Here is a 60,948-nt window from a genome sequence, read left to right as displayed (position 1 = left end):
GCTTAATAAATGCCATTATTATTATTATTATAAGGGAGCAAGTCAGAACGACGCAGAAGGGAGGGGGAGAAGAGGAAAGGAGGGCTTAGTCTGGGAAGGCCTCCTGGAGGAGATGGGCCTTCGATAAGGCTTTGAAGAGGGGGAGAGTCGTCGTCTGTCGGATATGAGAAGGAAGGGCGTTCCAGGCCAGAGGCAGGATGTGGTCGAGGGGTTGGCAGTGAGAATGTACTAAGTACATTCTAAGTAGTGAGTGTACTAAGCGCTTAGTACAGTGCGCTGCACACAGTAAGCGCTCAATAAATATGATTGAGAAAGATGAGATTGAGGTACAGTGAGTAGGTTGCCATTAGAAGAGAAAAGCGGTAGTAGCAGGGTAGCGAGGAGGGGGCAAGGCAATTGAGTGCTTTAAAGCCGATGGTGAGGAGTTTTTTATTTGATTGGAGGTGAATGGGCAACCACTGGAGTTTCTTGGATTGGGGAAACACGTCCTGAACATCTCTGTGGAAAAATGATCCGGGCGGCAGACCGAAGTATGGACCGGAGTGCTTGGAACATCGTGGCAGCCGTTTGCATGGAAAGGAAGGGTTGACTTCTAGAGGCGTTGTCCATTTTCCAAATGAGAAAACCGAGTCCCAGAGAGGAGGAGGACGGATACGCTGGGAAAGTAACCTGGCCTGGTGGAAGAAGCACGGACCTGGGTTCTAATCTCGGCTCTGCCACCTGTCTGCTCGGTGACCCTGGGCAAGTCACTTAACTACTCTGAGCTTCAGTGACCTCATCTGTAAAATGGGGATTCCACGCCTGTTCTCCCACCACCTTAGACAGTGAAACCCATAGGTGATAGGGAATCTGTCCAACCTGATTATCTTTTCTGTATCCCAGATTATCTTTTCTGTATCCCAGCGCTTAGTAGTGTGCCTGGCATATAGTACGTGCCTAACAAGTATCATAAAAACAAAAAAAGCAAGGAAGAGGCGAGTAGAAATCAATCTGGAGAGGTAAGGCAGCCTCTGGATTCTTGACTCCAAAGCTGCCCTGTGTGTTCGCTGTCAATCAACGGTATTTATTGAGTGCTTACTCTGTGCAGAGCACTGTACTGTGTGTTTGGGAGAGTACAACAGAATTAGTAAATGCCTACCTAATAATGATTTTGATATTTGTAAAGCACTTACTATGTGCCAGGCAGTGTACTAAGCATCGGGGGGGGATACAAACAAGTCAGGTTGGACACAGTCCCTGTCCCATGTGGGGCTCACAGTCTCCATCCCCATTTTGCAGGTGAGCTAACTGAAGCCTAGAGCAGTGAAGTGACTTGCCCAAGGTCACACAAGTGGTGGAGTCAGGATTAGAACCCATGACTCCCAGTGGAAAGAGCATGGGCTTTGGAGCCAGAGGTCATGGGTTCGAATCCCAGCTCCGCCACATGTCTGCTGTGTGACCTGGGGCAAGTCACTTAACTTCTCTGAGCCTCAGTTCCCTCATCTGTAAAATGGGGATTGAGACTGTGAGCCCCACGTGGGACAACTTGATCACCTTGTATCTCCCCCCAGCGCTTAGAACAGTGCTCTGCACATAGTAAGTGCTTAACAAATGCCATTATTATTATTATTATTATTATTATTATTATCTACTATGCCGTGCTGCTTCATGAGGGGGCGTGAAGGGAGAGGACGGCAGAAGCGAAAGCTAGGGCTGACAACCTCATGAATAACGGAAAATGTGCCAAGTGCTGAGCACTGCACTTTTTCTTTCTAATGGCATTTGTTAAGCACTTACTACGTGCCAGACACTGTACTAAGCACCGGGGTAGATACCGGCTAATCAGATCGGACTCATTCCGTGTCCCACGTGGGGCTCTCGATCTTAATCCCCATTTTACAAGACGAGGTAACGGGCCCGGAGAAGTTAAGCGACTTGCCCAAGCTCACAAAGCAGACGAGCAGCAGAGGGAGGATTAGAACCCAGGTCCTTCTGACTCCCAGAGTCGTGCTCTGTAACCTAAGCCACGCTGCTTCTGTCAGAAAGCGAGGCTAAATTATTTCACTGCGTTTGTGCCCCCCGCCGCCCCGCTTCCCTGGCTTGGAGTCTGGGGCCCGTTGAGTCTTGCAAGAACTGTGCTTGATGCACCTATTCCCAACAGTTCGGACTTTGCTTGGCACAGATTAATCAATTAATGGTATTTATTGATTGCTTACCGTGCGCAGAGCGCTGTACCAAGCGCCTGGGAGAGTACACCGCAGTAGAGTCAGCAGACACGACCCCCTGCCCCGAAAGAGCTTATTGTCTACAGGGAGAGAGTGCTTCATGAAGAGTACAGCAATAACAGCTTTGAAAATTACCATTTGGAGCAAGGCACCTTCCCTGAGAGGAGTCAGATTTAAATGCTGGAAAAATCGAGGGCGACCTGGACCACAAACGCCAAGTTTCCGTTTTATTGCGATCTCCAAAACGATTTGGGCTGGTACGACGACTTCTCAAACAATACCAACATCAGGCTCAGAGGTTCATTACAAGAGCAATTCACAAACATTTGAAGCCACGGGACATGCGGAGCGCTTTCAAAGAAAAGAAAAGGCCTTCCACGTCTCTGTACGGGGGAGCGAGGGGTGGGATGAAGCGAAACACGGAGGCCTGGGAGAGAAGCCAACCTGCCCGCCCTTCGACGGGGTGGTGAACGCTCTCTCTGCCGGAAACTCTCCATCATCATCAATCGTATTTATTGAGCGCTTACTGTGTGCAGAGCACTGTACTAAGCGCTTCTGCTCTCTCTGCGGGAAACTCTCCAGCCTCGCCTCCGAAGCTGGTGAAGATGACACACTGAAGCCTTAAAAGAGGCAGACGGAGATTCCGTTCACTTCGATTAAAAGGAAAACCCGAAGCCTTGCTGTTAACTGAGCCTCGATTTCCATTGTATTATTTAAACGGCGGGTGCCGGGTGTGGATCTTTACTACCGTGTCTGGTTCCCCTTTGGTAGAGTTAAAAAAAAATAAAAAAACCTTGGAATAGGTACAGTTCGGACTGTGCTTTTCCAAATTTTGGGGTCTAATTGTTGTTTTTTTTCCCACTCCCTTGACGTTACTAAAAGACGGCACCCATCTCCTTTGCCATCCGTTGGTTTGACGATGGAGAATCCACGGATCACCCCTCGGTGCCTCCGGAGGATCCGGCTAACAGGGAAATCGGTCCCGTCAGCGGCGTCCTTCGAGGCGCGTGGTCTATTTCACCATACTCTGCGTCCATAATTCACCTTCTCACAGAGAAGAAAAGGTCCGGAATACTTTGGCTCGTATTCTCCGTTCGCCTAAACGACCATTAAAATTCACATTTTCGTGCTCAAGCGAGACACTTGAGCGGACCGCCCGCCGCGACGACCGGAGGGCCGACCGCCAGTCGCGGACTCGGCCCCCCGGGTCCGGTCGGAAAGGGGTGCGTCTCTCCCACCGGCGGACCCTCCGCCCCGGAGCCGGTCCCCCTCACCCGGGCTGGGTGCGCTCGGGGTATCCCGTCCTCGAGCCCCCCATTCCCGACGGCGGGAGAGGTCAGACGTCCGGCCCGGAGAGGGGCCTCCCGCCTCCTCGCCGCACGTGTTCGACGCTCCGGGGGATCCCGGAGCGGGAGTCTCCCCCACCATCAATCCCCGTACCGTTCCCGACCCCCGGCTAGATGCACTTTTCGGAAAAGTTCAACGTCTCACTGGGGAAAAGGGCCCGCAGGCCGCAGGGTTTCCTGGCGGGGCCTAAGGCCGGGCCCGGGCCGGGCCCCGCCGCCAGCAGGCCGCCGTCCGAGTCGGGGCCCTGGGAGGCGTCCGAGGCCTCGGAGCCGTCCGGGGCGGGGGTCCCCGAGGCCCCCGGCAGGGCGGGCCGCCCCCCGAGGCTGCCCTCGCTGAGCTCGGGCAGGTAGAGGAGGGTCTGGGACGTGCTGCTGACGTCCCGCAGCTCCCGCGACAGGAAGGAGCGCGAGCGGGCCGAGGTGGAGGCCGAGGAGGAGGAGGAGGAGGAAGGGCCGCGGCCGTCGGCGCAGGGGAAGCGGTGCCCCGGGGGGGCCGCCCGCCCGCCCCCGCCCATGCGGCAGAACAGGCACTTGATCTTCTCGATGGCCTTGCTGAGTACCGTCTTGCGGAGCAGGATGTAGATCCAGGGGTCCAGGATGGGGTTCACGGACGCGATGCGGATGGCCTTCAGGTCGGGGTTCTTGCCGATGTCCCGCACCGTCTCCGGCTGGTACAGCTGGTTCACGAAGACGCGCACCTGGTGAGGAGAGTCGCGCTGTTCGTCAAGCGCTCGCTAGGTGCCGGGCACCGTACTAAGCCCACTGTCGGGCAGGGACTGTCTCTATATGTTGCCAATCTGTACTTCCCAAGCGCTTAGTACAGTGCTCTGCACACAGTAAGCGCTCAATAAATACGATTGATGATGATGATGATGATGGGGCGGACGCGAGCAAATCGGGCTGGATGCAGTCCCTGTCCCTCCAGGGGCTCGCAGTCTTAATCCCCGTTCTACAGATGATGATAATGGCATTTATTAAGCGCTTACTATGTGCAAAGCACTGTTCTGAGCACTGAGGAGAGGCCCTGCTGAGAGCTCACCTCCTCCAGGAGGCCTTCCCAGGCTGAGCCCCTTCCTTCCTCTCCCCCTCGTCCCCCTCTCCATCCCCCCCTTCTTACCCCCTTCCCTTCCCCACAGCACCTGTATATATGTATATATGTTTGTACATATTTATTACTCTACTTATTTATTTATTTTATTTGTACATATCTATTCTATTTATTTTATTTTGTTAGTATGTTTGGTTTTGTTCTCTGTCTCCCCCTTTTAGACTGTGAGCCCACTGTTGGGTAGGGACTGTCTCTATATGTTGCCAATTTGTACTTCCCAAGCGCTTAGTACAGTGCTCTGCACATAGTAAGCGCTCAATAAATACGATTGATGATGATGATGGGGAGGTTACAAAGTGATCAGGTTGTCTCACGGGGGGGGGCTCACAGTCTTCATCCCCATTTTCCAGATGAGGGAACTGAGGCCCAGAGAAGTGACCTACCCAAAGTCAGACGGCTGACAACTGGTGGAGCCATTATTTGAACCCATGACCTCTGACTCCAAAGCCCACGCTCTTTCCACTGAGCCACGGAGAAGCGAAGTGACGCGCCCAGAGCCACGCGGCAGACAAGCGGCGGAGCCGGGATTGTGGCTCAGTGGAAAGAGCCCGGGCTTTGGAGTCAGAGGTCATGGGTTCGGGTCCCGGCTCCGCCACATGTCTGCCGGGTGACTTTGGGCAAGTCACTTAACTTCTCGGAGCCTCGGTTCCCTCATCTGTAAAATGGGGATGATGACTGTAAGCCCACGTGGGACAACCTGATCACCTTGTATCCCCCACCCCAGCGCTTAGAACAGTGCTCTGCACATAGTAAGCGCTTAACAAATGCCATCATTATTATTAGTATTATTATTATCTCACGACCTTCTGACTCCTGGGCCCGGGCTCTATCCACTCTGCCATGCTGCTCCTCTGCGGTGGGACGGGGGGAGGAGACATACACTCAGAGGGGGCCCTGGGAAACGCTTCTTGTTTAGCTGCCACCCACCCAGCGGGGCTGGTGTCCTGGGGGGTTTATCACAGTGCTCAACGGGCACACAATCAGTCCATGCCGAGGACCGATAATAACAATAATATAATGATAACTGGGGTATTTGTAAAGCGCTTACGACGTGCCAGGCGCCGTACTAAGTGCTGGGGTAGATACAAGATAATCAAGTTGGGCCCCGTCCCTGTCTCCTACGGGGCTCCCAGTTGGAATCCCCCATTTTACGGAAGAGGTGACCGAGGCCCTTAGGAGTGACTTGCCCGAGGTCGCCCAGCCGGGAGCCGGGAGTAGAAACCAGGTCCTTCTGACGCTCTTGCCACCAGGCCACGCTGAGCACTGCCAACTTGTACTTCCCAAGCGCTTAGTACAGTGCTCTGCACACAGTAAGCGCTCAATAAATACCATTGATGATGAACGGGCAAAGGCATCTCTCAGATCCGTGCTCTTTCCACTCAGCCGAGCGGCTTCCATACTCACCGACTCAGTGGTATTACTTACTGAGTGCCGAGCGCTGTACTAAGTGCTTGGAAGAGTACAACAGAATTGGTTGCTTGGTAGCGGTGGTGAAGGACAGACGTTATCTCTGCCCTCAGGGTGCTAAGGGAATACAGGCGGGCCCAACCTGTGCCAGCCCTGGTAATGTGGCCCTTCAAAGGGAAAGCCCCTGTTTGTTTTTTTTAAATGGTATTTCTTAAGCTCTTACTCTATATCAAACACTGTTCTAAGCACCGTGAACTAGGTTGGACACAGTCCCTCCCACACGGGGCTCACAGTCTAAGTAAGAGGGAGAACAGGAAAACTGAGGAACAGCGAAGCGAAGTGACTTGCCCAAGGCCACACGGCAAGCGTTTGGCAGAGCCGGGATTAGAACCCAGGTCCTGTGGCTGCCGGGCCCGTGCTCTGTACTGAGCACCGTACTAAGCGCTTGGGAGAGTACGATTCAGAAGGATAGACACATTCCCTGCCTAAAAAGAGCTTACCGTCTTGAGGGGGAGACAGACGTTAATATGAATAAATAAATTTATAATATCTAATTAATATCCACGAGGCCATGCTGAGCACTGAGGCAGCCCAGACATCTCTCAGCTCTATCTCTAGCCCGGACATCCTGAACTTAAACCCGTCCTCAACTCTATCGCCTTGTTCACTTAGTTGTACATTCGATGATTCATTATTTTTATGTCCATCTCTCATTAGGGAGAAAGCTCCTTGTGGGCGGGGAATGTGTCGCTTGCATGTTTGGTATTTCCCACGTGCTCAGTACAGTGCACTACATCCAGTGGATGCTCAATGAATGCTGCTGCTGCTGGGCCTCCTCCTCCCCCTATGACTGCAAGTACTTCTATTCCTCCCTCTCCACCACCTCTTCCTCCTCCTCTTTGAACCCATGACCTCTGACTCCAAAGCCCGGGCTCTTTACACTGAGCCACGCTGCTTCTCTAGTAGGAGCAAGGAGGGTGGCCATTCATTCATTCAATCATATTCATTGAGCGCTTACTGTGTGCAGAGCACTGGACTAAGCGCTTGGGAAGTACAAGTTGGCAACATATAGAGATGGTCCCTACCCAACAGCGGGCTCACAGTCTGGTGGTTGGGTGTATTTTACTTGTACATATCTATTCTATTTAGTTTATTTTGTTAATATGTTTGGTTTTGTTCTCTGTCTCCCCCTTTCAGACTGTGAGCCCACTGTTGGGTAGGGACCATCTCTATATGTTGCCAACTTGTACTTCCCAAGCGCTTAGTACAGTGCTCTGCACACAGTAAGCGCTCAATAAATACAATTGATTGATTGATTGATTGGTGGAGGCATAGATGCTCTCAGCCTCGTGCCTTTGGATTTTTTAATGCCCCCAAACAATAGAATAATAATAATTATTATTATAATAAAGCACTCAAGCATCTTGCCCCTTCCTACGTCACCTCCCCAATCTCCTATTACAGCCCGAAATTAAAACCTATTACGCTCCACTCCTCTAGTGCCAGTGTCCTCACCGTACGGCGATCTCGTTTTATCTGGCCGCCGACCCCTTTCTCTCGTCCTCCCGATAGTCTGCAGCTCCCTCCTCCTCCAAATACGCCAGACCACCACCCTCATCCAACCTTCAAGCATTATTAAGGTCACATCTCCTCCAAGAGGCCTTCCCTGATTAAGCTCTCTTTTCCCCGTCTCCCTCTCCCTTCCGTGTCGTCTTTGCACTTGATCTGTGACCTTTGGACATTTGATACTCGCCCAACCGCACAGCACTTATGTACACATCTTTAAATTAGATATTATAAATGTATTCATATTAATGTCTGTCTCCCCCTCAAGACGGTAAGATCTTTTTAGGCAGGGAATGTGTCTATTTCATTCATTCATTCATTCAATCGTATTTATTGAGCACTTACTGTGTGCAGAGCACTGTACTAAGTGCTTGGGACATACAAATCAGCAACATATAGAGACAGTCCCTACCCAACAACGGGCTCACAGGCTTATTCTTCTGTATTGTACCCTCCCAAGCGCTTAGTACAGTGTTCTGCACATAGAGCTCGATAAATACCATTGATTGATCGATTACATAATTGTGGTATTGGTTAAGCGCTTAGTACAGTGCTCTGCACACAGAGCTCGATAAATACCATTGATTGATCGATTACATAATTGTGGTACTGGTTAAGCACTTAGAGAAGCAGCGTGGCTCAGTGGAAAGAGCCCGGGCTTGGGAGTCAGAGGTCATGGGTTCTAATCCCGGTTCCGCCACTTGTCAGCTGTGTGACTTTGGGCAAGTCGCTTAACTTCTCTGGGCCTCAGTTCCCTCATCTGGAAAATGGGGATTAAGACTGTGAGCTCCATGTGGGACAACCTGATTACCTTGTATCTCCCCCAGTGCTTAGAACAAGGCTTGCCACATAGTAAGCGCCTAACAAATACTGAAATTATTATTATTACAGTGCTCTGCACATAGTAAGCACTCAATAAATACCATTGATTGATTGATTGATTAAATAATTGTGGTAATGGTTAAGCATTTACTATGGGTCAAGCATTATGCTAAGCTCTGGGGTAGATACAAGCTAATCAGGTGCCACTTGGGGCTCAGTCTAAGGAGGAGGGAGAATGGATCTTTTTGCAGATGAGGGAACTGAGGCCCGCAGATGTTAAGTGACTTGCCCAAGGTCACACAGCAAACATATGACAGAGTCAGAATTGGAACTCAGGTCCTCTATCTCCCAAGTCCACGATCTTCCCACGATCTTCTTCACTTCTCTGGGCCTCATTTCCCTCATCTGTAAAATGGGGATTAAGACTGTGAGCCCCACGTGGGACAACCTGTTCACTTTGTAACCTCCCCAGCGCTTAGAACAGTGCTTTGCACATAGTAAGTCCTTAATAAATGCCATTATTATTATTATTATTATTACTAAACTCTGTGGAGTGAGCGGGGTGGGTGGCGGTGCCCACCCCAGCGCTTAGTACAGTGCCTGGCACATAGTAGTCACTTAACAAATGTCATAATTATTATTATTGTTATATTGTACTCTCCCAAGTGCTTAGTATAGTGCTCTGCACATGGTAAGCGCTCAATGAATACAATCGACTGACTGGTGTCCTCGGACTGCTGGAAGCTCCTTGTGGGCAGGGGATCACGTCTTAGCAACTCTATTGGAGTGCCCTTCCAAGCGCTTAGTACAGTGCTCTGGAGCAGCATCGGAAGCAGCGTGGCCTAGAGGAGAGAACACGGGGCTGGGAGTCAGGTCCTGGGTTCTGGTCCCAGCTCTGCTGAGTGACCTTGGGCCGGTCACTTCACTTACCTGGGCCTCAGTTACCTCACCTGGAAAATGGGGATTACGACTGGGAGCCCCACGTGGGATGGGGACTGTGTCCAACTTGATTAACTTGTATCTCCTCCAGCGCTGGGAACAGTGCCTAGCCCATAGAGAAGCAGCGTGGCTCAGTGGAAAGAGCCCGGGCTTGGGAGTCAGAGGTCACGGGTTCAAATCCCGGCTCCGCCAATTGTCAGCTGTGTGACTCTGGGCAAGTCACTTAACTTCTCTGTGTCTCAGTTACCTCGTCTGCAAAATGGGAATAAAGACTGTGAGCCCCACGTGGGACAATCTGATCACCTTGTATCCTCCTCAGAGCGTAGAACAGTGCTTTACACGTAGTAAGCGCTTAACAAATGCCATTATTATTATTATTATTATTATAGTGAGTGCCCAACAGATACCATTAAAAAAAAGTGTTCTGCACGCAGTAAATGCTTAATAAATCCCATTGATGATTGATTGGGGAGTCCGGGGTCGCTGCCTTTTCCCTCCCCACCCAAACCCTTTTCTTCCCTCTCCCTCCCTGCGCCGTTTAGTCGATGCATCGATTCCTGTTGCTATTTTGATGGTTTTAACTTGTTTTCATTATCGCGTTTCCATGGCATTGTTCGTTTCCTCAGGTCTTTCCTCCCTCCCTTGGACTGTGAGTCCTCTGGGGCCCAGGGACCCTATCTGAATTGGATTTTCTTGTCCTCGTAATCTCCCTGGTGCCCGTCAGCGATCGTAAAGTACGAAAGCAACGGATGAACGTTCCTCTCCTCGGAGAGGGAAAGGGTGAATCTTCCTTAGACCGGGGTGCTGGGCCGATGCCCGCCCCGGGATCATGTCTGTGGGCAGAATGAGAAACGCTCTATTTCCTCAAAGGTATTTCCAGTCAAGTCTGTGCCGCGTGTAAGCCTGCGGCCTCGGCTTCCAGGCAAGCCCAAAGCTGCCTTCTTTCGGCGTTGGAAATAGCTACCCGGGGAACTTGTAATTCTGGAATGTCGGGGGAACTATTTCAGTCCCCCCATCCCTCCCTCCCCCGTCCCCAGCCTCCAAAGGCATTCGGTTGGAACCAGCCGAGCCGCCGGCTCCGACCTCTCTGTGAATAATAATAATGGCATTTATTAAGCCCTTACTTACTATGTGCAGAACACTGTTCTAAGCTCTGGGGAGGTTACAAGGTGATCAGGTTGTCCCACGGGGGGCTCACAGTCTTCGTCCTCATTTTACAGATGAGGGAACTGAGGCACAGAGAAGTGAAGTGACTTGCCCAAAGTCACACAGCTGACAATTGGCAGAGCTGATAATAATAATTACGGTATTGGTTAAGCACTTAAGCTTGCTATGGGCAGGGAACATGCCTGCTAATTCTGCTGTATTGTAATAATAACGATAGCATTTATTAAGCGCTTACTATGTGCAAAGCACTGTTTTAAGCGCTGGGGAGGTTACATGATGATCAGGTTGTCCCACGGGGGGCTCACAATCTTAATCCCCATTTTACAGATGAGGTAACTGAGGCATAGAGAATAATAATAAGAATGATGGCATTTGTTAAGCGCTTACTATGTGCAAAGCACTGTTCTAAGCGCTGGGGGGGATACAATGTGATCAAGTTGTCCCACGTGGGGCTCACAGTCTTAATCCCCATTTTTACAGATGAGGGAACTGAGGCTCAGAGAAGTTAAGTGACTGGCCCAAGGTCACACAGCAGACTTGTGGTGGAGCTGGGATTCGAACCCCTGACCTCTGACTCCGAAGCCCGGGCTCTTTCCACTGAGCCATGAGAGAAGTGGCTCAGTGACTTGCCCAAAGTTGTCCCCATTTTTACAGATGAGGTAACTGAGCCTCAGAGAAGTTAAGTGACTGGCCCTAGGTCACACAGCAGACTTGTGGCGGAGCCGGGATTTGAACCCATGACCTCTGACTCCAAAGCCCGGGCTCTTTCCACTGAGCCACGCTGCTTCTCTGTGAAATGGAGAAGTTGGAGAGTCTCACTCCGAGCACCCATTGACGGCCCTCTCCATGCAGAGCTCCAACCTGGAGAAACTTCCCAGCTCAGCTAGGCGTCCCCCGCCTTGCCAGGATCCTCGACTAGAAATAACTACGATGGTACTCGTTAAGCGCCTACTATGTGCCAAGCGCCATTCTAGGCCTCTGGGGATGATACCAGTTAATCAGGTTGGTCACAGTCCCTTCCCACGTGGGGCTCACGGTCTTAATCCCCATTTTACAGGTGAGGAAACTGAGGTCCAGATAAGTGAGATGATTTGACTGAGGTCGCCCGGCTGACAAGTGGCGGAGCCGGGATTGGAACCCAGGTCCTTGTGACTCCCAGCTCTGTGCTCTATCCACTGAGCCACACTGCTGCTCTGGAAACAAAACACGGAATTACTGGAGACATCTCCCCAAACTAGTAAAGTGGCCGGCATACTCCCTTCAGCTAAAAATCCATCAATCAATCCAACAGTGGTATTTAGGGGAGCGCTTACTACGTACAGAGCGCTGCACTAAGCTCTTGGGAAATCATGATACAGCAGAATGAGCAGACAGTTTCCCTGCCCATAATGCTTTTACTCTCTAGAGGGGCAGACAGACATTAATATGAATAAATAATCTATAATATATAATTTAAAGATATGTATAGAAGTGCTGTGGGGTTTGGGTGACTATCATATAGCTTTAATTCTATTTTTTCTGTGAGCTCATTTTAGACTGTGAGCCCGCTGTTGGATAGGGACCGTCTCTATGTGTTGCCAACTTGTACTTCCCAAGCGCTTAGTACAGTGCTCTGCACACAGTAGGCACTCAATAAATACGATTGATTGATTGTTCTGGCAATTTTGACACCCGTCTACATGTTTTGTTTTGTTGTCTGTCTCCCCCTTCTAGCCTGTGAGCCCGTTGTTTGGTAGGTACCGTCTCTATATTCATTCATTCAATCGTATTTATTGAGCGCTTACTGTGTGCAGAGCACTGTCCTAAGCGCTTGGGAAGTACAAGTCGGCAACATATAGGGATGGTCCCTACCCAACAGCGGGCTCACAGTCTATAAGGGGGAGGCAGACAACAAAACAAAACATGTAGACAGGTGTCAGAGTCGTCAGAACAAATAGAATTAAAGCTATATGCACACCGTTAACAAAATAAATAGAATAGTAAATATGTACAAGTAAAATAGAGTAATAAATCTGTGCAAATATATATAAAAGCGCTGTGGGGAGGGGAAGGAGGTAGGGCTGGGGGGATGGGGAGGAGGAGAGGAAAAAGGGGGCTCAGTCTGGGAAGGCCTCTCTATATGTTACCGACTTGTACTTCCCAAGTGCTTAGTACAGTGCTCTGCACACAGTAAGCACTCAATAAATACAATTGAATGAATGAATCACAAGTCCAAAGGTCACAGATCCAAGCGCGTAGACGATAAAAATGATATGACCCATGGTCTTGGGCAGAGATCGTCAACTGAGACATTTTTCCTCCTACCAGATCGTTTAGTTGATAATCATAATAATAATTATGGTATTTGTTAAGAGCTTACTATGTGCCAAGCACTGGGGTAGGTACCAGCTAACCAGGTCAGACACAGTCCCTGTCCCACATGGGGCTCACACTCTTAATCTCCATTTTACACATGAGGTAACTGAAGCCTAGGGAAGTGACTTGCCCAAGGTCACCTAGCAGATGTGTAGCGGAGCCGGGATTAGAACCCAGGTCCTGCTGACACCCAGGCCTGGGCTCTAGCCACTAAGCCCCGTTGCTGCTCTGAATTCATTCATTCATTCAATCAATCGTATTTATTGAGCGCTTACTGTGTGCAAAGCCCTGTACTAAGTGCTTAGCACTGTACTTAGCGCTTATTGATCCCTGAGGCTATTTCTTTGGAAGGGAGAGGTGTCTGATCCCCATCTTCCTTAGTCACGTTAGCCATCCAAACTCTTTACCTGTTCCCCCTCCTGCTTTGACCGTGAGCCCCATGTGAAACAGGGACCGAGTCCAACCTGATTATCACGCATCTACTCCAGGACAGTGCTTGGCACATAGTGAGCACATAATAAATATCACAACCATTATCAATTCCTTCGATTCTTCACTTATCCATTTTTCCTTATTCTTGCTATTTCCAAACGCATCTTTATTTTTCTCCCCGCTCCCACCAATTGTGTAGCGTCCGTGTCTGCCTTTTCTCTCTCATAAACGTCTTGAGGGCAGGAACTGTGGCACTCTTCTAGACGGTGAGCCCACTGTTGGGTAGGGACCGTCTCTATATGTTGCCGACTTGGACTTCCCAAGCGCTTAGTACAGTGCTCTGCACACAGTAAGCGCTCAATAAATACGATTGATTGATTGATTGATGTAAATCAGAGGCCCAGAGTAGTTAAGTGGCTTGCCCAAGGTCACACAGCACACGTGGCAGAGCCAGAATTAGAACCCAGGGCCTCTGACTCCCAAGCCCGTGCTCTTTTGATTAGGCCACGCTACTTCTCTATACCCTTGTTCCTATTATATGCTTGCAACGTGTGTCTACCACACTCTTTTCTGGGTTTTTAAAAAATGGTATTGGTTAAGCACTTACTGTAGACCAGGCATTGTAATAATAATAATAACGATGGTATTTGTTAAGCGCTTACTATGTGCAAAGCACTGTTCTAAGCGCTGGGGGGGGATACAAGGTGATCAGGTTGTCCCACGAGGGGCTCACGGTCTTAATCCCCATTTTACAGATGAGGGAACTGAGGCACAGAGAAGTTAAGTAACTTGCCCAAAGTCACACAGCTGACAATTGGCGGAGCCGGGATTTGAACCCATGACATCTGACTCCAAAGCCCGGGCTCTTTCCACTGAGCCACGCGGCTTCACTGTAATAAGTGCTGGGGCAGATACAAGTTAATCAGGTTGGACACAGTCCCTGTCTGACATAGGGGCTCACAGCTTTAATTCCCATTTTACAGAGGAGGTAATTGAGGCCCAGAGAAGTGGCGCGACTTGCCCGCGTCACACAGCAGACAAGTGGCGGAGCCGGGGCTAGAACCCAGGTCCTCGGGCTCCCAGGCTCGTATTCTTTCCCCCAGGCCACGCTGCTTCTCGGGTTATGATTATGGCATTTGTGAAGTGCTTACAGATACCAAGCCCCTACATACTGAGCGATGCCCAAAAGAAGCACTCAGTAAATGCTACTGCAGAGAAGCAGCATGGCGTAGAGGATAGAGCCCGGTCCTGGAAGTCAAAAGGTCATGGGTTTATTTATATATAAACCCATGGGTCCTGTATATATGTTTGTACATATTTATTACTTTATTACTTTATTTATTTATTACTTACTTTATTTATTTATTTATTTTACTTGTACATATCTATTCTATTTATTTTATTTTGTTAATATGTTTGGTTTTGTTCTCTGTCTCCCCCTTCTAGACTGTGAGCCCACTGTTGGGTAGGGACTGTCTCTATATGTTGCCAACTTGTACTTCCCAAGCGCTTAGTACAGTGCTCTTACACAGTAAACGCTCAATAAATACGATTGCCTGATTGATTGATTGATTGATTGATTTATATATAAACCCATGGGTCCTGTATATATGTTTGTACATATTTATTACTCATTTATTTATTTATTTATTTATTTATTTATTTATTTATTTATTTATTTATTTTACTTGTACATATCTATTCTATTTATTTTATTTTGTTAATATGTTTGGTTTTGTTCTCTGTCTCCCCCTTCTAGACTGTGAGTCCACTGTTGGGTAGGGACTGTCTCTACATGTTGCCAACTTGTACTTCCCAAGCGCTTAGTACAGTGCTCTGCACACAGTAAGCGCTCAATAAATACGATTGATTGATTGATTGATTCTAATCCTGGCTCTGCCCCTTGTCTGCTGTGTGACCCTGGGAAAATCACTTCACATCTCTGGGCCTCAGTTCCCTCATCTGTAAAATGGGGATTGAGACTGGGAGCCCGAGGTGGGACAGGGACTGTGTCCAACCCGATTTGCTCATACCTTGGCACATAGTAAGCGCTTAATGAATACCACAATCATTAATTATTATGATTACAGTGCTAAGCGCTTGGTACAGTGCTCTGCATCCATTAAGTGCTCTGTAAGTATAAGTATTAAGTGCTTAAGTATTAAGTGCTCTGTAAGTATAAGTATTAAGTGCTTAAGTATTAAGTGCTCTGTAAGTATAAGTATTAAGTGCTTAAGTATTAAGTATTAATTGCTCTGTAAGTGCTCTGTACAAATTTTACTTGTACATATCTATTCTATTTATTTTATTTTGTTAGTATGTTTGGTTTTGTTCTCTGTCTCCCCCCTTTAGACTGTGAGTTGGGTAGGGACTGTCTCTATATGTTGCCAATTTGTACTTCCCAAGCGCTTAGTACAGTGCTCTTCACACAGTAAGCGCTCAATAAATACGATTGATGATGATGATGATGATGAAAGTACGACTGAATGAACTGAACGGATGACCTGATTGAGAAGCAGCGTGGCTCGGTGGAAAGAGCCCGGGCTTTGGAGTCAGAGCTCATGGGTTCTTTGTACTTCCCAAGCGCTTAGTACAGTGCTCTGCACACAGTAAGCGCTCAATAAATACGATTGATGATGATGATGATGATGATGTAAGTACGACTGAATGAACTGAACGGATGACCTGATTGAGAAGCAGCGTGGCTCAGTGGAAAGAGCCCGGGCTTTGGAGTCCAAGGTCATGGGTTCAAATCCCGCCTCCGCCAATTGTCAGCTGCGTGACTTTGGGCAAGTCACTGAACTTCTCTGGGCCTCAGTTACCTCAACTGTAAAATGGGGATGAAGACTGTGAGCCCCCTGTGGGACAACCTGATCACCCTGTAACCTCCCCAGCGCTTAGAACAGTGCTTTGCACATAGTAAGTGCTTAATAAATGCCATTATTATTTTATTTTTATTATTATTATGACAAAAGAGACAGAAGTTTCCCTTTCAGGGTGTAATTTTACATTGCGGCGGTGGAGAATAAAACACTAGATGGCAATGCTGCTCTGTCCTTACAGTTTCTTTCTCCTCTTGAGTTTATCCGGGCTTTGGAGTCCGAAGTCATGGGTTCAAATCCCGGCTCCTCTAACTGTCAGCTGTGTGACTTTGGGCAAGTCACTGAACTTCTCTGGGCCTCAGTTACCTCATCTGTAAAATGGGGATGAAGACTGGGAGCCCCCTGTGGGACAACCTGATCACCTTGTAACCTCCCCAGCGCTTAGAACAGTGCTTTGCACATAGTAAGTGCTTAATAAATGCCATTATTATTTTATTTTTATTATTATTATGACAAAAGAGACAGAAGTTTCCCTTTCAGGGTGTAATTTTACATTGCGGCGGTGGAGAATAAAACACTAGATGGCAATGCCGCTCTGTCCTTACAGTTTCTTTCTCCTTCTTGAGTTTATCCTGCTTTTGGGCAGACATAATTGGCCCCTTATTTCCTTGCTGTTCAACGACGGATTAAACTCTCCTCCACTTTCCCCTCCGATGAAACTTGGTCCCCGTTAGGAGAAAGCAAAATCTTGAGAAGAATCCCAGGCTAGGTTAGAGAACAGACGGACCCACCGACGATTAGCAGCGGCTGTAGAGGACGGCCGCCAGCGTAAGAACAGTGCAATGCTCTGGTATAATGATGGTATTTGTTAATCAATCAATCAATCAGTCGTATTTACTGAGCGCTTACTGTGTGCAGAGCACCGTACTAAGCGCTTGGGAAGTCCAAGTTGGCAACCTATGGAGGCGGTCCCTACCCAACAGTGGGCTCACAGTCTAGAAGGGGGAGACAGAGAACAAAACCAAACATACTAACAAAATGAAATAAATAGAATAGACATGTACAAGCAAAATAAATAAATAAATAAATAAATGAGTAATAAATATGTACAAGTAAAATAAATAAAGCACTTAGTGTGGCTCAGTGGAAAGAGCCCGGGCTTTGGAGTCAGAGGTCGTGGGTTCAAATCCCGGCTCCGCCAATTGTAAGCTGTGTGACTTTGGGTAAGTCACTTCACTTCTCTGGGCCTCAGTTCCCTCATCTGTAAACTGGGGATTAAAACTGTGAGCCCCACGTGGGACAACCTGATCACTTTGTATCCTCCCCAGCGCTTAGAACAGTGCTTGCACATAGTAAGTGCTTAACAAACGCCATTATTATTATTATTAGAGAGAAGAAGTGTGGCTCAGTGGGAAGAGCACGGGGTTGGGAGTCAGAGGTCATGGGTGCTAATCCTGGCTCCCCCACATCTCTGCTGTGTGACCTTGGGCAAGTCACTTAACTTCTCTGAGCCTCAGTTCCCTCATCTGTAAAATGGGGATTAAGATTGCGAGCCCCCCGTGGGACAACCTGATCACCTTGTTTCCCCCCCCCCAGCGCTTAGAACAGTGCTTTGCACATAGTAAGCACTTAACAAATGCCATCATCATTATTATTACTATTAAACAGACAGGAAGTGGGCAAAGATTGCAGTGCCTGGCACGTAGTAAGCACTTAAACACCATAATGATCTACCAACTCTGTTGGATTATTTGATTATATTATGATATTTGGTACACGTCAAACACCATTATAAGCGCTGGGCAAGATACCAGTTGATCAGGTTGGACGCAGTCCATGACATGGACCTCACAGACTAAGGATTGTACTCTCCCAGGGGCTAAGTACAGTGATCCACACCCAGTAGGTGCTTACATGGGCCTGGGACTCAGAGGACCTGGGTTCTAATCCTGCCTTTGCCACTTGCCTTCTATGTGCCCTTGGGCAAGTCACCTCACTTCTCTGGGCTTCAGTCCTCACCTGTAAAATGTAAAACCTGTTCTCCCTCCTACTTACAATGCACAAGCCCCATGTAGGACCTGATTAATTAATTAATTCATTCATTCATTCAATCGTATTTATTGAGCGCTTACTGTGTGCAGAGCACTGTACTAAGCGCTTGGGAAGTACAAGTCAGCAACATATAGAGACGGTCCCTACCCAACAAAGGGCTCACAGTCTAGAAGGGGGAGACAGACAACAAAACAAAACAAAACATGTAGACAGATGATGTGATGACTTCAGCGCTCGCTCAGTAATGGCGATGATGGTATTTGTTAAGCGCTTACTATGTGTCAGGTGCTGTACTAAGTGCTGGGCACTGTACTAAGCGCTGGACAGGGCTGGATAGTCAGTGCTTAATACCACAATCATTATTATATTAAGATAATGTATAATATAATATTATAATAGTCAATAATAAATATGACTGATTGATTGAGAAGCAGCATGGCATAGTGGACAGAGCACCGGCCTGGGGGTCAGAAGGACTTGGGTTCTAATCCTGGCTCTGCCAATTGTCTGCGGTCTGCTTGGGTGAGTCACTTCACTTCTCTATCCTTCAGTTCCCTCATCTGTAAAATGGGGATTAAGACTGTGAGCCCTATGTGGGACAGGGACTGTGTCCAACCCGACTACCTTGTAACTCCCCCAGCGCTTAGTACAGTGCCTGGCACAAAGTAAGCACTTAACAAATACCATGGGAAAAAAAATGGGTCACAAGCTGCAAAGGGCAACCAGATCCTTTAATGAAAGGGCTATAGCAAATCCCATATATCCATGTTCTCCTGGAAAAATTGCTTGAAATCACATGGGCTAAAAGGATACATCTTTTTTATTGTATCGTATCTGTTGTATTGTACTCTCCCAAGTGCTTAGTAGGGTGCTCGGCAAATAGAAAGCACTCCGTAAATACCAATGACTGATTAATCTTTCTCTGGTTATTTTAAGCAGTGGATGGGTGGATCTGCCAGGGGAGATGGAGTCAGAGAGTGGGGCAATCACATTCTAGAAAAAAATACATTTCACAAAAATGAAGTTCCAACTCTGAAGAGAATGGAAATAAATGAGCTTCCCTGTCCAGCATATGTTCCATTACTATTTTCTTCAAGAATTAAAAAAGACAGCACCCACTGCTGCGAAGTAAAGCTCACCCTCCCCATTGCTTTCAAGGGCCGAAACCTGATTCAGAGTGAGGGAATGTTCTGAGCGGCAAACGAATCACGGAGGGTAGATCTAAAACAGCGGAGCAAATGTTTTCTGGGAGTGTGGGGCGTTGGAAGGTTCTACTGTGGACATAATGAATCCCAGTCAGAAAACAACACATCTTGAAATAATCCACTTGAAAGAGGGACACACAAACAAGGTACCCTCGTCCAACTTGACAGAGCTCTAACAAACAGGGTTCCCCCGCACACTCCGCTCTGGGGTTTATTAAGTGCTTTTTGTACGCAGAGCGCTGTTGGGAGGGGACAAAAGAAGACGGAATCGCCCCAATAGAAGGAAAACTTCTATAGAAGGGGTGTTCTGGGGGGGGGGAGTGGGTAGGGGGAGAGGAGATGCCCTAGCCCCCATGGGAGCAGGCTTGGGAGCGGCTGCTTCGTCTCCAGTCCTGCTGTCTGACTGTTGTCGCTGGTCGATCTGAAGCTGCACCCCTTTTCTCTCCCCCTCCCCTTCGCCTCGCCCCCTCATCTTCCTCAGAAGATAGCCATACCCCCTTCCCCTTTCCTTCTCCCCCTTCCCTCACGGATAGCCCACTCACTCACCATTGCCCCTACTTGCCCTCCCCTCCTCAGGAAAGCCCGCTCAGCACAGCGCAGGTGGGGACTGACAGGGTTTCCATTAGAAATTTGCTTCTTGTTTTTAAAACTATCAGCACCGCTGCTTCATCAATACCATCATTAGATCAGAGAAGCAGCACGGCTCAGTGGAAAGAGCACGGGCTCGGGAGTCAGAGGTCATGGGTTCAAACCCCGGCTCCGCCAATTGTCAGCTGTGTGACTTTGGGCAAGTCACTTCACTTCTCTGGGCCTCAATTTACCTCATCTGGAAAATGGGGATTAAGACTGGGAGCCCCCCGTGGGGCAACCTGATCACCTTGTAACCTCCCCAGAGCTTAGAACAGCGCTTCTAGACTGTGAGCCCGCTCTTCTAGACTGTGAGCCCACTGTTGGGTAGGGACCATCTCTATATGTTGCCAACTTGTACTTCCCAAGCGCTTAGTACAGTGCTCTGCACACAGTAAGCGCTCAATAAATACAATTGAATGAATGAATGACTGAATGAGTGCTTTGCACAAAGTAAGTGCTTAATAAATACCATTTTTATTATTATTATTATTATCAAATAGGAGAATTCTGTTCTCCTGTTCCAGTGTCCTCAAACCTGCTCCTCTAATTAGAGGTGCTATTTCTCCTAATCTGAAATACCCACACCCAGCTTTAAGAATGGCAGATTCATCCTGAAACTTATCACTGGGGATGGCTAGGGTAAAGTCAATAATAATAATAATAATAATAATAATAATAATGATGATGATGGTATTTGTTAAGTGCTTACTATGTGCCAAGCACTGTTTTAAGCGCTGGGGTAGATATAAGGTAATCAGGTTGCCCCACGTGGGGCTCACAGTCTTAATTCCCATTTTACAGATGAGGTAACAGAGAAGTGAAGTGGCTTGCCAAAGGTCACACAGCAGACAAGTGGCGGAGCTGGGATTAGAACCCGCGTCCTCTGACTCCAAAGCCTTTGCTCCTGCTACTAAGCCACCCTGCTGAAAACAGTTTAGGACTCGGAGCCAGGAAAACCGGGATCGAGTCCCGACTCCGCCACTCTCCGTCTGTGAGACCTTGGGCAAGTCACTTTGCTTCTCTACGCCTCAGAGTCCTCAGCTGTAAAATGGGGATAAAATACCAGTTCTCCCATTCTCTTAGACTGTGAGTCCTGTGTTGGATGGGGATGGTGTCTAATCTGATTATCTTGTAATAATAATAATAATTATGGTACTTATTAAGCACTTACTATGTGCCAAGCACTGTTCTAAGCGCTGGGGTAGATAATAATAATAGCAATAATAATGACAGTATTTGTTAAGACTCACTATGTGCCAAGCACCGTTCTAAGCGCTGGGGTAGATAATAATAATAACAATAATAATGATGGTATTTGTTAAGTACTTACTGTGTGCCAGGCACTGTACTAAGCGTTGGGGTGGATCCAAGCAAATTGAGTTGGACACAGTCCCTGTCCCACTTGGGGCTCGAAATCTTAATCCTCATTTGACAGACGAGGTAACTGAGGCCCAGAGAAGTGAGGTGACTTGCCCAAGGTCACCCAGCCGACAAGAGCCCGTGGTCTTCTGACTTCGAGGCCTGGGCTGTATCCAATACACCATGCTGCTTCTCTAAGTTAAGTGACTTGCCACAGCAATCAATCAATCAATCAATCGTATTTATTGAGCGCTTACTGTGTGCAGAGCACTGTACTAAGCGCTTGGGAAGTACAAGTTGGCAACATATAGAGACAGTCCCTACCCAACAGTGGGCTCACAGTCTAGAAGACAAGTGGCGTAGGCGGTTTTAGAACCCGGGACCTTTTCACTCCCAGACCTGGGCTCTATCCACTAAGCCACATTTCTTTACCCAGCACTAAGCGCGTGGCTTCCCATCGAGTAAGGACCTGACATGGTTTTGCATGCATTTCTGTGAAGGGACAATAATAATGACAATATTGTCCCTCACCTCTGCACGCTTCGGATCCAAAGAAATGCAGTGGCAGCCAATGCCACTCGTTGCAAACCTGAGCAAAATCTGATTAAATTGATTTAGAAATGACTTGGCTAAGCAAGAGATGGCGAATAATGGACACTCTCCTGTTACTGCCCATTAAATGAGGTGCACTTTTGTTTCCCACGGCAGTTCATCTCTACTCGCAACGTGAAGTAAATCCTCCGTGCTAAGCGATCGTCTCCTCCCAAGAGCCCTTGGATCGACCCAGCTAGCACAGAAGTTCCATTAACAATATCTTTCACCCTCCTTCCCAGATCCCCAGCCAAACACCCAGGCAAACACAAGATTAGGCAAATGAATTGATCTCGCAAATATTTGGATCGCTTGGGCCGGAAAGTAAATCGCAGGCGCGGATTCTCCGGAGAGCTCGCTAGGACGGAGCCAGTCGAAAAGCGTGTCTTTCTCTGGCTCGGCCCAAGTCTCTCCTAAAAATTTAATTAACCCCAGGCGCCAGCGAAATCGAACGGCCCAGGTCAGCAATTTCTTCCTCTGAAATAATATTTGCTTCCGGGAGTCCAAAACTGTCCGCAGAAGAATGCGGAGTTTCCTGTTTGCCAGCGCTCCCCGGTGAAATCGGACTTAATTAAAATGACCCAAGCGTGATTCTCTTTGCAGATGGGGCAGGAACCTGAGGGATCCGACAGGCGGTTTACTGTCTCCTCATCTGAGTGACTCAGCCTGTCTTTCTGCTTCGAGGCAACAAGGTTTTTGGATGGTGCACCTACCAAGTTGCGGGGCAAGGGAAACGAGAAATGGGCTCAGGAGAATTTGACAAGGACCTGACTTTAAAAAAGGGAAAGGGGGCTGCTCGTCTCAGGATCCTGCGGCCACGGAATCGGCCGTTTCAACTGCTCCATCTATCCAGCTGTCCCCCTTCAAACGAAGCTAACGACACATGCTTCATCTCCTGTTCTGGTGTCCTCAAACCTCCTCCTCTAATTAGAGGTGTTATTTCTCCTAATCTGATCTACCCAGCCTCGGGCTGGCGTTAGAGAGACGAACGGCTCAGAGCAGACAGGAGAAATCATCTGTCAAATGGGGAATTAAGGCCGGGAGTCCCATGTGGGACGTGGACCGCTTCCAACTTGATTAGCTCGTACAAGAAGCAGCGTGGCCCAGGGAGCCAGAGGACCTGGGTTCTAATCCCGGTTCTGCCACTTGCCTACTGTGTGGCCTTGGGCAAGTCACTTCACGTCTCTGGGCCTCAGTTACCTCATCTGTAAAATGGGGATTCAATCCTACTCCCTCAGACCGTGAGCCTCATGTGGGACAGGGACTACGTCCGACCTGATTACGCTGTATCTACCCCAGCCCTTTGTTCAGCGCCTGGCACATACTAAGCGCTGAACAAATATCATAAAAAAATGCCAACCTTCAGCTAGCCCTGCCCAGGCTAGTACCATCCAGTAAGTGGGCCGGGTCACACCAGACCGCGGGTACGTTTCCCCCTGGCATCTTGCCACTCACAGTGGTTATCATTTTTCCCCTCGCAGGAAGACAGCAAGCAAACTTACTCCCTTGCCTCACCAGGAAGGAGAGAAAATTCCTTTCCAGATCTTGCAGGGAACCAACGTATGTGCCTAGACCCCAGATGGGACGATCATTATTACCCTTGCCAACGGTAAACATTAGCAGCCAGAAATCGATCCGGCTTCAGTGTTGCACTAGCTGTTATTCTGAGTGGGGAAAGGAGTTTCTCTAGTTCATTCATTCAGTTGTATTTATTGAGCGCTTACTGTGTGCAGAGCACTGTACTCAGTCTACGCTGGCGTGTCTTTGCATACTTTTCCTCGAGTCCGGCTCCGGCTGTCATCCTTCTTTCTCTCCCCACTCGGTGTTCTGCCATCCTCTAGACTGTAAACACGTGGTGGGCAGGGAATGTGTCTGTTTATTGTTGTATTGTACTCTCCAAAGCTCTCAGCACAGAGCTCTGCCCCCAGTAAGCGCTCAGTAAATACGACTGAATGAATCCCAGATTCCAGCCCAGCCCCGTGGTTTGTGATCTGCCCAAGATTTCTCCCTTCAAGGCTTTCCGCAAGCTCCTTGTCTAGCTCATATGGATGTAGCTGAGCTGGTTTTCTTCTACCAAATGTGTTGGTGGAACTTCTCCCATCTTTTCTCCTAACTGAAGATTCACTCCCACTCAATCAATCAATTGTATTTATTGAGCGCTTACTGTGTGCAGAGCACTGTACTAAGCGCTTGAGAAGTACAAGTTGCCAATTGCTTGCTTGCGTGACCTTGGGAAATTCACTTCACTTCTTTGGGTCTCAGCTTCCTCAACTGTAAAATGGGGATACCTGTTCTCCCTCCTATTTGGACAGCGGGGACAAGGGGATGTCCTAATTAACTTGTACCTATCCCAGCGCTTAGAAGGGTGTTTGACGTAGAGTAAGCGCTGAACGAATACCATAGAAAAAAAAAAACCCCAGGGAAATGCAGGCTCACTACTGCTTCCCCACCCTTCTCCCACTCCTCCCTGCAATCTTGTCAAACACTTTTGATAATGCTGGTCTCCGGGTCCCCTTTATCTGCAATTTCAGCAGCAACTTTAAACGCCCACTGAAGGATCAAAGTTGGGCGACTTTCTCTTCCAGACACGGCTGGACCTGATCCCACAGGTCCAGGGTCAGGCCGTGTGTAGCAAAGCATTGTTCTTCTCCGCCTTTCAACCCTCCACATCCGTTGCACAAGGTGTCCGGCCTCAGCAATCTCACCCTTCTACCTTAGTTTGCCCAGACTGCCCGGGGAGTTTCACTGGCTACTTATTCCCCCCTTTTTTTCCCCTCAACCGTCGGGGGCTCCTGCTGCAGCTGATAACCGGGATGCTCTTCCCTCTCTTCTCCACAACAGAGGTCTTCGGGCATGAACTGCAATTTCATCACCCTAAAAGTTCAGGGCTGAAGACATAGCCTTTGTGCCCAATTCAAGTCCACCCTTGCCTGAATTCATGGGAGTCAGAAGGACTTGGGACCCCCCCCAGTAGTCCAGGCTACTGTCCTGGCTTTGTGAACCGCAGAACGGTTGAAATCAATCAATCAATGATATTTACTGAATGCTGACTGTGTACAGAGCACTGCCTGAACACTTGGGAGAGTACAATACAATAGGATAGACAATAATAATAATGATGATATTTGTTAAGCGCTGCTCACTATGTGCAAAGCACTGTTCCAAGCGCCGGGGACAAGATCCCTGCCCACAAGGAGCTTACAGACTAGAGGGGAAAATGCCTAGGCTGGGTTTATATCTTGCCGGTGCTTCAATCAAAGGTGATCATTCAGTGCTTACTCGGGTTTCTCCCTCCTGTTTAGACGGTGAGCCCCAAACCTGATTACCTTCTATCTACCCCGGCGCTTAGTACAGGGCTTGGCACATAGTAAACGCTTAACAGATACCACAATTATTATCAGAATACAATTATTATTGTTGTTAATTACTGCTAATAAGCACTTGGGAGTGTACCCGGTAAGCATGATCCCTACCCTCCAGAAGTACCATTTAACATTATTATTATTATATTTGTTAGACGCTTACTATGTGTCAAGCACTTGTTCTAAGCACTGCGGTAGATAGAAGCTAATCAGGTCAGATGCAGTCCCTGTCCCACAGTCTAAGAAGAAGGGAGAAGAGGTATTGCTTCCCCTTTTGCAGCCGAGGAAACCGAGGCACCGAAAAGTGAAGTGACTGGCCCGAGATCTCCCAGCCGGCAACTGCCAGAGTGGGGATTGGAACCCAGGTCCTCTGACTCCCAGCCAGATCCGTGCTCCGTCCACTAGGCCGTGCCGCTTCTCTACCTCTCTCCCTTCTGATGCTCCTCCGAGCTCTGCAGATAGATGAATGCCAGCTGCCGGGGACGGGGGCGGGGGTGTCTCCCAACCACTGGAGAGGCGGGGGAGACCTTCCCATCACTTCACTGTGCGCTGCCAATACCGAGAGAGCAAAATCTATTAGTGGGGCTAAATGGACTTAACTCTGCAGATCACATTAGGGACCTTAATCGGTTTAAAGGACCCTCGGCCAGGTCTAATCCGCATCTGTTTGTAGGCTCTGACTAGACTAGTCATGTGTCCTGGTTCCAACCTCTTCCTCTAGTCCATGAAAACAGCCGGGATCCAAAGCTCCCTGTTCGACCGTAAGGTCCCGCTTCGATGTCTACATGTTTTGTTGTCCGTCTCCCCCTTCTAGCCTGTGAGCCCGTTGTTGGGGAGGGACCGTCCCTACATGTTACCGACTTGTACTTCCCAAGCGCTTAGTACAGTGCTCTGGGCACAGTAAGCGCTCAATAAATACGATTGAATGAATGAATGAACTCTGTTATACTGTAATCTCCCAAATTATTATTATTATGGTATTTGTTAAGCACTTACTATGTGCCAGGCACTGTACCGAGCACTGGCATGGATACAAGTGAGCCCCACGTGGGACAACCTGATTACCTTTCTATCTTTCTTTCTCACCTTGTAACCTCCCCAGTGCTTAGAACAGTGCTAGGCACATAGTAAGCACTTAATAAATGCTATTATTATTAGTAGTAGTAGTAGTACAGTGCTCTGCACACAGTAAGCGCTCAATAAATACGATTGAATGAATGAATGATGTCACTGGGCACGGCTAGTGGGGCTACCCTGTTGGGAGGAGGAGGAAGACGGTTGCCCTGTTCACCGCAAACTGGTTTTTACAGACCCTCCCGGCCTCCGGCAAGCAGGGTTGAATTTCCAGGAGTGAGGTGCTGGGCGGAGGAACTCCGCTGGAAACACTCCTCAGAAATGCCTATTTCTAACAGAGCTCCCGAGCTACATCTGCGGTCGGCTCTGGCCAGCTTCAAGGTCCGGCAATCTGTTCCGCTCTTGCGAAATTAGGCACGGGCGAGCTGAAAACCTGGGGGCTTCCTTTATCCCAGGTCATTTTTACAAACCGGTGGGAAGCTAGGTTGTTCGCTTAAGGGTGAGTGGACACTACACTAAAGGACTTACAAAGTCCTTTTCCTCCAAACATTCTCCTTCAGTTGGAAAATGGGGGTTTGCATTCTACAATCCCCTGAAATTGAGTCTAAAGTTCTGGGGCTTTGATGCCAGAGTGGGGGAATGCAAGGGAGAGAAGGAAGCAAAGAATAATAGGGAGGGGGAAAGTTTCTGACACACTATTCATCATAGTAGTAGTAGTTGGAGGAGGAGGAGGAGCAGTAGCAGTAGTAGTATTCATTAAGCGTCAGCTCAGGGCAACACACTTTAAGAAGTACTGAGGAAAAAAGTACACATAAGAGAAATAGACAGGGTCCCTGGTCTTCCAGGGACTCACAAGCTAAGAAGAAGCAGGGGCAGGTTAGGGACGGACAGGAAAGGGAAGGTGAAAAAAAAAATACGCCAGAAAACCAGAAGAGCAACATAGAGAGCGGAGGACAAGAGGAAATACCATAAGGTGCACTTTGCCTCTCCTTCCTCCTGATCGGGAGATCTCAAAAGGGGGGGCAGGCTATTTCTAGGAAGTGACAAGGGAGGGAGGAAAATCTGGGTCAGAGCAGTTCCAAATGAGCGGGAGAAAAGGGAGAGGGAAAAGACTATGAGTCCCTTAGGGGCCAGGGGCCGTGTCCGCACCTCATCCCCATAGTTCTTTCCCAGCGCTTTGTACGTAGTGAGCACTAAATAATGACCATTTTAGTCCCCACAGCACTTATAATGTATCTGTTTATTGTTCGATCGGACTCTCCCCAGCGCTTTGCACACCGTAAGCGTTCAATAAATACGACTGAACAGGATAGAGATCTTTGTACTCTGTTGCTACCCCTGTCGGTAATTATTTTCATGCTTTCCCAGTAGACTGTAAATCTCCTGGAGGGGGAGAGATTGGGTCAGTTGACGCTATCGTCCTGCAGGACAGTGCCCAGAGTGAGGATTAGAGAAGCAGCATGGCTCAGCGGAAAGAGCCCGGGCTCGGGAGTCGGAGGTCACGGGTTCAAATCCCAGCTCCGCCACTTGTCAGCTGTGCGACTCTGGGCAAGTCACTTCACTTCTCTGTGCCTCAGTTACCTCATCCGGAAAACGGGGACTAAGACTGTGAGCCTCACACGGGACAACCTGATTACCTTGTATGTATCCCAGCGCTCAGAACAGTTTTTGGCACGTAGTAAGCGCTTAACAAATACCATCGTTTTTATTAAATGCCATCGTTATTGTTCAGTAAACACCCAGTCTGAAGGAGAAGCAGCATGGCTCAGCGGAAAGAGCACGGGCTTTGGAATCAGAGGTCATGGGTTCAAATTCCGGCTCCGTAAGCTGTCAGCTGTGTGACTTTGGGCAAGTCGCTTCACTTCTCTGTACCTCAGTTACCTCATCTGTCAAATGGGGATTAAAACTGTGAGTCCCCCGTGGGACAACCTGATCTCACCTTGTAACCTCCCCAGCGTTTAGAACAGTGCTTGGCACATAGTAAGCGCTTAACAAATACCATTATTATTATTATTATTGTTATTGATTGGACTAGGAGCGGGGAGTACTACTATTAGTACTGGTATTGGTGGGCAGAGTTTCTGATCCATCAAGGGGCAGAGGTGGCCCAAGGTCCAGGAGGGGAGTGGGGGTTGGGGGAGGGGAAGGGCAGGGGGACCCAACCTCAGGCCCCGGACAGGAAGGGCAGAGGAGGAGCAGCGTGGCCTTTCGCAGGCCTGGAAGTCAGAAGGACCTGGGTTCTAATCCCGCTTGGCCACGTGTGACCTTGGCCAAGTCACCTCACTTCTCTGCGCCTCAGTTCCCTCATAATAATGATGGCGTTTGTTAAGCGCTTACTCTGGGCAAAGCACTGTTCTAAGAGCTGGGGCGGGGGGATGCAAGGTGATCAGGTTGTCCCATTTTACAGATGAGGTAACTGAGGCTCAGAGAAGTGAGGTGACTCGCCCAAGGGCACACAGCAGACACGTGGCGGAGCCGGGATTCGAACCCACGACTGCTGATTCCAAAGCCCGGGCTCTTTCCACTGACTGCCTCTCTATCTGTAAAACGGGGATGAAGGCTGTGAGCCCCATGCGGGAGGGGGACCGGGTCCAACCTGACAAGCTCGGATCTACCCAGGTGCTTAGTACAGTGCCTGGCACAAGAGAAGCAGCGTGGCTCAGCGGAAAGAGCCCGGGCTTGGGAGTCAGAGGACGGGGGTTCCAATCCCGGCTCCGCCACTTGTCTGCTGGGTGACCTTGGGCAAACCACTTGACTTCTCCGGGCCTCAGCTACCTCATCTGGAAAAGGGGGGTGAAGACTGTGAGCCCCACGTGGGACATCCCGATGACCCTGTATCTACCCCAGTGCTTGGCACATAGTAAGCGCTTAACGAATATTATCGTAAAAAAAAACAAAAGGAAGCACTTAAATACCATAAAAAAAAAAGGAGCGGGCGACGGTCCCCTTTCCCTCCCGACTCCCACCCCGGGCGCGGAGGGCGAGGGCGGAGGGGACTCACCACCAGCGGGATAGAGCAGATGAGCACCACCACCGAGGTGGCGATGAGCAGGATGACCATCTGGATCTCGGCCCCGGCGATGCGGCGCAAGCTCCGGCGGCGACGGAGGTCGCTGAGCCGGGGGACGGCGGAGGACCCCGGGCCGGAGCCCAGGTGGGCGGTGGCCAGGGTGGCCGCCGAGGCCGGGTGCTGCTCGTGGTGGTGATGGTAGTGGTGATGGTCAGTGCCCAGGGAGGTGCGACGCACGAACTGCCGGTGCATGCGGATGAGAGCCACGCAGACCAGCACGTTGCAGAGCACGGTGACCAGGATGAGGAAGGAGCTGAAGCCGGCGTACATGTAGGAGAAGGCGGCGTGGGTGGTCACGTTGGTGCTCCAGTCGATGAAGCACCAGGTGTCCGGGAAGTGGCGCTTGGAGCTGCCCAGCCCCATGCTGGGCAGGGCGCAGAAGAGCACGTTGGAGACGTAGACGGCGAACAGCGTCAGGCCGGCCAGCTTCTTGTCCACGTAGTGGCTGTAGAAGTAGGCGTGGTTGATGGCCAAGTAGCGCTCTATGCTCATGGCGCAGATGATGCTCAGCCCGGACAGGCCGAAGAAGAGCAGGATGAAGGTGCTGTATTCGCACAGCCCCATCCCGCCCGGCCACTGGCCCTTCACGTAGGTGGCGATGGTCACGGGGCTGACCAGCGAGGTGCCCAGCAGGTCGGTGACCGCCAGCCCGCACACCAGGGTGTAGAAGGTGGTCTCCTTCTGCTCCTTGCGGGATTTGCACAGCACCACGATGGCCGTCAGGTTGCCCACCACGCCGAAGATGAACATCACCGCCGGGATGGTCAGCGAGTTATGTTCCGGGCCCGTGCTGTTGGTGGCGGACGGCGAGTCCATGGCGGGAAATCCCCGGAGGCCCGACGGCGCCTGGGAGAAGAGGAAGCCGGGGTGCGGAGGGGAAGAGACCATTATCAGCATCGTCACCATAGTACTGACACCTATCCGCTGGTATGGACACCCGTCTACTTCTTTTGTCACCTGTCTCCCCCTTCTAGCCTGCGAGCCTGTCGTCGGGTAGGGACCGTCCCTCTCTGGTGCCGATCTGTACTTCCCGAGCGCTTAGTACAGCGCTCTGCACGCAGTAAGCGCTCAATAAATACGACTGAATGAGTGAACGAATGAATCATCGTCATCAACATCATCGTTACATCAGCCATCCTATCCCCAACCTCTGGGGACTCCTTCCTCCGTGCCCAGCACGGAACCGTGCCCTGGAGACTGGCACGGAGCTATCAGTTCAGACACGGACCCCTATTTTACGTCTCCCGGCGTTTGATGTCCTATTGCGCTCTCCCAAGCGCTTAGTACAGTGCTTTGGACACAGTAAGCACTCAGTAAATACCGTTAATAATAATAACGCCTCTCTCTGGGCATCAGCCGGGGACATTTCGCACACCTGTTCTAGCTGGGAAGAATTTCATTCATTCATTCATCCATTCATTCAATCGTAGTGATTGAGCGCTTACCGTGTGCAGAGCACTGTACTGAGCGCTTGGAAAGTACAATACAGCAATAAAGAGAGCCCACAACGGGCTAGAGGAATCATTGGTATGGGCAACTTGTTACCCTTCTGGTGGCTAGTGTTTCTCGTCCATCCTCTGATGGGGAGGGTGGTTAAGTCCTCTGCTCCCTGCCACCGGAGCCAGGCTTCAAGAAATTGGCTGCGATTTGACGCCTGGCTATTGTTGGAGCGGCAGAGGGTGCCTAATACGCCTCATGCAGAGGTCCTTGGGGGGGCTTCCAACTCAAAGTCTCCCGAAAAAGCTTGGCTCAGTGGAAAGAGCCCTGGCTTGGGAGTCAGAGGTCGTGGGTTCTAATCCCGACACTGCCACTGGCCTGCTGGGTGACCTCGGGCGAAAGCCACTTCGCTTCTCTGGGCCTCAGTCATCTCATCTGTCAAATGGGGATTAACGACCCTGAGCCCCCCGTGGGACAGCTTGATTGCCTTGCGTTTCCCCAGTATTTAGAAAGGGCTTGGCACATAGGAAGGGCTTAACAAATACCCTAATTAGTCATTATTATTATCATCTCCCCCAGCGTTTAGAGCAGGGCTTGGCCCATAGTAGGCGCTTAACAAATGCCCTAATTATTAGTATTATCAACCCCGGCGCTTAGACCGGAGCTTGGCACATAGTAAGGACTTAAATACCCTCATTATTCATCATTATTATCACCCACCCCCGCTCTTAGAACGGAGCTTGGCACATAGTGAGCGCTTAAGAAATTCATTCATTCATTCAATCGTATTTATTGAGCGCTGACTGTGTGTAGGGCACTGGACTAAGCGCTTGGGAAGTACAATTCGGCAACACATAGAGACGGTCCCTACCCAACAACGGGCTCACAGGCTAGAAAGGGGAGACGGACAGCAACACAAAACATGTAGACAGGCACCAAGAGCATCAAAGAAATACCTTAATTATTCATTATTATTATTATTATCAACCTCAGCGTTTAGAACAGGACTTGGCACATAGTGAGAGCTTAAGAAACACCCTCGTTACTATTATTATCTACCCCACCGCTTAGAAGAAGGCTTGGCTCCCAGTGAGCGCTTAAGAAATAGCCTCATTATTCATCACTAATAATGGCATTTATTAAGTGCTTACTACGTGCAAAGCACCGTTCTATTATTGTCTACCCCAGAGCTCAGAAGAAGGCTTGGCACAAAGTAAGCGTTTAACAAATACCATAATAATAATAATAATAATTATTATTATCTACCCAGCGCTTAGAATAAAGTTTAGCACATAGCAAGCGGTTAAGACACTTATTATTCATTATTATTGTTATCATCTACCCCAGCGCTTAGAAGAAGACTTGGCACATAGTAAGCGTTTAACAAATACCATAATAATAATAATAATAATAATAATAATAATAATTATTATTATTATTATTATTATTTTCTACCCCAGCGCTTAGAATAAAGCTCAGCCCAGAGTAAGAGGTTAAGAAATACTCTCATTATTCATCATCACTGCTATCGACCCCAGCGCTTAGAAAAAGGCTTGGCACATAGTAAGCGTTTAACAAATATCATCATAATTATTATCATTATTATTATTTTCTACCCCGGCGCTTAGAATAAAGCTCAGCCCAGAGTAAGCGGTTAAGAAATACTCTCATTATTCATTATCACTGCTATCGACCCCAGCGCTTAGAAGAAGGCTTGGCACATAGTAAGCGTTTAACAAATACCATAATAATAATAATAATAATAATAATTTTCTACCCCAGCGCTTAGAATAAAGCTCAGCACAGAGTAAGCGGTTAAGAAATACTCTCATTATTCATTATCACTGCTATCGACCCCAGCGCTTAGAAGAAGGCTTGGCACATAGTAAGCGTTTAACAAATACCATAATAATAGTAATTATTATTATTATTTTCTACCCCAGCGCTTAGAATAAAGCTCAGCACAGAGTAAGCGGTTAAGAAATACTCCTCTCATGATTCATTATCACTGTTATCGACCCCAGCGCTTAGAAGAAGGCTTGGCACAGAGTAAGCGCTTAGGAAAACCCGTCATTATTCGTTCTCATTGCTACCTCCCCCAGCGCTTAGAACAGGGCTTGGCCCAGAGTAAGCGCTTAACCGATACCATCATCATGTTGCCGATCTGTACTTTCCCAGGCGCTTAGTCCAGTGCTCTGCACACAGTCAGCGCTCAAGCTATACGGTTGAATGAATGAATGAATGAATGAATGGATGATGCTCACTGCTGGGTAGGGACCATCTCTATATGTTGCCAACTTGTACTTCCCAAGCGCTTAGGACAGTGCTCTGCACACAGTAAGCGCTCAATAAATACGATTGATTGATATTGATTGATGATGAGGTGCCCCAGCGCTTAGAACAGCGCTTGGCCCCTAATAAGCGCTTAACCAATACCATCATCTTGCCGATCTGTACTTTCCCAAGCGCTTAGTCCAGTGCTCTGCGCACAGTCAGCGCTCAAGCAATACGGTCGAATGAATGAATGGATGAATGGATGGATGGATGGATGGATGATGATGATGAGGTGCCCCAGCGCTTAGAACAGGGCTTGGCCCCGAGTAAGCGCTTAAGCAATACGGTTGAATGAACGAATGAATGAATGAATGGATGAATGGATGGATGATGATGATGATGAGGTGCCCCAGCGCTTAGAACAGGGCTTGGCCCCGAGTAAGCGCTTAAGTAATACCGTCATTCTGAGGATGAGGTGCCCCAGCGCTTAGAACAGGGCTTGGCCCCGAGGGGTAAGCGGCTAAGCGGTGCCAGGAGGAGGAGGAGGAGGAGAAGGAGGAGGAGGAGGAGGAGGAGGAGGAGGAGGAGGAGGACGATGTAGCGCAGCGTTTAGCAGCGGGGCGGGGCGGGCGGTAAGGCTGCCGAGGGCGCTGGGGGGCACAGCGGGCACGGGGCGGGGGGCAGCGGGCAGAGGGCACTGGAGGGCACAGCGGGCGGTGGGAGAGGGCAGAGAGCGGTGGGGGGCACGGCGGGCGGGGGGACAGGGCAGAGAGCGGGGGGCAGAGGGCGGTGGGGGGCACGGTGGGCGCTGGGGGGCACGGTGGGCGATGGGCAGAGGGCGGAGGGCGCTGGGGGGCAGAGCGGCCGGTGGGAGAGGGCAGCGGGCAGAGGGCGGTAAGGCGGTGGGGGGCACAGCGGGCAGAGGGCGGTAGGCGGTGGGGGGCACGGCGGGCAGAGGCCGGTGGCACAGGGCGGTGGGGGGCGCGGCGGGCAGAGGATGGCGGGGGGGGGGGGGCACAGCGGGCGGGGGGCAGGGGGCAGAGGCCGGCGGGCAGGGGCAGGTGGGGGGCGCGGCGGGCGGGGGGCAGTGGGCAGAGGGCGGCGGGCAGAGGGCGGTGGGGGCGTTGGGGGGCACGGCGGGCCGGGGGCAGAGCAGAGCAGAGGGCAGAGGGCGCTGGGCAGGGGCAGGTGGGGGGCACGGCGGGCGGGGGCGGGGGCAGGGGCCACAGGGCGGTGGGCAGAGGATGGTGGGGGGGGGCACAGCGGGCGGTGGGCAGTGGGCAGAGGGAGGCGGGCAGAGGCCGGTGGGGGGCCCCGGCCGTCGGTCTGTCCCGGTCCGGGGGTCTCTCTCTGTCTCTCTCTCTCTCTGTCTCTCTGTCTCTCTCTCTTTCTCTCTGTCCTCTCTCTCTGTCTCTCTCTGTCTCCTCTCACCTGTGCCGGCGGAGGTCGGGGGGGAGGGAACCGGGCCGTCCGCTCCCGCCCCCCGCTCCCGCTCCCGCCCCAGGGTCCGAGCCCTCCTGCTCCCGCTCCTGCTCCCGCTGCTCCTTCTTCTCCTTGTCCCGCCGGTCCCGCTGCTCCCGCTCTCGCCCTGTCCCGGCGATGGACGGACGGACGGACGGACGGCCGGACGGACGGCGCCCCAACAACTACCGCCGGCCCGGCCCCCGCGCCGCTGGACCACACTTTCCCCCAGCACCGCACCGAGGACACGCCCCCGGGGACACGCCCCTCGCCTCCCATTGGCTCCCGCTCGGGCCGCTCCCCCCAAGGGGGCGGGGCCAACGGGGAAGTCACGCCCCGGACACGCCCCTCGCCTCCCATTGGTTCCCGCTCGGGCTGCCCTCCCTAAGGGGAGGAGCCAACGGGGAAGCCACGCCCCACCGGACACGCCCCTCGCTTCCCATTGGCTCCCGCTCGGGCTGCTCTCCCAAAGGGGGCGGAGCTAACGGGGAAGTCACGCCCCCAGGGACACTCCTCTCGCTTTCCATTGGCTTCCACTCGGGCTGCTCTCCCGGGGCCGGGAAGAAGGGGGCGGGGCTAACGGGGAGTCGCGCCCCTAGGACACGCCCCTCGCTTTCCATTGGCTCCCGTCCGGGGGCCGCGGGGAAGAAGGCGGAGCTAACGGGGAAGCCACGCCCCCAGGACACGCCCCCGCCTCCCACTGGCTCCCGCTCGGGTTTGAGGCGGAGCTAACGGGGAAGCCACGCCCCTAGGACACGCCCCTCGCTCCCCATTGGCCCCCGCTCGGGCTGCTCTCCCAAAGGGGGCGGAGCTAACGGGGAAGCCACGCCCCTCGCCTCTCATTGGCTCCCACTCGGGCAGCTCTCCCAGGGTCGGGAAGAAGGGGGCGGAGCTAACGGGGAAGCCACGCCCCCCAGCACACGCCCCCCGCCTCCCCATTGGCTCCCGCTCGGGTTTGGGGGCGGAGCTAACGGGGAAGCCACGCCCCCAGGACCGCCCCCCGCCTCCCATTGGCTCCCAGTCGGGTTTCAACCGGCCCCGGGATTAGGCGCTCACTACGGTAAGTGCTCACTAAACCTGGCCACGTGTTTGGTTTTGTCGTCCGTCTCCTCCTTCTAATAATAATAATAATAATAATAATAATAATAATAATAATAATAATAACAATAATATTAATAATGGTATTAGACGCTTATTATGTGCCAAGCACCGTTCTAAGCGCTGGCGGGGATACCAGGTGATCAAACTTGTCCCACGGGGGGGCTCACAGTCTTTGTCATTCATTCAATCGCATTTATTGAGCGCTTACTGTGTGCAGAGCACTGTACTAAGCGCTTGGGAAGCACAAGTTGGCAACATAGAGAGACAGTCCCTACCCAACAGTGGGCTCAACAGTCTAAAAGAGGGAGACAGACAACAAAACACTTACGAAAGCGCTCAGTAAATAGGACCATTAGACGGATTTATGAAAGCGTTCAGTAAATAGGCTGATCTTAGGGATCTACGAGACCGCCCAGTAAATGGGCTGATTTTAAAAAGTTACGAAAGTGCTCAGTCATTACGGTTTTAGGGATTTACGAGCGCTCAGTAAATAGGACCATTCGACAGATTTCCGAAAGCGGTCAGTAAACAGGAGGATCGTACGGATTTGGGAGCGCTCAGTAAATAGCTGACTTTACAGATTTACGAAAGCTCTCAGGAAATAGGCTGATTTTAAGGAGTTCGGTCATGACGATTTCTTAGCGCTTACAACAATGCTCAGCACCTAGTAAGCATTTAACAGATACCACCGTTGACAGATTCCCGAAATCTCCCTTTAATCTCCCTTTACCTGTATATATGTATATATGTTTGTACATATTTATTACTCTATTTATTTATTTATTTTACTTGTACATACCTATTCTATTCATTTTATTTTGTTAGTATGTTTGGTTTTGTTCTCTGTCTCCCCCTTTTAGACTGTGAGCCCACTGTTGGGTAGGGACTGTCTCTAGATGTTGCCAATTTGTACCTCCCAAGCGCTTAGTACAGTGCTCTGCACACAGTAAGCGCTCAATAAATACGATTGATGATGATGATGATGATGAAAACGCTCAGTCAATAGGAGGATCTGACGGATTTACGAGCACTCAGTAAATCATCATCATCAATCGTATTTATTGAGCGCTTACTGTGTGCAGAGCACTGTACTAAGCGCTTGGGAAGTACAAGTTGGCAACATATAGAGACAGTCCCTTTTGCACATGAGGGAACTGAGGCACAGAGAATAATAACAATAATATTAATGGCATTTTTACTCTATTTATTTTACTTGTACATATCTATTCTATTTATTTTATTTTGTTAGTATGTTTGGTTTTGTTCTCTGTCTTCCCCTTTTAGACTGCGAGCCCACTGTTGGGTAGGGACTGTCTCTATATGTTGCCAACGTGTACTTCCCAAGCGCTTAGTGCAGTGCTCTGCACACAGTAAGCGCTCAATAAATACGATTGATTGGTTGATTGATTTTAAGCGCTTACTATGTGCAAAGCACTGTTCTAAGCGCTGGGGAGGTTACAAGGTGATCAGGTTGTGCCACGGGGGGCTCACAGATTTAATCTCCCTTTACAGATGAGGTAACTGAGGCCCAGAGAAGTGAAGTGACTTGCCCAAAGTCACACAGCTGACAATTGGCGGAGCTGGGATTTGAACCCATGACCTCCGGCTCCAAAGCCCGTGCTCTTTCCACTGAGCCACGCTGCTTCTCAAGTGGATTCGAACCCATGACCTCTGACTCCCAAGCCCGGGCTCTTTCCACTGAGCCACGCTGCAAATCCAATTACAAGACTGTGAGTACGTTGTTGGGTCTGGACCGCCTCTATCTGGTGCCGACTTGTACTTCCCAAGCGCATAGTACAGTGCTCTGCACACAGTCAGCGCTCAATAAATACAATTGAATGAATGAATAAATAAATAATAATGGCATTTATTAATCGCTTACTATGTGCAAAGCACTGTTCTAAGCACTGGGGAGTTTACAAGGTGATTAGGTTGTCCCACGTGGGGCTCACAGTCTTCATCCCCATTTTACAGATGAGGTAACTGAGGCACAGAGAAGTTAAGTGACTTGCCCAAAGTCACACAGCTGACAGTAGAACAATAGAACGGACACATTCCCTGCCCACAACGAGCTTGCTGTCTAGAAGGGGGGGCAGACATTAATATGAATAAAGAAAATTACAGATGTGTATGTAAGTGCTGTGGGACACACGTAGTTTAGTGCTCTGCACAGAGAAGACATCCTATATTGTTCACTGTAATAATAATAATAATAATAACAATGGTATTTGTTAAGTTCATTCATTCATTCATTCATTCATTCATTCAATCGTATTTATTGAGTGCTTACTGTGTGCAGAGCACTGTACTAAGCGCTTGGGAAGTACAAGTTGGCAACATAGAGAGACGGTCCCTACCCAACAGTGGGCTCACAGTCTAGAAGTGTTTACTATGTGCGAAGCACTGTTCATTCATTCATTCAATCATATTTATTGAGTGCTTACTGTGTGCAGAGCATTGTACTAAGCGCTTGGGAGAGTACAAGTCGGCAACTATGGAGATGGTCCCTACCCAAGGTGATCAGGTTGTTCCACGTGGGGTTCACAGTCTTCATCCCCATTTTACAGATGAGGTAACTGAGGCACAGAGAAGTGAAGTGACTCGCCCAAGGGCACCCAGACGACGAGTGGCGGAGCCGGGATTAGAACCCACGACATCTGACTTCCAAGCCCGGGTTCTTTCCGCTAAGCCACGCCACTTCTCCAATACCGTACACCATAGAGAAGCAGCGTGGCTCAGTGGGAAAGAGCCCGGGCTTTGGAGTCAGAGGTCATGGGTTCAAATCCCGGCCCCGCCACTTGTCAGCTGTGTGACTTTGGGCAAGTCACTTCACTTCTCTGGGCCTCAGTTCCCTCGTCTGTAAAATGGGGATGAAGACTGGGAGCCCCATGTGGGACAACCTCATCACTTTGCATCCGAACAGTGCTTTGCACAAAGTAAGCGCTTAATAAATGTCATCATCGTAGGCATTCAACAAATACTTTTCATTATGATGACAGTGGTACACTGTTGCACACTCTCCCACCGTGAAGGGCCCTGGGAAAGGAAATGCTCTGAGCACCGAAGCCGCGTGGCCCAGTGGATAGAGCACGGGCCTGGAGGCCAGAAGGAGCTGGGTTCTAATCCTGCATCCACCCCTTGTCTGCTGAGGGATTTGGGGCAAGTCACTTCACTTCTGTGGGCCTCAGTCACCTCATCTGGAAAATGGGGGGTTAAGACTGTGAGCCCCACGTGGGGGTTGAGTTCAACCTGATTAGCACGGATCTACCCCAGGGCTTAGAACGGTGCTTGACGCGTACTAAGCGCTCAACAAATACCATAAAAAGAAGAGAAAAAGAAAAAAAAAGGAAAGACATGGGTTCTAGTCCCGGCTCCACTCCTTGTCCACTGTGGGATTTGGGGCAAGTCACTTGGGCTTCTCTGTTGCCTCAGTTACCTCATCTGTAAAATGGGGATTAAGACTGTGAGTCCCATGTAGTCTTGTACACTGTGAGCCTGTTGTTGGGTAGGGATTGTCTCCATCTGTTGCCTAATTGTACTTCCCAAGCGCTTAGTACAGTGCTCTGCACTTAGTAAGCGCTCAATAAATGCGATTGAATGAATGTAGTGCTTGGCACATAGTAAGTGCTTAACATACACCATTATTATTATTATTATTATTATTAATGTAGGCCATGGACTGGATTCAAACCTGATTAGCTTGCCCGTTGTTGGGTAGGGACCGTCTCTATATGTTGCCGACTTGTACTTCCCAAGTGCTTAGTACAGTGCTCTGCACACAGTAAGCGCTCAATAAATACGATTGAATGAATGAATTAGCTTGAATGTACCTCAGTGCCCAGTACAAGCTTAACAGACACTTTTCATTCATTCATTCATTCATTCATTCATTCATTCAGTCGTATTTATTAAGTGCTGACTGTGTGTAGAGTGCCGTACTAAGCGCTTGGGAAGTACAAGTTGGCAACATAGAGAGACGGTCCCTACCCAACAGTGGGCTCACAGTCTAGAGGTGGGAGACAGACAACAAAACAAAACAAATTAACAAAATAAAATAAATATAGAATAAATATGTACAAATAAAATAAATAAATAAATAGAGTAATAAAAAAAGAGTAAGGGATTATGTGCTGGGGGGTAGGATAGGTCCCTTTTGCCCTGCTGTTCATAGGAGCCGTCCTCCTCCTCTTCTTCTTCCTCCTCTATTGGATGCAGGGAGAGAGTAGGGTTTAATCCTGACTTTACAGATGCGGTAATTGAGGCCCAGAAAAGTGAAGTGGTTTGACCGGGGTCATGCAGACGAGTGGCAGGGCCGGAATTAGAACCCAGGTCCTCAGACTCCCGGGCCTGTGTGCTTTTTCCGCTAGGCCACGTTGCTTCCTTATGGTGAAGAATGGATTCCTTAAGAGCCCCAGCTTTCCCTCTAGTAATCCAGCATAGTACTTCCCAAGCGCTTAGTACAGTGCTCTGCACGCAGTAAGCGCTCAATAAATACGATTGATTGATTGATTGATCTATGACTTTATCCAACCCTCTCTTGAATGTGCTGATGTTTCGCTTGCCCGGTTTTACGAGACAACGGATTCCATACGCTTATCGCTGACTGTGGGCAGGGAACGCGTCTACTCTCCCGAGCGCTTAGTACGTTCCCTTGCGCACAAAGGCCTGGGTGGAATGGGGAGGGGAACAAGAATGTCGTGGGTGGGAAATGGGAGAGGGGGAGAAGGAAGGGAGAGCCAATATTCAGCAGCCCTGTACGAGAGCCCCCTTAATCGGTTGGTTGCATTCTTACCTCCCTCCGCACCACGACTATTCAGGGCCACACCTGTAGCAGGAACGTCCCACATTCATTCATTAAATCGTATTTATTGAGCGCTTACCGTGTGCAGAGCACTGTACTAAGCGCTTGAGAAGTACAAGTTGGCAAGATAGAGACGGTCCCTACCCAGCAGTGGGCTCACAGTCTAGAAGGGAGAGACAGAGAACAAAACCAAACATATTAACAAAATAAAATAAATAGAATAGATATGTACAAGTAAAATAAATAAATAAATAGAGTAATAAATACATACAAACATATATACATATATGCAGGTGCTGCGGGGAGGGGAAGGAGGTAAGGCGGGGGGGATGGAGAGGGAGAAGAGGGGGAGAGGAAGGAGGGGGCTCAGTCTGGGAAGGCCTCCTGGAGGAGGTGAGCTCTCAGCAGGGCCTTGAAGGGAGGAAGAGAGCTAGCTTGGCGGATGGGCAGAGGGAGGGCATTCCAGGCCAGGGGGAGGACGTGGGCCGGGGGTCGACGGCGGGACGGGCGAGAACGAGGCACGGTGAGGAGATTGGCGGCAGGTATTCATTCATTCATTCAATCGTATTTGTTGAGCACTTAACGGTGTGCAAAGCACTGTACTAAGTGCTTGGGAGAGGTGGTCAGGAAAATCTGGTGCCTTCTTACTAGAGACCCCTATGAGAGCTGTCACCCGAAACCAAGCCAAAGATCGATAATCGGGACTGGTCTCCGGGGCCACATATGCCCACCCGCTTGTCTCACTGCCTCAGGAGAGTGAAAATTGATCGTGAACTGACCTTTGTAGTGTGGGCTTTGACTTCGCTGTCATTGAACGGGATCCGAAGGCCTGCACTTAGACAGCTCCTTCGGGACAAATCACTCGATAAACTCACGCTCTTTCCTGTTTAATTGTTTTTGGGCTGGGCCTTGACTTCTGGAGTTGCTTAAGGATTTGTTTGGATTTCAATCAGCAAATAACTTTTTATAAGAATTTCGCTGGCATTTTTGAGGTCAAATCACTCCATCCGGCTGAAGGTATTCCAGTAAAATTCTTTTCGGGACTATATACAAAGAGGCATAGAAATTCCGCCTACACGGCTACAAAGGGAATGTAAGAACAGAGAAGCATCACTACCGGATTGGACCGGAGGCTTATCAAGCTCATCACTCTCTTGTCTCCAGCAACAGCAACAGACTACTTTTTTTTTTTAAATGGTAGTTAAGCGCCTACTGTGTGCCAGACACTGTATTAAGCAGTGGGGTAGATGTGAGAGAGTCAGGATGGATACAGAATCTAGCAACGGCACTTTAGTACTCCTTTTCGGAGGGGGAGGAAACGGTACTTGTTAAGCGCTTATTATGTGCCAGGTGTGGTATTCAGCACTGGGGTAGATACAGGATGGATTCTCTATTCATTCATTCATTCATTCATTCATTCAATCGTATTGGCCTTCCCAGACTGAGTCCCTTCCTTCCTCTCCCCCTCGTCCCCCTCTCCATCCCCCCATCTTACCTCCTTCCCTTCCCCACAGCACCTGTATATATGTTTGTACATATTTATTACTCTATTTATTTATTTATTTATTTTACTTGTACATATCTATTCTATTTATTTTATTTTGTTAGTATGTTTGGTTTTGTTCTCTGTCTCCCCCTTTTAGACTGTGAGCCCACTGTTGGGTAGGGACTGTCTCTATATGTTGCCAATTTGTACTTCCCAAGCGCTTAGTACAGTGCTCTGCACATAGTAAGCGCTCAATAAATACGATTGATTGATTGATTGATTATTGAGCGCTTACTGTGTGCAGAGCACTGTACTAAGCGCTTGGGAAGTACAAGTTGGTCTCTACAAACTGTGACCCACAGGGGACTCACAGACTGAGAAGGAGAGAGTAGGATTTAATCCTGACTTTACAGACGAAGTAATCGAGGCCCAGAGAAGTGAAGTGACTTGTCCAGGGTCATACTGCAGACGAGCGGCAGATCCAGGATTAGAACCCGGGTCCTCAGAGTCCCAGACCTGTGCGCTCTTTCCACTAGACCACGCTGCTTCCTGATGGTGAAGGGTGGACTTTCCAACAGCCCTAGCTTTCCCTCTCGTCACCCGGTATAGACCTCTCATCTACGACTTTATCCAACCCTCTCTTGAAACTGCCATGTTCTTTTTTTGGTCTTACGTCGTCGAGTCGTCCACGACACCACGGACACCTCTCTCCAAGAACGCCCCACCTCCATCTGCAATCGTTCCGGTAGTGGATCCAGAGAGTTTTCTTCGTAAAAATACAGAAGTTGTTTACCATCGCCTCCTTCCACGCAGTCAACCTGAGTCTCCGCCCTAGACTCCCTTCCACGCTGCTGTTGCCCGGCACGGGTGAGTTTTGACTTGCAAACGATGGCCTTCCATTCGTGAGCCACTGGCCAAACTAGGAATGCAATGGACAGGCCTCTGCCGGACTCTCCCTCCCGTAGCCAAGACTGGTAGAGGACTGGAAACTCTCCAGGTGTGACCCTGAGAGGGGGTGATTTGTTCTGCCTGCACAATTTTAAGGGACAACAAATTCCACGCACTGATCGCTGACTGCGGGCAGGGATCGTGTCTACCAACCCTGTTACATTGTATTCATTCAATCGTATTTATTGAATGTCCCTGTCTCGCCTGTCCCGCCATCGACCCCCGGCCCACGTCATCCCCCTCGTCCCCCTCTCCATCCCCCCCATCTTACCTCCTTCCCTTCCCCACAGCACCTGTATATATGTATATATGTTTATACATATTTATTACTCTATTTATTTATTTATTTATTTTACTTGTACATATCTATCCTATTTATTTCATTTTGTTAGTATGTTTGGTTTTGTTCTCTGTCTCCCCCTTTTAGACTGTGAGCCCACTGTTGGGTAGGGACTGTCTCTATATGTTGCCAATTTGTACTTCCCAAACGCTTAGTACAGTGCTCTGCACATAGTAAGCGCTCAATAAATACGATTGATGATGATGATGATCCCCCGGGCCTGGAATGCCCTCCCTCTGCCCATCCGCCAAGCTAGCTCTCTTCCTCCCTTCAAGGCCCTACTGAGAGCTCACCTCCTCCAGGAGGCCTTCCCAGACCGAGCCCCTTCCTTCCTCTCCCCCTCGTCCCCCTCGCCATCCCCCCATCTTACCTCCTTCCCTTCCCCACAGCACCTGCATATATGTATATATGTTTGAACATATTTGTTACTCTATTTATTTATTTATTTATTTTACTTGTACATATCTATTCTATTTATTTTATTTTGTTAGTATGTTTGGTTTTGTTCTCTGTCTCCCCCTTCTAGACTGTGAGCCCACTGTTGGGTAGGGACTGTCTCCATATGTTGTCAACTTGTACTTCCCAAGCGCTTAGTACAGTGCTCTGCACACAGTAAGCGCTCAATGAATACGATTGATGATGATGAAGATATTGAGCGCTTACTGTGTGCAGAGCACTGTTCTAAGTGCTGTACTCTCTCAAGTGCTTAGTACAGTGCCTTGCGCACAAAGCGAGCGCTCAACAAATATGATTGATTGATTGATTGATTGATTGATTGAAATATTTCCTTTAGTTTGTTTTGAGCCTTCTACCCTTAGGCTTTCAAAAGGTGTGTCCCCCCTGCCCATCCCCTTTTGCTGGTAGGGGGGAGATTTGATAAACAACAATTTTGTGCTTACCCTTCTCACACCCTATATGATGTGGTGAAGCCACAGATAAGCAGCGTGGCTCAGTGGAAAAGAGCGCAGGCTTTGGATTCAGAGGTCATGGGTTCAAATCCCGGCTCCGCCAACTGTCAGCTGTGTGACTGTGGGCAAGTCACTTCCCTTCTCTGGGCCTCAGTTCCCTCATCTGTAAAATGGGGATTAAGACTGTGAGCCCCCCACGTGGGACAACCTGATCACCTTGTAACCTCCCCACCAGTTAGAACAGTGCTTTGCACATAGTAAGCGCTAAATAGATGCCATCATTATTATTATTACGTGCTCAGCCTATTACTTTCAATAATAAGGTCATGGGTTTGAATCCCGGCTCCACCAATTGTCAGTTCTGTGACCTTGGGCAAGCCACTTAACTTCTCTGTGACTCAGTTACCTCATCTGTAAAATGGGGATTAAGACTGTGAGCCCGAAGTGGGACAACCTGATCACCTTGTATCCCCCCCAGTGCTTAGAACAGTGCTTTGCACATAGCAAGCGCTTAGCAAATACCACCATTATTCAGCACTTAGAACAGTGCTTTGCACATAGTAAGCGCTTAATAAATGCTATTAAAAAAAAACAAAAAACTGTGAGCCCCACGTGGGACAACCTGATTACCTTGTAATCTGTCTAACTGTCTCCATGTTTTGTTTTGTTGTCTGTCTCCCCGTTCTAGACTGTGAGCCCATTGTTGGGTAGGGACCGTCTCAATATGTTGCCGACTTGTACTTCCCAAGGGCTTAGTACAGTGCTCTGCCCACAGTAAGTGCTCAATAAAGACGATTGAATGAATGAATAATTACCCCAGCGCTTAGAACAGTGCTTGGCACATAGTAAATGCTTAACAAATACCCTGATTGTTATTATTAGTAGTAATAGTTATTTGTCAAGCTCATATTATATGCCGATCTCTGGGGGAAGCAGAGTGGCAAAGTAGAAAGAGCCAGGGCTTGGAAGTCAGAGGACCTGGGTTCAAACTCCAGGTCCGCTGCTTATCTTCTGTGTGACCTTGAGCGAGTCACTTCACTTCTCTGGGCCTCATTTACCTCATTTATAAAATGGGGATTAAGGCAGTATTAAGACTGTGAACCTCCAGTGGCTGCCCATCCACCTCCGCATCTCACAGAAACGCCTCACCATCGGCTTTAAAGCCCTCAATCCCCTTGCCCCTTAGTACAGTGCCCTGCACACAGTAAACACTCAATAAATATGATCGCTCGATTGAATGATTGATGGTGATGATGACAGTAAGCGCTTACAAAACCTCATTCACTGATGGGTTGATCTCTTTCCTGAGTCCTGACTCTTAGCTCTGAGCCCATTATCATGTTGTTGTAATTTGGAATGAGTAGTGATTGATTCTTCTCTCTCAGGAATGTGTCTGTTTATTGCTAGATTCAATCGTTCATTCGATCATATTTACTGAGCGCTTACCGTGTGCGAAGCAGTTAAAGTTTTAATCTTTAATTCCATTTTTGTGAATAGATGTTGGCAGTCAAAGTCTTAATCTTTAATTCCATTTTTGTGAATAGATGTTGGCAGTTAAAGTTTTACTCTTTAACACCATTTTTGTGACTAGATGTCCTTATGCCTAGAACAGACCACTGGCCACGATTCATGAGAATGGCAACTGAGATTTTCCTTTGAAAAATGTCGTGCCTTGGCTGTTGCTCATTCATTCATTCATTCGATTGTATTTATTGAGCGCTTACTGTGTGCAGAGCACTGTACTAAGCTCATTGACTGGTCCAGGAGAATCTTTCCTTCCTTTAATCATTCAGAGTCACAGTTTTATCGGGGACTCATAAAGGCATCGCGTGGATGAAAATAGCTTTAGAATAGGAGCTTGATTTATAATGAAATCAATCAATTGTATTTATTGAGCGCTTACTGTGTGCAGAGCACTGTGCTAAGCGCTTGGGAAGTACAAGTTGGCAACATACAGAGACAGTCCCTACCCAACAGTGGGCTCACAGTCTAGAAGAATGAAAGAAGTGAGGCGGCACAGACAATTATATAGTTTAAAGCGGTAACGTGAGGTGGAGTTACTGTTATTCTTCCCAGGGGCAGGAATGCTGCCGTTTGCTGCTTCAATCGGAGCAATTTTATTGGAAAGGACAACTAACAAGTATAGCGTTGGGTGTGTTAATATCGCGCGGAGCAGTGTGGCCTAGTGGAAAGATCACGGGCCTGGGAATCAGAGGACCTGGGTTTTAACCCCAGCTCTGCCGCTCACCTTCTCTGTGACTCTGGGCAAGTCATTTAACTTCTCAGGGCTTCCGTGTCCTCATCAAGAGCAGATTATTCTCTCTCCCCCACTCCGGGCTCATATCTCCTCCTGCCTTCAGGACATCTCCACCTGGATGTCTGCCCGCCACCTAAAATTCAACATGTCCAAGACTGAGCTCCTTATCTCCCCTCCCAAACCCTGTTCCATCACTGTGGATGGCGCAACCGTCCTCCCCGTCTCACAAGCCCGCAACTTTGGTGTCATTCTTGACTCCGACTGTCTCTATATGTTGCCGACTTGTACTTCCCAAGCCCTTAGTACACTGCTCTGCACACAGTAAGCGCTGAATAAATACGATCGAATGAATGACTGAGAACCTAACCGAAAACCTATTTGCTCTTTCTTTGGCTCCCTGCTGCAGTTGAAGCCTTCCTTCACCCTGGACCAGGAGACCGGGATGCCCCAGGGGACAGTAACAAGTAAGTGACAGAAACTACAATCATTCATTCATTCATTCAATTGTATTTATTGAGCACTTACTGTGTGCAGAGCGCTGTACTAAGCGCTTGGGAAGTACAAGTCGGCAACATCTAGAGATCGTCCCTGCCCAACAACGGGCTCACATTCATTCATTCATTCAATCGTATTTATTAATTAATCGTTTCAATAAATACGATTGATTGATTGATTGATTGAGTGCAGAGCACTGTACTAAGGGCTTGGGAAGTACAAGTCGGCAACATATAGAGACAGTCCCTACACAACAGCGGGCTTACAGTCTAGAAGGGGGAGACAGACAATCAATCAATCAATCGTATTTATTGAGTGCTTACTGTGTGCAGAGCACTGTACTAAGCGCTTGGGAAGTACAAATTGGCAACATATAGAGACAGTCCCCACCCAACAGTGGGCTCACAGTCTAAAAGGGGGAGACAGAGAACAAAACCAAACATACTAACAAAATAAAATAAATAGAATAGATATGTACAAGTAAAATAAATAAATAAATAAATAGAGTAATGAATATGACAAACACATATACATATATACAGGTGCTGTGGGGAAGGGAAGGAGGTAAAATGGGGGATGGAGAGGGGGACGAGGGGGAGAGAAAGGAAGGGGCTCAGTCTGGGTCAACAAAATGAAACACGTGGACGGGTGTCAAGTCGTCAGAACAAATAGAATTAAAGCTAAATGCACATCATTAACAAAATAAATAGTACATATGTACAAGTAAAATAGAGTGATAAATCTGTACAAATATATATACAGGTGCTGTGGGGAGGGGAAGGAGGTAGGGTGGAAGGGGATGGGGAGGAGGAGAGGAAAAAGGGGACTCAGTGTGGGAAGGCCTCCTGGAGGAGGTGAGCGCTCAGTAGGGCTTTGAAGGGAGGAAGAGAGCTAGCTTGGCGGATGTGTGGAGGGAGGGCATTCCGGGCCAGGGGAATCAGTGAACGCCCACCCTGCTAGGGAAACTGAAGCAGCACCAAATGATAAGCATCAGGGGTTGCAAGCCCCTTGCTGGACAGGGACTCTGTTCAATCCGATAACTTGTATTTACCCAAGCACTCAGAACAGTGTTCGGCACATAGTAAGCGCTTAACAAATTTAATGACTAATTTAAGCGCTTAGTACAGTGCTCTGCACACAGTAAGGGCTCAATAAATACGATTGATTGATTGATTGATTGATGTGGCTACACCCCGTCTCACAAAACGCCATGGGGATTCCATCCCTATTCTCCCTTCTACTTATACGGAGAGCCCCATGTGGGACAGGGACTGTGTCTGACCTGATTGATTTGTATCTACCAAGTGCTTAGAACAGTGCTTGACGCGAGAAGCAGCGTGGCTCAGTGGAAAGAGCATTCAGATGTACTTATTGAGCACTTACTGTGTGTAAAGAGAAGCAGTGCGGCTCATTGGAAAGAGCACGGGCTTTGGAGTCAGTGGTCATGGGTTCAAATCCACCAGTTGTCAGCTGTGTAACTCTGGGCAAGTCACTTCACTTCTCTGCGCCTCGGTTACCTCATCTGTAAAATGGGGATTGACCGTGAGCCCCCGTGGGACAACCTGATCACCTTGTAACCTCCCCGGCGCTTAGAACAGTGCTTTGCACATAGTAAGTGCTTAATAAATGCCATCATTATTATAGCAAGTACTTAACAAACACCACAGTTATTATTATCATTACGATTATTAATAACAAAATCTTCAAATACAGCTTCTTTAAGTTCTACCGGAGCCCTTGATGACTCTATTCGTTTTATAAGGAAGGGGTGGCAGAACTAGGAATGCTTTTCTGACAACGTGCGTCTGTCTGGAGGAGACGCGGTGTCGGAAGAAATGGTTGTGGGCATGTGTGCCGTGTTGGATATGGTGTGAGGGCTGCTACACAAGTTTTCCTTCACGCGGAGATCTGAAAGAATGCAACTTTCGTGTCATGGGAGAGCTGGGTGAAGATGGATTTACTTGTATAATTGAAAATTATACATCCTAATTTGTCATTCTTCATTTCCTAATTGAAAGGGCTAGTGTAGGGGTTCCAGGGCTAGGAACCGCCAAAGACAGAGGTGCTGAGGCCCTGAGCTGTCAAATCAATCAATCAACGAACTGTTCATTCATTTAATCGTATTTATTGAGCGCTTACCGTGTGCAGAGCACTGCACTAAGCGCTTGGGAAGTGCAAGTTGGCAATATATAGAGACAGTCCCTACCCAACAGTGGGTTCATAGTCTAGAAGGGGGAGACAGACAACAAAACAAAATCAATCAATCAATCAATCGTATTTATTGAGCGCTTACTGTGTGCAGAGCACTGTACTAAGCGCTTGGGAAGTACAAGTTGGCAACATATACACCTGTCCAGTTGGCAAAACAACTGGACAGGTGTCAAGACGTCAGAACAAATAGAATTAAAGTGAAATGCACATCATTAACAAAATAAATAGAATAGTAAATATGTACAAGTAGAGTAATAAATCTGTACAAACATATATACAGGTGCTGTGGGGAGGGAAAGGAGGTAGGCGGGGGGGACCAGTGAATCAGTGGTATTTATTGAGCACTTACCAAGTGCAGAGCACTGTACTAAGGACTTGGGAGACTGCAATACAGCAGAATTAGCAGACGTGTTCCCTTCCCATAACGAACTAAGGCTATGAACCTCCAAGGCCTGCACTGGTTAAACTCTGCTTGGAGTTAAAATGTTTCCCATGTGAGATATTATTTGCCAATTAAGTGAGAAGCAATGTGTGGCCTAGTGGATAAGGCATAGACCTGGGAATCAGGACATAACAATAATAATAATGACAGCATTTATTAAGCGCTTACTATGTGCAAAGCACTTTTCTAAGCACTGGGGAGGTTACAAGGTGATCAGGTTGTCCCACGGGGGGCTCACAGTCTTAATCCCCATTTTACAGATGAGGGAACTGAGGCCCAGAGAAGCGAAGTGACTTGCTCAAAGTCACACAGCTGACAATTGGCGGAGTCGGGATTTGAACCCATGACCTCTGACTCCAAAGCCGACGCTCTTTCCACTGAGCCAAGCTGCTTCTCTGGACATGGGTTCTAATCCTGGCTCTGCTACTTGCCTGCTGTGTGATCTTGGTCAAGTCACTTCAGTTCTCTGTGCCTTAGTTCCCTCATCTATAAAATGAGGATTAAGACTGTCAGCCCCATGTGGGACAGGGACTGTGTCCAACCTGCTTAGCTTATGTCTAGGCCACACCGCTTCTCAGATTGAATGATTCATTCATTCATTCAATCGTATTTATTGAGCGCTTACTGTATGCAGAGCACTATACTGAGCGCTTGGAAAGTACAATTTAGTAAAAAAGAGAGACAATCCCTGCCCACACCCGGCTTATTCAAGGAGAGGAGGAAGGACGTCAGGGCTCAGTTTCTGCTCTGCTGTGAAGCTCCATCAAACATTGGTATTTATTTAGGAGTAACAGTATTTATTAAGCACTTACTCTGAGCAGAGCACTGTACTAAGTGCTTGGGAGAATACAATGCAATGGTGTGGGTGGACACGATCTCTGCCCTCAAGGAGCTTACACCTTGGGTGTCCGAGGAGTTTCCAATAATGATATGGAACTTGAAAAGCCGCAATAAAAACTGCCCCAATCCCTTAGGGACACGATGTCGAGAAATGTGATGAATCGTATCCTGCGAAAACATCTGGGGAGAGCCTGGAATGCAAGCGGACAGCTTCATAAATACCTGGCTGTGGTATGGCCACCAACTGGGAGTTGTTTAAGGGCCTATTAAATATGCCGGTGGCTAGTTTAAACTCGGGGCTAAAGAACGTCCTCTGAAAATAGCTTGTTTGCAACTAATTAAGAGAAGCAGCGGGGCCTAGTGGACGGAGAACAGACCTGGGAATCAGAAGGACCTGGGTTCTAATCCCTCCCACCCTGCTACTTACCTGCTGTCTGATCTTGGGCAAGCCACTTCGCTTCTCTGGGCCTCAGTTACCTCATCTGTAAATTGGGGATTAAGACGGTGAGGCCCATGTGGGACAGGGACTGTGTCCAACCTACCTCAGTGCTTAATATAGTGCCTGATACGTAGTAAATATATAACAAATGCCATTAAAAACACACACAAAAAGTCTATCTAGTGAAGTCTGCCCTGAGCATTTGGAATATATCCGACAGATTTGAAGAGGGAAGACTCCTAAAATAAATTGTCTACTGAAATTTGATGATCAAGAGCTACTGGTTAGGAAGCCTAAGGAAGATGAGCTCTTCATTTACTCCTAAAATAAATTGTCTACTGAAATTTGATGATCAAGAGCTACTGGTTAGGAAGCCTAAGGAAGATGAGCTCTTCATTTGAACAATTAGCCAGTCTTGGGACTCTAGCAGTGATAATAGTGGCATGTCACCCTTTCTTGACTGAATGCAGACAAAAGATTATCAAAAGATGGAAGAAACCAAAGTTGGTGCTCATTTGCTCCTCCAGTTAGATCATAGATTTTCTGAGGACCTTGCCAGAGTGGATATCCGGTGCAGTGCAGCGTTCTGCAGAGAACAGGTGTCCAGTACAGTGCTCTGCACTCACTAAGTGCTCAGTAAATAATGATGAGTCTGAAGTACTGTTGATTAGTTGTTGCATATGTATGTAAAATATATAGATATGCATATATAGGAGAAGCAATGTGGCTCGGTGGAAAGAGCACGGGCTTTGGAGTCAGAGGTCATGGGTTCAAATCCCTGTTCCGCCAACTGTCAGCTGTGTGACTTTGAGCAAGTCAGTTCACTTCTCTGGGCCTCGGTGACCTCATCTGTAAAATGGGGATTAAAACTGTGAGCCCCCCGTGGGACAACCTGATCACCTTGTAACATCCCCAGTGCTTAGAACAGTGCTTTGCACATAGTAAGCACTTAGCAAATACCATTATTATTATTATAATTGTTATTATTATTATTATATATGTCTGTTATGAGGAGGGAGGGCGTTCCAGGCCAGAGTCGGGATGTGGGTAAGAGGTCAATGGCGAGATAGATGAGCTAGAGCTACAGTGAGAAGATTAACATCAGAGGAGCAAAGTGATGTGTACAATCATGAATACAACCAAGCTTGCTTTTATCCCAGTGTTTAGTACAGTGCCTGGAACATAGTAAGCACTTAACAAATATCATTAATATATATGTATATATATATATATAAATAATAATAGTAAGCACTTAACTTACTAGTAAGTGCCTGGAACATAGTAAGTATTTAACAAATACCATTAATATATAATAATAATAATAATAATAATGATGATGATGATGATGATGGTGTCCAGTACAGTGCTCTGCACTCACTAAGTGCTCAGTAAAGTGCACTTTACTGGAGCAAAGTGATGTATACAATCATGAATACAACCAAGCTTGTGTTTACCCCGGTGTTTAGTACAGTGCCTGGAACATAGTAAGCACTTAACAAATACCATTAATATATATCAATATAACAATATTATTATATAATTGATATATAATAATTAATAATATATTAATATTATATATATATATATAATAGTAAGCACTTAACTTACTAGTAATTGCCTGGAACATAGTAAGCACTTAACAAATACCATTAATATATATTAATAATAATAATAGTAAGCACTTAACTTACTAGTAAGTGCCTGGACCATAGTAAGCACTTAACAAATGCCATTAATATATATACAATAATAATAATAATAATAGTAATAATAATAATAATAATAATAATAATAATAATAATAATAACAATAATAATAACAATAATAATAATAATGATGGTGTCCAGTACAGTGCTCTGCACTAAGTGCTCAGTAAAGGGCACTTTACTGGAGCAAAGTGATGCATACAATCATGAATACAACCAAGCTTGCATTTACCTCTGTGTTTAGTACAGTGCCTGGAACATAGTAGGCCCTTAACAAATACCATTAATATATAATAATAATAATAATAATAATAATAATGATAATAATAATAGTAAGCACTTAACATACTAGTAAGTTCCTGGAACATAGTAAGCACTTAAGAAATACCATTAATATATATACAGTAATAATAATAATAATAATAATGATGATGATGGTATTTGTTAAGTGCTTACTATGTTCCCAGGCACTGTACTAAACACCGGGGTAAACACAAGCTTGGTTGTATTCATGATTGTACACATCACTTTGCTCCTCTGATGTCAATCTTCTCACTGTAGCTCTAGCTCATCTATCTCGCCATCGACCTCTTACCCACATCCCGTCTCTGGCCTGGAACGCCCTCCCTGCTCAAATCTGATAGACAATGACTCTCCCTGCCTTCAAAGCCTCACGGAAGGCACATCTCCTCAGTCAATCAATCAATCAATCAATCAATTGTATTTATTGAGCACTTACTGTGTGCAGAGCACTGTACTAAGCGCTTGGGAAGTACAAGTTGGCAACATATAGAGACAGTCCCTACCCAACAGTGGGCTCACAGTCTAAAAGGGGGAGACAGAGAACAAAACCAAACATACTAACAAAATAAAATAGAATAGATATGTACAAGTAAAATAAATAGAGTAATAAATATGTACACACATATATACATATATCCAGGTGCTGTGGGGAAGGGAAGGAAGTAAGATGGGGGAGATGGAGAGGGGGAACGGCAGGTTTTGGTGACGGCTTGGATGTGAGGGGTGAATGAGAGAGCGGAGTCGAGGATGACACCAAGGTTGCGGGCCTGTGAGACGGGAAGGATGGTAGTGCCGTCAACAGTGATGGGAAAGTCAGGGAGAGGGCAGGGTTTGGGAGGGAAGACAAGGAGCTCAGTCTTGGACATGTTGAGTTTTAGGTGGCGGGCAGACATCCAGATGGAGATGTTCTGAAGGCAGGAGGAGATGCGAGCCTGGAGAGTTGGGGAGAGAGCAGGGGCAGAGATGTAGATCTGGGTGTCATCAGCGTAGAGATGATAGTTGAAGCCGTGGGAGCGAATGAGGTCACCAAGGGAGTGAGTGTAGATCGAGAGCAGAAGGGGACCGAGAACTGAACCTTGGGGAACCCCCACAGTAAGGGGATGGGAGGGGGAGGAGGAGCCTGCAAAAGAGACTGAGAATGAACAACCAGAGAGATAAGAGGAGAACCGGGAGAGGACGGAGTCTGTGAAGCCAAGGTTGGATAGCATGTTGAGGAGAAGGGGGTGGTCCACAGTGTCGAAGGCAGCTGAGAGATCGAGGAGAATTAGGATAGAGTATGAGCCATTGGATTTGGCAAGCAGGAGGTCATTGGTGACCTTTGAGAGGGCAGTTTCCGTGGAATATAGGGGACGGAAGCCAGACTGGAGGGGGTCGAGGAGAGAGTTGGTGTTGAGGAATTCGAGGCAGCACGTGTAGACGACTCGTTCAAGGAGCTTGGAAAGGAATGGTAGGAGGGAGATGGGGCGATAACTAGAAGGTGAGGTGGGGTCGAGAGAGGGTTTTTTTAGGATGGGAGAGACATGGGCATGTTTGAAGGCAGAGGGGAAGGAACCAGTGGAGAGTGAGCGGTTGAAGATGGAAGTTAAGGAGGGGAGAAGGGACAGAGCGAGAGATTTCATGAGATGAAATCACAGCTGACGAGTGGCAGAGCCAGGATCAGAAGCCAATCCCTCTGACTCCCAAACCCGGGCTCTTTCCACTAAGCCACGGTGCTTCTTCGAGCCCAGGTTGTTCTGAATCCCAGTTCTGTGCGCTATCCATTAGGCCATGCAGCTTCTCCACAGAGGAGGAACAACAGAGTACTCAGTCGAGAGTCCGTTAACACTTCAAGCCACGGTGCTCGAGCCCGAGGGGAGGACCAGAGAAGGGGCTGGATCCCAGCCACTGTCATTACATCATGCTTCCGCCCCTCTGTTGTAATTTTATGGAGAAAGCAGATGCGGCTGCCGCTGTTGTGTGCTTCCGTACCCGCTCCACCTTTGATTTGGTTTCTTGTTCAAAACGTTTGCATCAAAAGACACATCAGCAGGCCTCATTGCCAGCACCAGTTCAGTCTAATTCGATCCCCGCTCCAACACCTCGAGATGGGGTTGGGGGAAGGTTTCTCCTGGCCAGGGATGATGTTTGCCAGGGCCCAGGGCAACTGCTCATCTTATGTAACGCTTCTAAGTGAAATCGTTGGGTAAGCGACGGCCGCGATGCCTTGCAGTGTCGCAGGAGTTGGCAGAATCTGATGCAACAACGCACAAAACTCTCGGGCTTCCACTCAGAAGATAGTCACAGCGGGCGGCGTCTTTGGTCTTCTGGAGTCCTGAGGGCCACAGGAGCGAGGCTGCAATCAGTTCAACAGTAGCCTGAAGAGAAGCAGCTTGAACTAGTGGAAAGAGCACGGTCCTAAGAGTCAGAGGACCTGGGTTCTAATCCAGCCTCTGCCACTTGTCTGATGCGTGACCTTGGGCAAGTCGCTTCACTTCTCTTGGCCTCGGTTCTCCTCCTCCACAAAACGGTGATTCGATACCCGTTCTTCCTCCTACTTAGACTGGGAGCCCCAAATGGGACCAGATTATCTTGTATCTACCCCAGCGCTTGGTGCTTGGCACATAGTGAGCACTTCTAAAAACTCATTAATTTTTAATTGAGCACCTACTGTGTACAGAGCACCGTACTACGTGGTAGGGAGAATTCCCCCGGGCCTGGAATGCCCTCCCTCTGCCCATCCGCCAAGCTACCTCTCTTCCTCCCTTCAAGGCCCTACTGAGAGCTCACCTATTCCAGGAAGCCTTCCCAGACTGAGCCCCTTCCTTCCTCTCCCCCTCGCCCCCCTCTCCATCCCCCCATCTTACCTCCTTCCCTTCCCCACTGCACCTGTATATATGTATATATGTTTGTACATATTTGTTACTCTATTTATTTATTTATTTATTTATTTTACTTGTACATATCTATTCTATTTATTTTATTTTGTTAGTATGTTTGGTTTTGTTCTCTGTCTCCCTCTTTTAGACTGTGAGCCCACTGTCGGGTAGGGACTGTCTCTATGTGTTGCCAACTTGTACTTCCCAAGCGCTTAGTACAGTGCTCTGCACACAGTAAGCGCTCAATAAATACGATTGATGATGATGTTGATGATGAAATAGCATTACTACATGAGGTTCCTGCCCTTAAGTAGTTTACAATCTAGCAGGGGAGGCAGATACTTGGATCTGTGAGTTTGGGACATTTGATATTTGCCCCACTCTCAAACTCACTTATATACAAATCTTTAAATTATGTATTATAAATTATTTATATCAATGTCTCTCTCCCCTTCTAGTCTATAAGCTTAACGTGGGCAGAAGCCACGTGGCCCAGTAGATAGCACACAGGCCTGGGAATCAGAAAGACCTTCTAGACTGTTTTCCCCCTTCTAGACTGTGAGCCCACTGTTGGGTAGGGACCGTCTCTATATGTTGCCAACTTGTACTTTCCAAGCGCTTAGTACAGTGCTCTGCACACAGTAAGCGCTCAATAAATATGACTGACTGAATGAATGAATGAAAGACCTGGGTTCTAGTCATGGCTCTGCCACTTGTCTGCTGTGTGACCTTGGGCAAGTCACTTCACTTCTCGGTGCCTCAGTTCCCTTATCTGTAAAATGGTGATTAAGATGGTGAGCCCCATGTGGGACAGGGACTGTGTTCCACCGGAATAGCTTTTATCAACTCCAGCGCTTAGAGCAGTGCCTGCCACCTAGGAAGCGATTAATAAATACCATTAAAAAAAGTAACGAGCCGCCAAGAGCTTAGTACAGTGTTCCGCACGTAGTAAGCGCTCGATAAATACCACTGATGGATCGATGTGAAAATAAATTACAGAAAGGAGCAAGTTAGAGGACGTAGGACATGGAACTGAGTGCTGTGAAGGCAGGGAAGGGATGGATTTCCCGGGGTTTAGGTGGTCTACAAGTGCTCTTGTAGTTGTTGAGGGGGATATGAGGATGGGAGATGAGAGGTGAATCAGGGAAGACCACCCTGGAGGGGTTGTGATTTCAGAAGGGTTTTGAGGATGGGAACACCAGTGCTGTGTTGGATGTGAAGGGGAAGAAAATGCCAGGCAGGAGGCAAAGTGAGAGCAAGAGGCTAATGGAGGGAGAGACTAGTCTCTCACTCTAGACCATAAGCTCATTGTGGACAGGGAACATGTGTATCAACTTTACTGCACCATACTCTCCCCAAATGCTTAGTCCAGGGTTCTGCACTTGTAAGCACTCAGTAAATCCCACTGATGATGGCGATGATAAACCCTCTGCGAACCCCTATACTGATGCCCATTGTCAGCCCGCCAGTTGCGCTGTACTGAACGGGAGTGGAGTGCAGGGTTCTGAACCGGGTGGCTTGGGAGCACGTGAAAGAAGCGGATGATGTGATATCTGCCCCAAAGTTTACGGCCTAACATTAGGTGAAGGGGTTTTCAGTCAAGGCCCATTCGTGCTCTTTTACAGGGATAGATAGCCCAAGTCCACTCTGGCAAGTCATGTGGAGAATTGAGCAAGTCTAATGAGGGACTCTGACCAACCTAACAGGCCCACTCCCATGGCAAGAAAACTTCCCTTGGCCCCAAATAGGGTAACATGGGTTTCTTTTTCCTGCACTCTCTGGGTTAATGACAAAGCGGACCCACCATGAACCCTCCCTGAACCTGTAGTGGCTAACTGGTTTCTCAGCCAATTGTCATATTGAGGTGGGGTTCTGTTCAGTCTCAATATTTACTCTGCTCCTGAAGTTAGCTTCGGAGAAGGAAATTCCTTATCGTTTTTGTCTTGTTTGTCGTTTTTTTCCGTCCATTTTCCTATTATTATTCATTCATTTAAACTTTCACGCATTCTTTGAATCGGATTAATTTAGTGCTTACGTTTGCAGAGCACTACACTAAGTGCTTGGGAAAATTCAATACAACGTCAGCTGGGTTTCCGGAGTCTTGCTAACAGCCGATTGTTGGTAGTTTTTAGAGCCAGTGACTAGGGCTAGTAGTTACAGAGGGGAAGGCTGACAGGGGGTCGCTTCTCTTACCCATGAGTGGGGGTTATAATCAACTTTTCAATCATATCTAGTGGGCGCTTTCTGTGGGCAGAGCACTGTACCAAGCACTTGGGAGAGCACAACGCTACAGAGTTGGTAGAAACATTCCCTGCCCACAATGAGCTTACAGTCTAGAGAGGGAGACAAACATTAATATCAATCAATCAATCAATCGTATTTATTGAGCAGTTACTGTGTGCAGAGCACTGTACTAAGCACTTGGGAAGTACAAGTTGGCAACATATAGAGACAGTCCCTACCCAACAGTGGACTCACAGTCTAGAAGGGATACATATACATATATACATATATATGTGTATGTACATATATGTACACTCTGTATATATTCATAAATTGTGGATATGTAAGATTCTGGTGGGGAGGAGTCTCAATGAAACTCAGCAGAAGTTTAATGATGAGGTTGTTGATGATGATGGTGATGATGATATTCCAGTTTTTATGCCCATTGGATTGCAAACCCCTTTTGCTTCTGTCGTACTCCCCCAAGTGTGTTTTTTTTTAAATGGTGTTTGTTAAGCACTTACTATGTGCCAGGCACTGTACTAAGCATTGGGGTAGAGTCAGTAATGATGGTATTTGTCAAGTGCTTACTATGTTCCAGGCTCTGTACAAAGTGCTGGGGTGAATACAAGCAAATCAAGTTGGACGCAGTCCCTATCACATTTAGGGCTCACAGTCTGAATCCCCATTTTACAGACAAGGTAACTGAGGCCCAGAGAAGTGAAGTGACTTGCCCAAAGTCACACAGCAGACAAGGGGCAGATCAGGGATTAGAATCCATGACCTTCTGACTCCCAAGCCTGTGCTCAGTCCACGTCTCATAGTGTTCTGCTGGTAGTATGTGCCCACAATAGTAGAGGTCCCTGGGAGACCGTTAGCTGGTTCAATCAATTAATCATATTTATTGAGCGCTGTCTGTGTGCACTCTACTAAGTGCTTGGGAGAGCACAATATAACAGAGTGGGTAGATATGTTCCCCACCCACAACAAAGCTCCTTGTGGGCAGGGAACTTGTCAACTAATTCTGTTGCACTGTACTCTCCCAAGAGCTTAGTACAGTGCTCTGCACACCCTATCCTTAACCATGAGGTTGGGTGAACCACGGCTCTGACCAAGGATGCTTCAAGGTCTGGTGAGAGACAGAGACATAAAGGGAAAAATGGAGGAGGGAGAGAGAAAGAGAGCGAGGGAGCGAGTGAGAAAGAGAGAGAGAAAGAGAAAGAGAGGAGTTAGGTGGGTTGGATATTCTATCCCCAGTCATGAGTATGGTTGTCCAGGAGGAAAATGTTTATCCAGTCCCTCCAGGTGCTACTATGAGAGACAAGAATTTGGGTCTGGGTGAATTGTATGTAAGACCCAGGACTGATGGAGAGATCAAGGTAAGAGACATAGAGAAAGGGGAGTTAGGGGCAGATAGGGGAAAGTTAGTGTTAGCTGGTCCACCTTTAATCATGAGGATGGATGTCCAGAAAGCTCCCTGTCACCTGGGTCCTCCATGCTTCTTGGCGGCCCTGCTGGGAATAGATGTTCTGAGCTGGGTGGATGAAGGGGATGAGCCCATCATGCCGATGCTCACGATCTCATGCACTCCTCTGAGGCCTGGCAGAAAACCACGCTGGCAGTGGCCATGGAGACTGCCAACATGTCTCTCTGTGAAATTACAAAGGGGAGAATTGAGTTCAACCTCCTGAGAAGCAGTGTTGCCTAATGGAAAGAGTACGGGCCCGGGAGTCAGAGGAGCTGGGTTCTAATCCAGGCTCCGCCCCTTGTCTGCTGTGTGTTCTTGGGCACGTCACGTCACTTCTCTGCACCTCAGTCCTCTCATCTGTAAAATGGGGGTTAAATCTGTGAGCCCCATGTGGGACATGGATTATGTCCAACCTGATTATCTTTGGTTGTCCTCAGTGCTTAGTACAGTGCCTGGTACAGAGTACTTATCACTGGTACTTAGAGAAGCAGCGTGGCTCAGTGGAAAGAGCCCGGGCTTTGGAGTTAGAGGTCATGGGTTCGAATCCCGGCTCTGCCAATTGTCAGCTGTGTGACTTTGGGCAAGTCACTTAACTTCTCTGTGCCTCAGTTAACCTCATCTGTAAAATGGGGATTAAGACTGTGAGCCCCACGTGGGACAACCTGATCACCTTGTAACCTCCCCAGTGCTTAGAACAGTGCTTTGCACATAGTAAGCGCTTAATAAATGCTATTATTATTACTATTACTTATTAAATATCATTAAAAAATATCTTCCCTAATTCCCCTGGCAGTGAAAAGCAGGCACCATCTATTTCCGACCCTTTCCCTGCTTTGCTCTGGGAGCCTTGAGCTAGTCCACAAATCCTCAGCTTTCTCCCTGAAAGGGGAACTAATCATTTCTGACAGAGGGGCTGAGAGGCATTTAATTATGCTGTGGAAGCTAGCTCCGAGGAGACCCCTGACCTCATCTTTTACAATTAATTTAAACCCAATCTGGGTCTGAAAGTGATTCCATCACAAACCGCTCTGGTCCTGATGATACTTCAGCCCACAATGAAAAAGAGTCATCCTATGCTAGATTCATCTGCTCTGGCCTAGCGAAAGGAAGGATAGGCTGATTTCAAACTGAAAAGCTACTTTTATCCAAAACCTCTGTCATATTTCGGGCCAAAAACATTCTCTGTGGGCCCTGAGTTAGCCAGATAACAGCCTCGACCCTCCCCTTCACTTGGCTTGAGCAGAACTGTTCTTAATGTTTGACATAGGGGTGGTTCGGCAATTATGAATGAAACAGGAAATTCACAGTTCAAAGCACGCCTATCGACTGCGACAACATTAAAACTGTTCAAGCACAGGCTAAGTGATCTTAAATTTCAGAAGATCATCCTTGGCTTATTTATCTTGGCAACCTTGAGGCTGATTTATCTGTACTATTTTAGT

General features: G+C 48.3%; 1 protein-coding gene across 1 annotated transcript; it reads right to left on the bottom strand.

The window, feature by feature from the left end:
• Window positions 1-2,418: 2,418 nt before the first annotated feature.
• Window positions 2,419-34,703, bottom strand: PTGER4 (prostaglandin E receptor 4). The gene is made up of 3 exons (XM_038743971.1): window positions 34,654-34,703; window positions 29,443-30,357; window positions 2,419-4,248 (listed from the first exon to the last, which is right to left on the bottom strand). The coding sequence occupies exons 2-3, from the start codon at window positions 30,325-30,327 to the stop codon at window positions 3,661-3,663; spliced, it is 1,473 nt and encodes a 490-aa protein (XP_038599899.1). The 5' UTR covers window positions 30,328-30,357; window positions 34,654-34,703; the 3' UTR covers window positions 2,419-3,660.
• Between the last annotated feature and the right edge of the window lie 26,245 nt (window positions 34,704-60,948).

The sequence above is a fragment of the Tachyglossus aculeatus genome, chromosome 3 (genome assembly GCF_015852505.1).
Source record: "Tachyglossus aculeatus isolate mTacAcu1 chromosome 3, mTacAcu1.pri, whole genome shotgun sequence".
Lineage (NCBI taxonomy): Eukaryota > Metazoa > Chordata > Mammalia > Monotremata > Tachyglossidae > Tachyglossus > Tachyglossus aculeatus.
This window is presented reverse-complemented; position numbering and strand designations above follow the sequence as displayed.

Coding starts and splice junctions, on each gene's coding strand:
- PTGER4 (XM_038743971.1), bottom strand. CDS start 30,327: ATGGACTCGCCGTCCGCCACCAACAGCACGGGCCCGGAACATAACTCG. Junction 4,249..29,442: donor TCTGCTCTATCCCGCTGGTG/GTGAGTCCCCTC, acceptor TCTCCTCACCAG/GTGCGCGTCTTCGTGAACCA.